Consider the following 72,089-nt stretch of genomic DNA (forward strand, 5'->3'; position numbering starts at 1 on the left):
CTTTTCACCTCGACTTTGACATCAGACTACTTCTTTTTTATTTTGGGTACTGTGCGATTTTACTGTACTTGAACTTTTGAGTGTCTCCGCCACGTTGCCTCACTTTCCCTTTGTTATTTATAACACTGCTTAAGCCAACAAATAGTATGTTTTTTCCTTGCCTCCAGTTCACATACACTCAAGTTTTTCTGGTTTTTCCCTGTGCTTTTCCCATTGTCTTTTCACAAAACGCTGAACAGGCTATTTATATTGATTTACATATTCAAAGGGGTGTAATTCTGGGAGGAGTCTGGGTGGGACGGCAGGCACGTGCATGTGTGTTACTTTTCACACTGACCGGAATTTGTGGAGCTGAAGTGCATGGAAGTTAGCTTACACACAGTTTTGGACATCTGAAATTTTTTAGGCACATTCCCACTTTTGTCTGTACGCCATGTTTTAATGTGAATTCCATGCACCAGTACATCAAAGGGCAAAACACACCTACATTATGACCAATTTAGCAATGGCAATTCACCTAAGCTGAAGTCGTTAACCTGTAGGAGGAAACTGGAGTTGCAGGAAACCCACACAGACTTGTGGTTTTTGGGGTTGTTGGGGGGGTGAGAGGGGTTTCTTGAAAATTCCACACAGGGATCAACCAAGATGTACACCTTGGCATCTTTACTAAATGGCATTGAAACTGCACCATTGCTTCATCCTGCACTGGGACAGAAACTATTGGCTGTTAAAGGATAAATGCAATATTTTTTATTCGCAATCATGGATTATATAATATACATTTTTATAAAAAAAAAAAATACTTAATCTGTTTTTATATTTTAAAATTTAAGTCATAGGGCAGTGGTCCAAACACGAAAACAAAAATGTAAAACATGCTGAATATGTCCATTTTCCAAGCCAATAATGTTATCAAATATTGCTCCAAATTCTGAGAAACAGCGTATCCATTTCATTTTAGGAAGTAAAAAAGCAAAACAGTTTTGTGAGATTCATCCCCAATGGCATGGTTTTACATCTGAAAGTCAAAGTTACTGATGTTATTGAATGTTGATGTCTAAATGTGAATTGCTGCCACTGTTCTGTAGAAAACTAAACAATAATAAATGGAAAAATGCCATACTTACATTCACTCAGTATTTCATGATATCTGATAGTAATAATTAGAAGTTAATTTTAAAGGACTGTTTCACAGTGGCGCAGTGGGAAGCGCTGCTGCCTCACAGTTAGGAGACCTGGGTTCGCTTCCTGTGTGGAGTTTGCATGTTCTCCCTGTGTCTGCGTGGGTTTCCTCCGGGTACTCCAGTTTCTTCCCACAGTCCAAAGACATGCAGGTTAGGTGCATTGGTGATCCTAAATTGTGCTGTGTGTGTGTGTGTGCGCACCCTGCGGTGGGCTGGCACCCTGCCCAGGGTTTGTTTCCAGCCTTGTGCCCTGTGTTGGCTGAGATTGGCTCCAGCAGACCCCGTGACCCTGTAGTTAGGATATAGCGGGTTGGATTATGGATGGATGGATGGACTACTCCACCAAATAATTATATTCCTTATACGTTATTTACCCTGTGTAGTTTGTAGAGATGGCTGAGAAAAAATATTAATGTCATGTGTCAGGGATAAAAAAGTGTATTATATAATAAAAACTGATGTTAACTGAAGCTTTGAAAAACATCCATAAAAAAACTCATGTTACTCTTGCATGTTGCATCACCCACATTTTAGTTATCCAGTCGTATGTGCAAAACATGCAAAGCACATGCATTTTTTTCCTGAAATATTGTTCTCTATATTTACAGCCACATTTAAACCAAGATTTTCATCACCTGGAATATAATATTAGACTCTCATTTTCCTTAGTTTTATTGGCTTGTTTTTCATCTTTATAAAAAATGAAAACACAGTTATGTAAAGACAGCATGTGTCCTCATATTTCAGTTTAATTACAGTAGCTAATTTAATAGGATTCTACAACTAAGCCCTGAAGCTAAATTAATTATCACATAAAATCCATCCAAAGTTTCAGTTCTTTCCTTTTTCCTCTTTGTTAATTTGAAAAATTCATATGTCACTATTTTCCTTTGTTTCTGTTGTAAGTTGGCCTTATTTTCTTGCCTTCTTACTACATATGTGAAGAAATTAATGTTTTTCTAAGCCTTCAGCTAACATCTTTTTTAAACATGGGTCTTCTTATGCAACATTTTATGGTTGCTGAAGGCAGCATCAATCGCAATCTGGGATTTGGCCCTGGACGGGTCAGAAGTGGGAACAATGGTGCACCCAGAGAATAAACAACATAGAAACTGGGGAAATATTCAAAATCCACACGGGTGCAGTGATCAAACATGCGTTTTCAACACATTACATTTATTGGTCAGCAGTACTAACCACTGTATGATCATTCCACCCAGTAAACACTTTAACGATATTTATTAAAACAGAAATAACTACATTACAAGGACAATAGAAATTAGAAAATAAACCTCTTAGAACAAATTATAAACTACTAACAAATATTGCATATGTGAGATATTTTCAGGATTACTTCATGGCCCAAAGCAGTTGTTTCTACGATAAGATATAGTTTTCCAATCACTTTTCCTTGGAAAAAATTAAGTGACTTGCTTGGGAAACGGTGAATAAGAGATACTGTAGATAATGAACTGTCAAGCTTATGGCTTAAATAACAGTGCTCTAACCACTACACCACAGAACCAGCCTTCTTGTTTTATGTATTCTAATGTAATTATGATTTCTTCAGCTAAGATAATGTCCATTTTTGTATTAAATTATTAATTGTAAAGCAGAACTGCAACAATTGGACCAATGACTGAATATATGAATTAAATATTTATGCACTGTATGTACAGTATACATCATACAGTTTAAAATACCTAACTTTCTCTAATTATTCCTTCTGATAATGTGCTAAACCTTCAACGGGATGCTTTCCAACGTTTATTGTGCATGACTGAGAGAAATAAATAATGCAGGAAAATAAATATTTGGTTTTCATATAAAGTTTGAATATTTGCCCTTTCTAGTCCAGTTTCCTCTTTTTGCAACCCTAATTGTGCAATAGTTTGTCTTCAGTGGAATTTTAGGTGCTAACCAACAATTCTTCACTGAACAGAAAAATAATTCTAATTTTTTTTCTGGATTTTGCTAGACCTGGCAAAACAGTACAGGATATTCCTACTGGTATATACAGTATGCACAATAGCTTAAAGAGTAATCAGACAAATATAAAATTAATGATACAACCTACGATAGTAAGTATCTTGTTGTTTTAAGGAGAAAGCACATTATTCTCATTAACATATTTTTTTCCTTTGCATTTTAAAATGCCATGGGAGCACTTTAACACTTTTGTTTTAGACACCAGTGGCATGCAACTTATACTTAAGGGTTTTTTCATATGATATCAATAAATCAGAAACTTAAAAAAATATTTTCAGTGTACCTTTTCTAAATATAAAATATATAGAGTATAATTTAATCAACAGATGTTTGCAATTTTAACATTATAATTAATGTATATGGTGAGCCTATAGTGCTAAGATATAATTTAGTTGCGTTCTGTAAATAAATTCATCCGCTGATAGATTCAGAGCATGACAGAAGTTTGCATATGTATGCTGTACCTGTATACAGTATATTTAAAATGTATACTATAAATAAAAAAACAGAGAACAGGCAGAGCAATAATATTTATTAAAAATATTTACCACTATTTATTTCAAGACAGAAGCACCTGCACGATGTCATAAATGACACCTTATAAATGCCAGGCTGCAGATGCTTGCTGATGCATTTATACTGTCAATGCAGGAAATACATAGCACAGAGATTTTTTTCTCCAGGTAGTATAATGATTAAAATGTAGGGACTTTCAATGGAAAACATACTTGATGAATTTTGTGCCTTGGTTAGAATGACTAAGAACAATGACTTTGCTTTAGTAGCCATGATTCCAAAAAGAGATGTCTATCCACGAAAAGTGTGCATGTCTACAAAGATCATAAACTGTTTTGACAAATATATATATATAGTCTCCACAAGTTATGTCTGTGAAACATGCAATTAAATTAGTATTGTTTACTTAAAAAGTAAACTAGTGAAACACTTTGTCCTATGATCCTAAAGTAAAAGTGGTACATACAGAGCAAGCTGAACTTTTCCATTTTGGCAACACATTCTTTGTTTTAACCATGGAAAAATACACCCTAACAGTGGCTGATGTTTGCTCATTTCTCAGCATGCATTTCTCAATGTAGGTAAATGGTAAAAATTACATTAAAAGGCATGAATATTTTGAGCTGGCAATTGAGAGTATAAAACAAAATTGCATGATATGCCGACTTGATCTGAAATTGTCCTGCTCATCATTGGACCCATTTCTGGACACTCCATCAGTGTGTGTCCCACTAACATCTGTGGCTCTGCCTAAATCAGCAACAAGTCAGTCATTGTTAAGAACACTTTAAAGTTTCATTTCAATGAGAGAATGGATAACCTGATCAAAAGTACAGTTAAATAAAGCCCATCCCCAGATAAAAAAAGAGAAATCAAACGGGATGAATCAGTAACATGGACTGACAAAACTATTAAGTAAGAAAAAGAAGCGCCTCACTAACAGTGTTTAACAAACATTTCAAAATATGTGCATTTCTAGTACCTATTATGTAGAAATATATTACAACTAAATTAGAGAAGTTGTGTTACCTAAAAAAACTAAATGCAACTGTTGTTGCAACTGTATAGCTAATTTTAAAAAGCAAATGTTAATGTTAAAATTCACAAGAGAGTTTGCTTAGATAATGGTAGTTACTTAGATAATGGTATAATCCTTTACCCCTGTAAGGTAACATGTAATGGAACTTTCTCAGGTATATACCAGTAATAACAGAAGTTTAAATAGTCAGTTAGGAAGAAAGTCTCTCTGCTAGAAGCATGAACTGTTTGCTTTCAAACAGAAACATGGTATACAGTTTTCTGATCATATGCTCTGACGTATGACCGTTATTTTGCGTGTGTATTTATGTACAGTATGTAGTAATGAATAGAAACCATCAAGATACATTAGCCTTACACAGAAACATATTATATTAGAACTTTTCTTTTTTGTGTTATCAATTTTTTGTGAGCTGTTTTTTCTTTTAATATTCATAAAACTTTTATAACAAAAATACTTGCATTGTGGAATTATTTGAATATGCATCACACTTATTGCCTGAATTGGTCTATGAAGGAAGTTGAAGTTGCAGAATTTTGGAAACAACAGACAAACACAGCTACACTACCTGTGTAGACAGACAAGGTCCATAAAGCCTTTAATTATATTATTGCCCTTATTTTATGCTTTTTTTACACTTTAAAACTAGGTGCATTATGTCTATTATCTGTGCTGATTCTTATAGCTTTTTATTGCACATTCTTGCTCAGTTTTATTTTGTAAACAAGGCATAATAAATCATTATTTTCAATAACTTTTTTTATTTAAAATGCATCCTAAAAAATGATCAAAAATCCATTATTTTTAACTTTTTGTGTAACTGCTAAAGGTTAGCACTTTCACGCAGTGATGCAGTGGTTACCACTGCTACTTCTTAAATCTAAGAGCCTGGATTTAAATCCTTGCCTGCTTAGAGACTGCTTGGATGTGGCACATTCTGCTAGTGTTGGATGGTATTTTCCTACAGTTCTTCTCCCACATTCCAAAGATGCGTATTTTGGATTAATTGCAAAATATACAAATTGCCCACCTCCATTCCAAATTCTGACTCCCTCAAAGAATTTAAGAAATAAAGAAGACTCTCTGTTCTGTTATTTCCTGTTCTGATACATTTTGTAACCTTGGGTATAACATCAGCAAAACCAAGGAACTAGTTATAGACTTTTGCAGCACCACTGAGCATCTATGCTCCGGTCAGTATTCATGGAATGGATAAAGAGTTGGTCAACTGCATTCCTTAATTTGGAAAGTGAATCATTCACAACTTCTATAACTCTGTGATGGCCAGTGTGATTTTCTAATGAACAATGCTCCACATCCACTCTCTGACACGCTGAGTACTTTCAGAGAATTAACCATTCAGCAGAAGTGTGTCAAGGAATGCTACTGGGGCACCTTTATGCCAAGAGCAATACATCTGTATAACGCCTCACTGTGACTGTGACTGCTTTTATTTTTAATAAAAGTAGGGTTTGGATAATCTGCTGCCTTATTGCTGCTGCTGGTCGAGCTGCGTGTTCTGCTTGTCGCACTGCGTGTCGATCATTTAAAAGCCTGTGCAGCAGCTGTCCTTTTGCCACTTCGCATCTTTGCCGCTCACATTTTGAAGGTGGGGGTGGGGGGTGGGGGCAGAGCTTAACGCACGCTAAGGAGAAGCGGTCGGATCATCTGCTGGCTTGCTGCTGCTGGCAAGCTGCATGTTCTGCTTGTCGCTTGTCGATGTTTTAAGAGATTAGAACACATGAAGTGTGTCTACCAAAAGCATTCCAACAGCTGCTAGGTTAGATGTCCGTGAACTTGTTTGAAATGATGTCTCACTGCCTTGTCTCACGTGACGTTAAAGTGTCTCTCGCAGGACGTCAAATTGTCTTCCGAGAAGATCATGTCTCATCTCCCTAGTCTCCCTCCCAAGATTTTTTTTTTTTAATAGAGATATTTTTAATATTTTCCTCCTTCCTCCTCTACTACAGTGTGTGTTCAGACCATAGTGTATGTGTATATCTATCTATCTATCTATCTATCTATCTATCTATCTATCTATCTACCTATTTCAAGCTTTTCAGTTAAGGCGATCAATTTGGTAGCATTGTCCACTAACACTTTATCCCCAGACAGTCCCGAGATTTATGATCTCATTTGTAAGTTGCTTTGGGATGTGTGTGTGTGAGTGAGCACAAAAACAAGCTTTGGACCCTCACAGCCATAACGTTAAGTATGGACTTAACTGTAATCATCCAGATATAGAATTAAAAAAAAATCAGCCTGAAAAAGAGGTAATGAAATTTTGATGAACCACTGTTGGGGCCCTTTTGTGTAAAAATAAATGAAAAAAACGGCTTCCAGGAAAAGCAAATTAAAAAAGTACTGTCATGCATGTGTGACTGTAATGAAGATCAGTTAAAATCATGGTTAAACAATGCATTCTTAAGTCATACTAGTTTTCCAATTAAATGTTTGAATTATTTTTTAATATAATAAATTAGTAATCTGCAGTATTGCATTAAAACCTTATACCAGGGATGTTATTTAATGTACCAAACTGGAAAGAGGAATTAACGTGAATTGAAATTATAATTATATATATATATATATATATATATATATATATATATATATATATATATATATATATATATATATATAAATAGCTTATTTGCTTAAAGATATTTTATAATAGCAACTTTGAACATTTTATTTACCTTCAGAATCAATACAAAAATCACTGTTTAAATTGCATGAAAATCACTCAATTTCATAAGGCAACTGCAAAAAAATGTTGTAAAGATATCTGGCACAAAGCCACTTATCCTAAAGGAAAATGTATGATGGAAACTGACAGGTAATTAGTTGTATCAGCCAGGTATATGTAAACGTATACTGATATCTAAGTGAGGCCATGAACATGGAGACGGCTGGCAAAATTCTCATGCTTTTTGCTGCCTGTGGGGAATAATTGCTGTAATAGAAAATAATGAAAGAATTCATGCCTAAAGCTGTGAAAAATGATTGTGTTTATTAAACCTTCTATTGGCAGTCTCACCTAATTTACATTAGCAGGACTAAAAGCTAATTATTTCAATGACATTATCATCATTGTCCTCTTTCAATTCTTCTGTTTGTTGCTATGATGTAGCTTAATTTGACATTTATGTTTTTTTGTGCATCCAGAAAAACTGAAAGACATTTAAGTTAAACAACAAAAAATAAATAAAAAGAGAAAGATGCAGCCATAGTTCACTTAAAAGTCATTCATAAGTTGGCTTAGTGCAACAGGAAAAACAAAAGTCGCGCAGAAAAAAATATCTAAACGGGGAAAAAAGTTCTGCAATACTCTGGAATACCATTCTAGGATACATTTTCAAATTGCAATGTAAGGGTTGATTTTTCTTAAAGCCAAGATTTAGGTATGAGGCAATGATACGTGTAATAAGCTACACATTGGAATCTATTTCATCTCACCCATAACAAACTCAACTGCTTGCTTAACGTGGTAATAGAAACAGTGATGGTTTTCAGCAGAGCTTAATTGTACAGTTTTTAAGAATTAAAGGCAAAGGGATGATTAATATTTACAACTGCACACAATGGCTTGACCATTTATTTATTTTAAAACTTGCAAAAGCTATTTTCTTGGCTGTAGGGTCCAAGCATATGGCAGCCATTTTTGCAGCAGAACAAAAAACATCCCTGAATGAGGCTGCAGTTCCACAGGGCACACTCATGCACACAGCCATACTTACTAATGTAGGACAAGTTCTCTCAACCTTATTTTTCTATGATCCACTTGCAGTAAGGTAGAAAATATCCAAACAGCAAACGATCACAGTAAAAGCTATGTAAGTAGAACACTACTCAGAGTAAACAATGACTTTTACACCAGACCAATTGGTTTAATAACAGAAGACAAGAGCCCATTAGAAAAACACACGTGAAAATGAGGCGATTTGAAATGCCCACACAAGAGGGCATGTGTGATGGGAATGAAACCTGTGTTAGTTTCCCTCAAATGCAAATTTTTTATGCAAATCAAAAATTTCACAAAAATCACAACACTTTCAAATGGTTTTAGATTCCTGAGACAGGCATTATGCATGTATCATGTGGAATTCAACCCAGGCTTTTATGATGGATTTATTTTTTATTTCCACCTACCCATACAAACAACTGGTACAGAGCTATAGCATAATCCCAGCAAATTTCCTAGATAACCCTACCTGTTTTGAAATTGAGTCATGAGCATTTTCTTATATCAGTGGCATGAAAAAATGTATAATTAAAAGAAGAACGTATAACCTGAATTTGGATTCCCATTGCATGTAACAGTTCTCTATTTCAGTGTCCAGTATCCCAGCACATGAATTTTGTATTAATATTTGACCAAGTTTTATATTCCCTGATTTGATCTTCATCTTCAAAATGCCTCATCTCATTTACTTAACCACTTTTCTTGACGAAGATCAAGAAGCAGTTGGCTAAATAGATCAGCGCAGACTTCCCTGTCCTCAGCTACAGATTTCCTGTTCCTGGGAAATTCGCAGGTGTTCCCAAGCAAGCCAAGATACTGTATATGATCCCTCCAGCATGACCTGGGTCTGTCATAGGGTTTCTGACCGGTTTGAGGTGCCTTGGGCAGTTCTGGGGGACTTTACATCATGGCAAAACCTCCTTAACTGGTTCTGGTGGATCAGCAACTTTACTCTAAAGCTCTCCTGAATCACTGAGCCTTTCTCCCTGTCATGGAGTGTCAGCCCATCCATCCTGCAAAGAAACCTCATATCAGCAGTGCAATTTGCTGGTCGATGTCCATTTCTCACTTGTGAACAAGAAACATCTCCACTAAATAAGTATAAAAACAGCTTTAAAATCAAAATCCATTACAGAAAGTAACTGCAATATAAAACTAAAACATCATCGCCAATTCATAACATTATACACAACTATTATAAAATGAAATACAAGAAACATATATTCAGATACTCCAAGAAGCAACAAATACAACTAAATTTTCTAGCAATTCTAAATGAGTGCTTTAAATTCAACAACATCTTTCTCCCAGGTGAACATATATTTGGTTGAAGCAATTCAGGCCACTGAAAGCACCAAATGTATAAAATAAAATTATAAAAATACATAAACCACGGTCTCAGGTGAAGGGGATTTGTGAGGATTGCCTAAAAATGAAACAAGAGGCTTGGCTACTGTAGTGCCTAGGGCAAAAGTGTCAGTAAGAAGAGAACAGATTGGAGGTCTCGTCTCACCTCATCTTACTTGAATTCAGGATCACAGGGCTTTTTGGATGTCTAACAAAAATAAATACAAAGACACTGAAAGGAAAGCAGAGCACAGAAAAAATAAAAGAGTGCAATCAGCAAATAAGAAGAAGAATACACAAGGGCAAGACCAAACTAAAACATATGCAAAACATCAAATAGATAAATCACATAATATATTTGAGTAAATTTAGATTCATCACAAGAAAAACAGTAACAAAAAGGCTAAGGAAAAATACCCAAGGTAAAATGCTGCCAGCGAGGTAAGTACTGCATAACCTGAAAGCAAACACAAAGTAAACTTTTGTTGGGATACTTAAAACATGACATGACATGATATTGAAACAAAAAGGTCAGCAAAAGGAAGGATACAAGCCCAGATATTGAAGAAGGAAAGACACTGGTAGGACAGTTTATGCAGGAATAGTACTGTAAATAGCAGAAATAGGTTTACTAGTATAATAAGTGACACTAAAAACAAGATAACTGGATGGGGCAGATTGCTGAGCTTGAAAGAGAAGCTCACATGATTTTAAGAGAGAATAGAGCTACAAATAAAAGAAAAAGGTGCCAAATCATAAGAGTGTAATACCAGGCCAGGATCTTCATTATAATTTGAATGCTGCCCATTATTCTTGATTCCAATCAGAAATACTGTTGTTTGAATTGTCTAATATGATTTTGCCTTTATTTTCTGAAAGTAGTGACTAAATGCAATGAAGGGTTTTATTCTAGTGAAGTTGAAATTGAACCTTATTCATCCTCTAACTGAAAGTTCCAGAACACAGAGTAGCATTATTAAGCTACTGGGATCAACACCTCTCAGTTATTCTTGTGTGTTTCTTTGCTTTGTCGTTCACTAGAGTCCAGAAGTTATATGATAAAGTAATCTTAAGGCTATAACACTTCATACTCTATGAGTCACTAATTACGCAGTGTGTTGCAATTAGGGGTAAAGAGAGAAAGCACATGGCATAAAATATTTTTTTAAATCTGAGAGGATTTTGTTTCACTGACTACGTTTGTTATGTCAAGATGGAAGATATAGCAAAGTCTGGCAGAGTCTTAATCATCTTTGTATCATTGTGAGTGAGCACCTCTTTCTAAACTTTTTGGCTTTGCCAGCTGCTCTATCACAAAAACACCACATATTTAGGCAAAGCCAATTTCATATCGAATGGTAAACCTTTGTAGTTTAATTCATTGCCTCTTTGTATTTTTTTCATCTTTGCAACACCCAGAGAAGAATAAATAATTTATTGAGCTTTGAAGATAGCAACATGCTAAAAGTTTCATTTAATCCTACAGTATGTATATATTTATGTGTTATAATTGACAGTTTATTATAATATTGACATCTACCCTGCATCCATTAACTTAGCAGCACTGCCAGTGACATTCAGAAGTACAAGAAACCAGATGTTGTCTTTGTATAAGTTCCTACTGCATGTGCAATACCCTGACGTTTGTCAAATCATATAAAAAATGCATTCTTGATGTGGCATATCAAAACCTGTCTTGACAATAAGACAGTAAAGCACTGTGTCAGATATCTAATTGCCCGCATCTGTGCTGCCTCTAAGGATTCTGCTCCCTAATGTTGCAGAATGAATTGGTAGTAGTGTGCAACAATTATGCCAAAACTAGCAGCTCCACCATCATATCTATGCAGATTTTGCCAGGTGCAAAATACAATTTGGAACAGTTGCAAATTTTCAAAATAGTTAATGTTTAATGTACTTATCACCACTTCTTGAGCAATATAAAAACACTGTGGAATAATAATGCAATAGAATGTCAAAACATGTTTGGTCCTTTCATCATGTCCTGGAAGATATTGCTTATTAATGTATATTCAAATGGTACCTAAATGAATAGAGTAGTTCTGTAACCCACAAGCCTGGCCATTTAAAATTGTAGATTTTTATTCCCCATTTCAATTTTCCCTCTTTCTGATATTCAAATTTCATCTTATTCTTCATGTAGCTTAATTTGTTGTTAATAGCAAAACTGTAAAATTAAAAAAAAAATCTGCCAAATAAACAATCACATTTGTTACTGTCATATTTTTTTCTCCAGAAGTCTCCTTTACTTTCAGCATATTTAATTTTGCCTGAATTATAATGTGCTACTCATATTGATCAACATCTCCATCCATTAATTCCTGCCTTGAACCTCCAATAGCTAGGACACACTAATCAATAAATCAGTATATTGGAGAGCTGAAATTTGGACAGAAGCATGTCATGCTCTTCCAGAATGTGAGAGGGTGGATGACCCAGAAATGATGGAGATATGTGATATTCCAAGAGCAAAGAGATGCGAAGAAGGATTTCCTTTCTTTCCAAAGTGGAAATCATACACACTGTGCCCATCTGGAACTTTTAAAAAGGTTCAGATGGACTAATTTTATAACTTGAGTGGAAGTGATATTTATAGATGTTTCTTAGGATGTTACACAAAAACGTCAGAAATTATTCAGATTCAAGAGAGTTATTTCTATTTTAATTGTTAAAATAAAGTCTGAGACAGTATTTTTTCGAGGAAAAATGTTTGCTTAACACCAATTTTTCTCTAGTCCAGACACTAAATCAACTGTATTCATACATTATATAGCATGGCTGACATGATGTCATGGGTCACATGGTACATTCGTCACATGCCTAGTAACCAAATACCATCACAGATTTCAGACACACAAAATGAGAATACCTATATAAACTAAAACACAAAATGGCTCTGCCCAAGAAAAAATAATCTTGCAAAATGGCAATGATGACATCTTCCTCAACATATAGAAACAGATAAAACAAAATGAATGAATCCCTGATGGTATGGGACTGTGCAGTTCCACTTAGAGAATGTTTAAACAAAACCATAGTTTGGAATCCTGGTCCTTTAAGGACAATAGAAGGCTCATGGGTGAAAAACAAATGTTACTCTGGAATGCAATTTAAAGCTGACTAATGACTACAGGCATAGGGATGAGTTCAGAATTTAATTTGAGGCTAAGGCAAAACTTGTAGAAGAAAGAAGAGCAAGGGTAGAAAGAAGTAAGAACAGATGTTAGATGGGAAAGAGTTTGCTTGTGCGCACTACTGTTCAGGGTAGGTGGACAAGACAACTCATCCAGACAGAAACACTTGGGTAAATCAGTCACATTTACAGCAGATGTCAAATTCTAATAAGGCAAGCAGGACATCAGCAGATGTAGGAGCTTGAGGTCTCCATATCAGGTATACTTTACCCCTTGTCTACCCCTTTGTATCATATCTATGACAGCCACAAACAGGTTAACTTAAATAAATTTGAATATATAAGGGATAGAATAAGGCATAGCAACAATCCTAAAATTGTATATCTTGCCACACATTTCTTACTGTTTTACTTTAAGTTTGTGACAAATGGGGTTCTTTTCAATTGAAGTCATCTGATATTCCTTTAAATATTCTCATCTCTTTGGCGGTTAAGTGTGCATTTTGTACTTTTCTCTACATGTATGTAGTTTTATTTTATTTAGGAATGCAATTTTGTCTTATTTTGGTTGTATGTTGGTATTGGCAGCATCACTCATTGATCTTCAGCCAGTGCTCTAGGGATGTGTTCTTCACATGTTGTTCAACAGATGGTATAGTAAAATAGCCAACCTATAAGAGTGCAACTGTGGTTGGTTCTTCATCATTTTTATGTGAAACACTTCAGAAATAATACAGACTGTTTTATTTTGTTTATTAGATTAGCAAATGGATTCCTGGACTGAATAGGAATTCCAGATTAAGTTTTACAGTTTTTTGTTTTGCTTAGTTTTTCAGCTGTGCAGATAACTGTCTTGCAGAGTTTAGCTACTGTATTTTCTACTAGAGACATGGCTACAGTCTATTTGTATTTTTTCAATATGACATTCCATGTCTCATTATGTGGCTACTACTGTACTGATTGTATGAGGCTGTTTCTACTGTTCAGACTGGGAATTCAGGCCTGTTAAGCAGGCCAGTGTTGTCTTGTGTGCTTAGTTGACTATTCTGTGTTCTTATCTTATCTGCACAATTGCTTAAAATATCCAATCAGCAGTTACCATGTCCTCTTCTGTCTAAGCAGTTAACTTAACCAGTCCTCTCCATAAGGTGCCAGTGATCCATAATCCTGTTTGTCTGTGCATCTGACTGACCCCAACAATACTTTCTGCACTTGGCTCACTCGTGTCTTACAAATATGCAAGTTTAGTGCGTAGGTACCTGACACACAAACAAGCAACTCATATTTAAACTCTTATTTAAAGGAAAAAAAAGTATTTGCTTTGCTTAGATTTTTGTCCTTTTTACTGGTTTTTAACATGTTGTACAGTAGGTATCACAGTCTGACAGTACTGCATTCCTGTTTTGGCTAGTACTGCTTGTATTACTGTATTCAAGTTATTAGCTCAATTTGACAAAACTTAGTCTTATTTGCTCTGTAAAGTACCTTTTGACAGTGTATAATGTGAATGGCACAATATAAAATAAACATTGATTGATTGATTAAGGCTGTTAAAGCAGAGTAATGAATTCAAGTCATAAAGTTTACAAAATGCCCTTAGCCCTACAGATTTTTTTTTCATAATCTATTGATGCATCATAACACAAATTAGGTTTGCATTTTTTATTCTAATCATGACTAAATAGTTGAATTTATTCCAGGCTCAACAGAAATTCCCATGAGGTGTGAAACATTGCTGTAATATTCTTATATTGCAATCTGTAAATTACTTCTGAAAGCTTCTGTCTTTGGGATGCAAGCCAGATCATTATTCCAAAAAGAGAAGCAATGTACAGGAAAAAATGTAACTGCTTACTAATGGAGTTGATGTTCTTCCGTATTGCTGAATATCCTAATTTGCTTGTCTGATTTGATCTCTTAGCTAGAGATTTTTCTCATGTTTTGACTTTTCACTGTTTTTTTTTCTTTTTATAATGTAAAACATGCTGTATAATAAAAGTAATTCTATTTATTTATTTAAACTGTGTAATTGCAAGGTTAAAATACAAAAAAAAACATATGTAAAGTGCAACTATGTTTAAAAGAAGTATTGTAAACTAATTTATTAAAAATAAAACAATGTATATGTTTATATAAATATCTGAAAAATAAATGTTCATACAGTATTACACTGTATTTTTGCAGTTTGCTGCATTTTATTTTATCATTTATTTTACAATACTACATTTCTAATTGTGCCCATTCCTTTGGACTAGTATTAGAAATAAACATAATAAAATACACTGAATTAAACTGAGTGTACAATCAAAGCTAATCACCAAATTCAACCTTGAATGTAGTGTCACTTTCTGCAACTGGATTTTGGACTTCATAACTGGCAGACCTCAGTTTCTGTGGATTGGAAGCAGTAAGCACTGACCCTCAACACAGGCACCACAGAGGGCAGTATGCAGAGCTCAGTTATGTACAAACACAATTGAGAGTAGGATGCAATTTTTCAGAGCTTCATCTTTTTTGGAAGCTGATTTATGGGGGGTTGTTTTCGATAAACTGTCAAACCTGTAATACACCATACACCTCAAATAAACTTTTTTTGTTCTCCACCTGACAACATGCCATAACTTCATTAAACATTGAATTCTTTTCAATGTATGAAATGAAATGGCCTAACATTTTTTTATTGAATGCTGTTATTTTACTGATGCTATTTATTGGTCTGTGCTTCTGATAGCATTTTTGACAGTTTAATGATTGCAAATTTTTTACAGTGTGAATTTCAGTTTACAGTAAAAATTTTAATTTCTATTCGAATGCACCGCAAACAAAGTTATTTACTGTATAATATACCGCTTTAAAAATTATACCGTAGCTCTAAAAATACTGCCACAAGATTTTTAATGGTAAAATTCTGGCTACCACAGGTGCCAGTTCTTTACTGTAAATTTAACATTTTTTGTATCCTAGCAGCATGTAGTGGATTTCAAGAATGAGAGTAAAAGTGTGAGTAGTACAAGTAGTAGTAGTGTAGTATCGTTACATGCACAAAAAAACAATGAAATTTTACAAACCCCGGGCATGGTGCCAGCCCACCACAGGGCACACACACACTCCAAGCACACACTAAGGACAATTTAGAATCGTCAAAGGACCTAACCTACATGTCTTTGGACTGTGGAAGGCAACCGGTGCCCCCGGAGGAAACCCATGCAGACACGGGGAGAACATGCAAACACCTGAGAAAGAAAAAACTTAAAACATTAACTTGCATTCCTTTATGAGGAAAGGCTGACCTCTGATACTATCAAAAGACACTGTGAAGAATGTAAGATCTTTATGGACTATAAGAATGTTTAAATTTATTCTAAGTGGGTGTGAATAGAAGGGTGTATTCCTTAGGAATGCAAATGGCTGTTTATTTCATGATTTAGGACATTCCAGTATGTCATAAATTAAGATTTAACCTTAATCTATGCATAACCTCAGAATGAACTTCTAGGGTTTTTTTTTCTTTTCTAGGATATAAAAGAGAGAACGGGTTTAGTTTAGGGATTCTGCTAAAACCCAAATTAGTTAACTGAGTTGGGAAAAGGTAGTCTCACATTCTCTCTACTCACCAAGAATTAAGAATAAAGAAATTATTTTTATTTTAATTGGGTTTAAGTTCTTCCGTTGTTTTCGACTTCAGCGCTCACAGTTTTGGCGCCCAACGTGGGGCAGAGATGGCCAAGCGACTCATTGAGCGGGATCGTCCAGAGGACCGGTAAAAGGACGACACCGGCCGGGTCAGGAGGACCAGATCCGGAAAAAGTTAGGACTGGCCTGCCTCGGGCGACTCCTGCATGGGAATCCTTGACCTCCTCTGATTCTTCCTGAAAGTCGAGTGAACTGGGAATTTCCAGACGGGAGGAAAATTCTTGGTGAGTACCTGGGGTTTTCTTAACTGGGAAAGATAGACTTAGCCGATTAAGGCGCTTCCGGACGGAAATAAAAAGTGCCAGAATAGTTAGTGAGTACGCCTTGGAATTGAAAGAAATATTAAAGGAAAGGAGGGTGGAAGAACAGAAAACTAGAAAGGAGCACTTTTGATCTGGGCACCGAATAAGTGAGGTGTTGAGAAGGCTTAGTTAGTACGCTTCCTGAAATGGGACGGAGTCTTATACCGGCTCGGAAAAATAAATAAAAGGCAGGGAGTGGGAAGAATAGATAAAGGAAAACACCTCACGGCGGGACAACAAAGCACTGTGCGGGAGGCGAGACTCTTTTGCCTCTATAGTCTGGTCATATTCCTGCTCCAACGGGTTAATCTGCTGTGGATACCATAAGCGATAACTAGCTGTTAGACGACTGGAAAGGGGTTGGCACTGAACTGTCAAAGCCCCAGACTCAGTGGTCAACAAAACTGTTAGTCCGCTAAAGCCACGAAGCAACAGATAGTGATCCGGGAAACGGAAGGGACTGGAGGCAAAAAACCGCAGGAGCTGTAACCTTATACTTTGTAGTATTAGTGCTATCCAAAAATGGGAAAAACAAATAGTAAACGAGTCAAGATCCCTTTAGGAACTCAAAAGTCTTTGTTGGAAGGATTGTTTTCGGAAGACTTACCAAACCCAGTATGAGTCCGAAGGGAGGATCACCTAGAAAATTAGTGGAAAAGACAACAGGGCTAGACTTTAAAAAAGCGTGTAAGAAATGGAATAAACAAAGCAGTGGTAGATGGCCAGTTGAGGGAACTGGGGATATTTTCGAAATACAAGAAATTAGAAAAATCCTCTGTAGAAACATGCAAAGCTGCTGGAAAATGGGTCCCTATAGGATGGATATGTTTGATAGATGGGAACTAGTAATTAAAGATCGAGCAATTGAGGCGATGCGGAAGTGCAATGAGACGCTTTCTGCTGAAATTAAGACCCGAAAAGAAAAAGAAGAGGTGTTGCTAGCATTACAAAAGAATAAGACAGAGACAGAGCCAGAAAATAGGCGAAAGAAATCGGATAAAAAGAATCCCCTTTACCCAATCATTCACACCCACTTATCAACCCCTACCACCTCTTCCTCCTGCTCCAAATGCCCCACCGGCTCCTCTTGTAGCCGATGATTTACCCGGAGCAGATTCACAGTTTCACTATGACTCGTCTTCTCATTCAGACCCGGATGACGAAGACCGAGGCCCGCTTGGAGATAATACTAAATCCCAGCCACATGCTTCACTCCAATCGCCTATTTCTAGTCATACAAGAAGCCAAACATTACAATCACACCGAAGCCCCCGATTGAGATGCAGCTTTATTTCACTAAAGCCGCAGAATTCTGGAGCCGAATTTTCATGTCCTTAATACAAGTCCCAAACCCCAGGCACAACCCCAATCAACCGCGGAGCTAATAATCCCACCACTGTTATGATACATCGAAATTGGGACATCCAAGAATTAAAAGATGTGGTGTCAGAACTGCCAGATCCAAAGGGAGTCGGCTGCTTAAAATTTGTTGAATCACTTCAGCAGCTGGATGACATGTATAAACCCAATGCTGCGGAGTGGACGAGGTGCTGCGCCGAAAGCCAGGCACCACCTGGGCAACAGTAAATCATGGAACCAGAGGGGATGGAAATGCTTGGAGATGGGATGAGTCCTTGAATCGTGATAATCAGGAGCCCCAATTTTTAGAACAATGGGAATTATTAAAGACTGCAATTGCAGGAAAATACAAAAAGGAACAGATTGGTCACTTATATCAGCTGCCAAGCAGCGGAAAGATGAGACGGTTGATGAATGGGCCCATAAATTCAAGACCTGATGGCTAATCATTCTGGTTTGCGAGTGAACGAAGATCGAAATCGCGCTGCCTTTCCCATTTTTGTCTCGGGTTTAAGAAGCGACATACAGAATAAAGTCAGAACGTCTTGCATAGGCTGGGAAAGTGCTGCATTTGAGGAAGTGAAACGCCATGCTGAGCATGCTGAGAGACAATCTAAACAAAAAGAATATGATACGCAAACTAAATTGATAGCGGCACAGCTTCAATATTACACCGGGGGAACGGGTAGGGGCAGAGGATTTCAAGGTCATGGTCGTGGCAACTCCTTCAGATGGAGAGGAAGTGGAAAGGGAAGAAGGCTCCAACCCTCCATGCCTACTGACCAGTTCACCCAGATACCTAAATCATCAGAACAGTTTCACACACCTTACACCTGCTACAACTGCGGTGAAGCTGGCCATTTCAGACGTAATTGCCCAAACAAGCGCTCACCTCCACCACTTCCACTCCAGGAACCCAGTGATATTCCTGGTCATAGGAATTAGCAGGGACCCCAGCCATTTTTCCAGTTTCCCTTGCTCACTCATCATGCTGATGCAGACCCTTTACTAACTTTGATAGTAAATGGTAAGGAAACTGTTTTCCTTGTGGACACTGGAGCTACCCGCTCAACTTTATCGCTGTTGGAGGTCCCTGCCTCGAAAGACACTGTGAAGGTCCTCACTGCCTCAGGACAACCTCATACTTTATCAGTATCCAAGCCTCTTCAAGTTCAACTGTCCACTGATAGTTCAATTTTGACACATCGATTCCTGTTAAATCATCTGTGTCCAGTTAACTTATTGGGAAGAGATCTCATGACTAAACTGTCTGTTTCAATCTCCTTATCTGAACAAGGATTCTATTGCTCCATTCCTAAGCTCCTGTGCCAAACTCTCCAACCCCCTCGACCTTCTTTTGCTGCCTGGACCCTAAACATTTCCCCAGAAATACTCCTTCTTAATGCCCTCCATGCTTTCCCGTCCTGTAATTTTCCCCACCTCCAAGTCCCTGACACTCTTCACTGTACTGCCCAATATTTCCACACTGAAGTTGATATCCCTTTGGTTTGAATCTTTTCTTCCTCAGCCCCTTGTCCAGAGAGTCTTCACATCCCTTGTATTTTCATCTCTCCCACTAAAGCTGCTGCTTCAGTTCACCTTACACACTTACAAAACACTTTCTATTTAGAAGGTGCAGTCCCCCATGTTTCCCTGGCAAAATCTAACACTGCTCGTTGGGTAGAAATTGGGGACTGGGTTGAACAATGTCAAAATAGGACTGATTGGACATACATTGCACCAGGAATTTTTGTCACCCTTGATCACCTGGTTACTAAGGTGATAATCCAAATCGACCTGCCAGTTGTTCGTTCCCTCTGTCACCCGTCTCCTTCTCTGTATTCCTTGCAAAGAGACTCTTTCCCTTGGCTATCTACAATTCCTGACATTCTGTGGTCTCAGGGAAAAAACGATTTTGGCAGAATCGCAAATTGTGAACCTTTAGTGGTCTTCCCAAAGTCATCCTTCCGGCCTCGTGCACAATATCCTCTTTCTCCCGAGGCTGAACTTGGAATTGCTGCTGTACACAAAGACTTAGTTGAACGGGAGCTATAATTCCTATTCAGTATTCTCCTGTTAACTCTCCCATTCTGCCAATAAAGAAAGCGGATGGATCTTGGCGCTTCGTCCAAGACCTCAGACAAGTCAATTCTGCTATCTTTCCTAGAGCACCGATCGTACCTAATCCTTCCACTATTCTGTCTACTATCCCTCCTTCTGCATGTTATTTCTCCGTTATTGACCTTGCAAATGCTTTCTTTTCTATTCCTGTACACGCTGATTCGCAATTCTGGTTTGCTTTTACTTTTCAAAATCGCCGCTGGACCTGGACCGTTATGCCACAAGGTTATACGGAAGCTCCTTGTATATAGGACAGGCGCTTGCTCAAAACCTGGAAGGCTTCTGGCCTAACAGGGAAGTGTATTAATACAGTACGTTGACGACTTATTGCTCTGTAGTGAAACAGAGGAAGCATGCGTGCAAGATACGGAATTATTATTAAGATATCTTGCGGAAAATGGCCACAAAGTCTCTAAAGCAAAGCTGCAGCTAATTAAAACCACTGTCAAGTACTTGGGGCATGACATCACTTGTGGTACCAGAGCTCTGTCAAAAGACCGCATAACCACCATCCAAAATCTTCCCAGACCGGTCACAAAGCAACAGGTAATGTCTATATTGGGCATTCTTGGTTATTGTCGACATTGGATCCTAAATTTTTCCGAAAGAGCACAGCCCTTACAAATTCTAGCTAACACTGTCGACCTTCCTCTTACAGGTCGTGTACAGTGGAATGAGCAGGCTGAGAAGGCTCTGTGTGATTTAAAAAGTGCATTATTTTCTGTGCCTGCTGTAGGACTCCCTGACTATTCTCGTCCATTCACTCTCTTCATGGACGAAAAGGGGGGATATATGAATGCAGTATTAACACAGCTCCATGGAGAAAAACAGAGGCCAGTAGCTTATTTTTCAAAAAAACTAGATCCAGTGGCTACAGGACTTCCGACTTGTCTTAGAGCAGTTGCAGCAACAACGGAGGCTGTGCTGGCAAGCACGGATATTGTGCTCATGAGTCCCCTGACAGTGAAAGTGCCTCACGCTGTTCACTCCATTTTAGTCCAGGCCAAAACCTCACACCTCACTACTGCAAGGGCAATCCATTATCAAAATGTACTCTGTACCCTGTCAAATGTTACTATTGAAAGATGCTCAACTCTGAATCCGGCTACCCTACTTCCCACTGAGGGAGAGGGGGAACCACACAACTGCCATAACAAAGGTCCTGAAACCCAGGCCAGATCTCCAGGAAACTCCACTAGAAACAGGAGAAGTACTTTATGTGGACGGTTGTTCCTTGAGATTGGACGATGGGACACTCTCCACCAGTTATGCAGTGGTCAAAGGAGATCACTTACTTGAAGCAAATCGAATCTCTTCAAACTTAAGTGCACAAGCAGCTGAGTTAATAGCTCTCACCCGAGCTTGTCAGTTGTCCAAAGGGAAGGTCATAACTATTTACACGGATTCCAGATATGCCTTTGGAGTCAGCCAAAGGGGATTCAAAACCAGTACTGGTAAGTCCATACAACACCAGAAATTAGTGGAATCCCTTCTCGAAGCTATAACAGAACCATCAAAACTGGCAATAGTTAAATGACAAGCCCATACTGGGAAACAAAACCCAGTCAGCCAAGGAAATGAACTGGCTGACCATTTTGCAAAACAGGCCACTTATAATATTACACCAGTCTCTTTATTCCAACAGAAGCATGACAAAGACCCTGATAATCAAATTATTTCTTTACAGAGCTGCCACTGACCGAGAAAGGATAAAGTGGTCCCGAGAAGGATCCTCTCTGCTGGGGTCTGGACCCATAAGCAAACTAACAAACCTTTCCTCCCAAAAGCTTCTTTTCCAGGAAAGGCAAAAATCGCACACGGCCTGGATCATGCAGGAAAAGACACTATGAATCAGGATGTCAAGCGGCATTAGGAAACCTCAGGGTTCTCTACATATGCTGAACAATTCTGCCGACGATGTGCACTATGCCAAAGGTTTAATATAGCTAAAGGCCCCCACCGTCACTTCTAACCCAATGGGTCCCTTTGAACACCTGCAAATGGATTTCATTGAGTTAACACCGTCTAAAGGCTACCGCTGTTGTTTGGTAATTGTTGATGTGTTCTCTCGATGGGTGGAAGCTTTCCCTTCTAAACATGCAGATGCCAAAACTGTGGCTAAAGCTCTAATAAAAGAAATTATTCCAAGATGGGGAATACCACAGAAACTGCAGACCGATAATGGAACCCATTTTGTGAATTCTGTAATAAATGAGCTGACTACTTGGCTCCAGATAAATGTGCATCATTACTGCAAATACCATCCCCAAAGTGGAGGTATTGTAGAAAGGTGCAATGGTACCTAAAATCAAAATTGGCAAAAATCTGTGAGCAGACAAACTTAACCTGGCCAGATGCTCTACCCTTGGCCTTGATGGGGTTGAGAGGAAGAACACATCGGCAGTTGGGACTATCACCATTTGAAATTTTAACTGACGCCCATGCCGTTGGCATGGTTATCGGAAATGTTACTCTGCATACTGTGGACAATGATCTTCTCTCTAGTCTTGCAGGTCTCCGAGCCTCCCTGAAGAAGTCCACGAACAAGTTAACAAGGCTTGGCGGACCGGTCCCCACCAACGGAGTTCAAGATTCCCCTTGGAACCTGGATACTGGTCAGAGACACCCGAAGGAAACATTGGCATCAACCTTGCTGGAGGGGACCATTCCAGGTGCTATTATCTACACCTCACGCTGTTAAAGTCGAAGGACTTCCTGCCTGGATCCACGTCTCACATTGCAAAGAATGGCATTCTTAGTTCTATTATTAATAACTTCTTTTGTCCCCTTGAACATGGGACAGCGAACTTATGGGGACCTTCCCACACTAACTTTCCAAGTAGGGAAGACTACCTCACTCCAGATTGACTTTTGTACTGTTGCTCCTTGTGGAACCGGCAGCCATGAACAATGGACTAGGGCTGAAAAATATGTGTGTGTGACTACTGACTCCACTCATTATGGCAGTAATTGTGAAAATGGCAGTGGGTATTTGCCAATACAGGTACCTATGACTGGGGTTATCAGCCCTGGAAGGCTCAGCAACATGATCTCAAGACAAGGTTCTCTATCATTAAAGGACATACTAGCAGAACATGTTTACATGATAATTGTAACCGTTAATTATCACTTTAAAAGATCCGTCACCTTATGATGGGGTATTTACATATTAGGGGCAGATGTCTCTGGAAAAGATCCTCTTGGGAAATTCATTATTTGTGTCACAGCCCCAAGACTCGATTCTGTCACTCCAACCTCCTTAACCTTCCCTACCACTGTCCTTCCTGATGACTCTCCATCGCACCCTGTGCAGTATTTAAATATTACCTCCTTGTCCTCTACTTTCGCAGTTGAGACTGGTTATGGGGACCAGAACCGATGGCTTCAGTGGGTAATTTACTCTGCTAAACAGGTGAACCACATCTGGCCACTAACCCTTTCCTCTTAACATACATATTGCACCCTGCAGGTCTCTGTTGTGTGTTGCAGCTATTTTCCTCCCCGACTCCCCCTAAGGACCCCTTATGTACATCTCTACATCATCTCTTTCCTCCTTTTCCCCCTATGACCCCGCCAATGTACCGTTCATATAAGGCCAATTATACTTGCTTTTCGCGAAACGGCCCTGATTCCTTGAACTTCGTTGGTAAACTACCACCTGAATGGTGTCATCAGACCTATAATGTGTCCCTCAGCTCAAGCACTCATAAAAATCTTTCTCATTCCTGGTTTTCCTCCCATAATTCCCCACATGCCGATATATGGTGGATGTGTAAAAAAACATGTTACTTTCAATCCTTCCCCCTGACTGGATTGGCCATTGCGCCCTAATCCAATTACTTATGCCTTTCTTACCTCTTCAGTCTTCTGAGTCAGTTCGTCCAGGTAAATCCCAGAAACGTCGTTCTACCCTTGAAATGTCTGATTCTAATGTATATATAGATGGTATCGGAATCCCCAGAGGAGTTCCAAACCAATACAAAGCACATGATCAATTATATTCTGGTGGTCAAAGATAAATAAAAATGTAGATTGGATAAATTATCTTTATTACAATCAACAGCGATCTCTAAATTTTACTCGTGAAGCCATCGAGGGCATCCATGAACAACTAGACAAAACTTCTCTCATGACCTGGCAAAACCAGATAGCACTTGATATGCTTTTAGCTGAGAAAGGCGGTGTATGTGCCATGTTTGGGGACAATTGCTGTACCTTCATCCCTAATAACACTGCTCCTGATGGCTCAGTATCTCGTGCACTTGCTGGTCTTACTGCCCTTTCTGTAGAACTTGCAGAAAATTCTGGTATCTCCAATCCCCTTGATGAACTATTTGAACGGTGGTTCGGAATTTGGGCCAGATGGTGTAAAACTATTTTCACCACTGTCCTCATTTCCCTTGCAATCATGGTTATTTGTGGTTGCTGCCTCATCCCCTGTATTCATGGCCTTCTTCAGAGGCTTATTGACACCTCTCTCACAAAAGCCTAACTTCTTCATGCTGACAATTCCCAAAACCCTGATTACAACCCTTTGCTTTCGGAACTTTCTCCCTCTTCTGAATATGATGATATTATTCCCGCTGATTGGGTCTGATCATTCTCATGTGCACATTTTTTGTGCAAAAGGGGGGAACTAAGAAAGAAAAAACTTAAAACATTAACTTGCATTCCTTTATGAGGAAAGGCTGACCTCTGATACTATCAGAAGACCCCGTGAAGAATGTAAGATCTTTATGGACTATAAGAATGTTTAAATTGATTCTAAGTGGGTATAAATAGAAGGGTGTATTCCTTAGGAATGCAAATGGCTGTTTATTTCATGTTTTAGGACATTCCAGTATGTCATAAATTAAGATTTAACCTTAATCTATGTATAACCTCAGAATGAACTGCTAGGGTTTTTTTTTCTTTTCTAGGATATATAAGAGTGAAAGGGTTTAGTTTAGGGATTCTGCTAAAACCCAAATCAGTTAACTGAGTTGGGAAGAGGTAGTCTCACATTCTCTCTACTCACCAAGAATTAAGAATAAAGAAATTATTTTTATTTTAATTGAGTTTAAGTTCTTCCGTTGTTTTCGACTTCAGCACTCACACACCACACATGGTGGACGCAGGAAGCGAACCAGGGTTTCCTAACTGCGAGGCACCAGCGCTACCCACTGCACCACAGTGCCGACAATGTGATGTAATATTTCTGATTAATTTAAGATTATACATATCATGTATATGATGTATCCATGGCATGCTTAATGTTTACAATTTGTTACTTAAGGATGTAAAAATGTTTTATTCACAAAGCCAAAAATAAAGCACAAAAATGCATTTTGGAGGTCTACATTTTTGGACACACCTTGTGCTTTATTTTGGCCAAGTTCTGTATTGCTCCTATAAAATTAAAGTTTTTTTGAAGATTAGTGTCTCTGATGTATTTGATTAAAAAAATAATAACTTCCCAATACTACATGTGCAGAGTGGCAAACATGGGAAGAGGTTAACACGTCACTCTGGCAGCTATAAATGCGAGGCATGTTCTATAATTTGGAACTAATGAATTTGGAAGTACTGTGAATCTACAGCCCTGCAGACAGAAACACTTTTCATCTTGAAATTATATTTGGAAAAAATGTTAAAAAATGTTAGATAGATTGCCCAGAGGGGACTGGGCGGTCTCGTGGTCTGGAATCCCTACAGATTTTATTTTTTTTCTCCAGCTTTTGGAGTTTTTTTTTTGTTTGTTTTTTCTGTCCACCCTGGCCATCGGACCTTACTTATTCTATGTTAATTAATGTTGACTTATGTTTATTTTTTATTGTGTCTTCTATTTTTCTATTCATTTTGTAAAGCACTTTGAGCTACATTTTTTTGTATGAATATGTGCTATATAAATAAATGTTGATTGATTGATTGATTGCTATGTCACTAGATGTAGATTGTAGCCTAACACTAATACCTTGATTTCAAAATTATGAGCAAACTGGTATAAATATATAGAAATATTTAAAAATAATTGTGTTTTACTTATTGAAAGATAATTATTAGCAAAATGTTTCTAAAAGTTGGAATTAAACATAAAAAGATATATTTTCTTTATGAGGCATAATGATTGTGTAGTGATTAGGAAGAATAATATGGATTTGATTGCCATAAGTATACAGAGATGATGTGTTTTGCACTTTTGACTGTAGCTGTTTTCTCTGTGTACTTTTGTTGAATGTTACAGTATAAAAGTGACATATTAAACTTTACCCTAGATTTTGGATGGTATAAAACATCATTGATATAGCTCTTGATTCCAAAGTCTCGGTTTTATTTGAACTCTTGCAACCTCCGGGTTAGTGATTTTGTTTTGGCGCCAGTTCAACTGCCTTCCCGATTTTGACTTTAGCATTGTTTTTCCTGACCACATGTATTTCTAGGGCCTAGGCCTTTTTCTGTGCCCTCTGGATCAGCCATATTTTTTTCTTACCACAGTAAAACAGCTTCTTACTGGTAAAGGTTGTTTATATACTTGTGTGGATTGTATGAAAGCTTGATCCGAGCATCACAGTCTAGTTGGGAAAGCAACAATAGGAAAGTTTTGATACTTGACAGATGTTCCCGAAAGGCTGTTTTTCCAAAAAGCATAAGGACGCATTCATTTATACAATTAATACAATTTTTTTTTGTACTTATTAATTTTCTTTTGGAATTTGGTTGAACTTAGTTACACTTTCATTTTTTAGTTTGATTCTGGTTGTAGGTGTTTTATTTTATTTTATAATTATGTGGGGAAATTACCAAAACATAATTGTGTTTTTAGCAAGAGCAGCCATTTTGGGTATTTGTTCCTTGTGGCAAAAGGCTTGCTCTTTGCCATCATTGGTGCAACATTATTTAAAACAGTGTTGTGTGTGTGTGTGTATATATCCCCAAATTTGTGGATACTTTATTCAAGTTTTTGTCATGCAATGATTCTATGAAGCTACTGACTTCTAACTTTCCTTTAGTCCCTGATTTCTAATTAACACATTTGCAATCATTTTGATTTTGATAATTGTAACCCTGCTTGTGTCTTGATTGACATCTTCAACTAATGGATATTTTATGTTGCCCTAGTGCCTGCCAATTTTCATAATGTGGCAGCACAATCCCAACTACTATACAATCAACTTAACAAAATAAGTACTGGGTAGTGTTTCCGTATAGTCAGCCTGCAATGATGCTGATATAAGAAAGTGGCCAAAGTAGAAAAGAAAATCATAGCAATATTTGCTCAAAACACCTCAAGCAATATAACACAGCAAAAAATAGATTTTACACCACTGCACATTTTAAAAATCATCCCCGAAGTTCTTTTACACACAGAACCACCCAGAAGCTCAGACTAAAACCTTTCCTATCAGGAGTCTGATTGCTTGTCTCAGCCATACATTCAGCTTTAGGGAAACTATCCACTCATAACACTCCAGAGTGGATCCACTTAACAATAAATGAGCATAAAAAAGAAACCAAAAAAAAAAAAACTAGAGAGACAGTTATAAAGGTTTGCCTTTTCCATGTTACCAGTGTAATGGGCAGCTGGGATGCTTACCCAGCTGGGACACCTTCATAAGGGAAGCACCGGGGGAAGGAGCTTGCCCGGGGCAGTGCCCCCGGGACAGCAGAGGCCAGTCTTCCTGGTTTGCTACACTGCAACAGAGCAGGGAAGCTCAACCCTGCTGTGGCTCGTGAACACCGCCAGGGGGCGTATGGAGAAAGGCTGAGCCCTCCTGTGCAGCGCTGCCATTTCACCTGGAAGAGTGGCCGGAAGATGATCATAGAACAGCTGGAGCACTTCTGGGTCCTCTATAAAAGGAGACGATGGCTGCTTTAAGACACTGCAGTAGAGATTTAAATTATAGCATCATTTTCCAGTTTAAGGTGAAAAAATAGACATACTAGTGATGGTTCCCACATCTCAGGGAAATTAAAAAACTTTCATGAAACATTGGAAAATATAGTTTTGCATGTGCAGTTACAGGCCTTATCAATTGGATTCCCCAAACAAAGTATTAGTTACTGAGCAGGTAAGCACATAGCCTGAGGACAAAGGTCCGTGTTTGAAAAATGTTAACAATGACCACCCAGCTCCTAAGCACCCCTCCCTTATATATATGGCGAGCAGCTGGGGGTGGTACCCAGCTGGGAAACCCAGATGGACCGAAGGAGGGATTATGCCTCCTCCGGACCACGAGAGGGCGACCGCCTGAGTGGCTTTGGGGACCACAGGAAAGGAGCATAGAAGCTCAACCCTATAGGGGCCCATGGTCACTGCCAGGGGGCGCCCAGATGCCAGTGACAACCAGAGTGCTTCCAGGTGCACAGCCGGCACTTCCGCCACACCAGGGAGTGCCAGCAGAAGTCCATCGGGAGGCACCTGGAGCACGCCCGGGTGAGTATAAAATGGGCCGCCTCCCTCCATTCGATAGCTGGAGTTGGCTAGAAGAGGACGAAGCCTGGAGGAGAGAAGTGGAGGCGGTGAAGAGACAGGCATTGTGTAAAGCCTGGACTTGAGGGTAATTGGTGCTGGGGCACTGGGGTGTGTGTGTAGTATTTTGTATATAATAGTATGAATAAACATGTGTGGTTTGAAACCAATGATGTCTGCCTGCCTGTGTCCAGGCTGTTCCCCACAATATATAAGCCTGCTCATTCATTCATGTTATATTTGAATTTTAGAGTTTGAGTACGTACACACTGGGGGAAAAAAGCCAGTGTCTAGTTGTGGTTTAGCAGACTGTATAGATAAGAGACAAAGCAGCTGCCATCTATGCTAATGGACAGACAGGCATTCAGAAACAAAGCAGATATCTGCAAGGCTGATGGTTGGCAGCTGCACAGTCAAAACAGGAATAGAGCAGACTGGGAAGTTGCCTGGCTAGACAGTTTTCCCCCTCCTGGATTATTGACAAGACAGAAAGAAACCGGCCATCTGGTAGTGGGATATCTGGACAGACACAGGACCTCTGCCACCTTGCTTGAAGGTTGGCTTAATAAGAATTCAGTACAGTCATTAACCACTGAGCACATAAAAACATAACGAAAGAAGGGGCCTCAGAAATATTAAGCTATGATTTACTTGTTTACTGTGTTTATTTGTATCTTTACTTTATCACTGAAATATTGCACGATACTTTTAAACACATAATCTATGATAAATACACTACATGAAATACTAAAGATGAATCTTAAACAGTTTGTAAAATGCAAACACAATCACTAGTTTAGTTTTTAATTTCTAGCTCTAAATGAATGCATTAAAGCTGATAATGTATAATGAAGACAAGACTATTGTTATGTGTAATGAAATTCATACTTGCATGTCTCCCTAGAACAATTGATAAAAATACAACACAAAAAGTAAATAAGTAAATGCAAAATATACAGTACTCAGGGTTTAACAAATATAAACACAATTAAATATCTGATATAGATCAGATGTAGTAAATGGTACAACTTCAGGGTTTGAATCTCAACATGGTTTTTGTTTTCATAGTTCTATATTCTCACAAGATTCACATGGATCAGTCAGTCTGATTTTATTACCACATCTAGCAAACAAGTGTGTTAAGTTATTTAGTGAGTCTATATTGAGTCTCTTATAAGTGAGTGTTGGCATGAGTGTGCCTTGTGATGGGTTGGCCTATTTTCCATGTCTGAGAAAGTTTGCTTTGTCTGCTACATGCCCTGTAAAACTATTTTTGGGCTGGTAATAGGTTTAACATTTTTATACAACATTGCACAGAATATTCGAAGATAGATGTCATTCATTTTGACCTATACCTATATACAAAGGTATATGTCATGAAAAACAGTTTTCATTGTCTGCTACATAATACATAAGCAATTTTAAAGTTAATGATGCTCCCATGTATGCTATACACCACAAAGCCTCTGATTACAAACAAATTATGTAATAAGTAATTTTGTTATAGAAGTTGTGACGCCACATTGGACACAGACAGGCAGGAGACAGATTTTGCCACACTACATGCATTTATTTACAAGATGAAGTGCACATATCACCAACGCACCAACACACAGTTCAGTCCCTTCCTTGCCACCAGTCCATCCGCCTCCACTCCTCCTTAGGCTTTGTCCTCTTCCTCCCAACTCGGCCCTCAAATGGTGGGGACTGGCCCCTCTTTATAGGGCACCTGGAAGGACTCCAGGTGCCCAACGAGCTTTGTTCCACCACACTTCCAGGTGTGGCGGAAGTGTGGCCAAATAAGGCCCTGGAATGGTTCATGCTCTGCCATGCTGAAAACCAAGGGGGCTGCCCTCTTTCGGCCCAGGGGAGAAATTGTCCTAAAAATACTCATGTCCTTCCACATGCCAGGTAAGAGTTCTGGCTGCCCACCACAAAGTTTAATATTAAAGTGTTAAACAAGTTTACTTCATCCCTTTGTATATTTTTTGAAAGTTTTACAGGGAAAATGATGTTAAAAACCAACATTTCCACCGCAGTAGTGCCCCAGTTTTCTTGTGAAGACTAAGCTTGCATGCAGAGAAAAACATGGAAAGGAAGATTAAGGCAAACAATGATGCTCCAAAAATAATCCAAAAGCCCGCAAGACACTAGTTTGTTGTGAGGTCAAAGCCAATAAAGGAGGTGAGTTCACTACTGGATCTTGAAAGAAACTTCACCAAAGATGGACTAAAGGCGGAATGTTTCAAGTAAAGACAGAGGATCCTATACTGATTACTAGGACACAACTCTTCTTGAAGTATTATCCCATCTTTTTGTTTAATATTAAGTGTTTTCATTGATTTATGGTATTTTGTTAAAAATATGTATATAAAAATTTCTGATAACTGGAACGGCCAAAGTGTGTGACCAAAGACTATGGATCTTCTTAGTTAATTATCTGAACCGTGGCTCCAAGTAAAAACATCTCTTAGCTTGAGATGGAAACCAGACCATAAGAAGAAGTCATGTTATGGTTGCTTCAGCAACCCTGGATGTCACAGTAATTATTATATTGTGGTATTTTATACAAATTTAACTAAACATTATTAATTGGAAATGACCCTATAAAAAGGAGTAGTTGAATATTATTTCATATGTTACAACAGCATGTTTCTGTTCAAGTCACAATGAAAGTGTTCAATACCTGCTGTGATTTAGGTTTCTAGTTATTATTATTGTTGTTGTTTTGAAAAAATCTTACTTTTTTTACATATTCTGTATTTTAAACATAGTAACTTAAAATATAGTTGTAGATCAGAAAGTCTTGAATTTGTTCTCATGCAAATTTAATGTTCCCAGCCATGCCACACAATGGGGTACAGGGAAAGAGAAGCTGTATCAAGTGCCAAGTTTGCATTTGTAATTTGACCGGTAACAATGGAAAAGAGTGACTAATGACGTTAGGCTTCTGGGGTACAGACAGATGACCTGTCATTATTTACTAAACAAGCCCATTGGAGACTTAACCACTACATAGTGGATGTCTCAGTTTTTCCATCTTGGTTTTTGCTACAGTACATTTAACAACAGAGTACACTTGTGTTTTCAAAATGTGCTGTTCAGTTCGTTCCCAGGATCAGTTCAGTGGATATAGTACTCTGTTGGGGCCATGAACGAGGCCCTTAACCTTAAAATTGCTCCAAGAGTGCATTACAATTGCTGACCCTGAGCTCTGAACTCCAAAGGTCACACGAAAAGACAATTTCCCCTTGGAAATAAATAAAGTCTGCGGTGGGCTGGCACCCTGCCCGGTGTTTGTTTCCTGCCTTGCTCTCTATGTTGGCTGGGATTGGCTCCAGCAGACCCCCGTGACCCTGTGTTAGGATATAGTGGGTTGGATAATGGACAGATTAATAAAGTGTACCAAATACCAAAAAAAAAAATTACCAATAAATATATGTGTCCATGTTAAGGCAGTTTTCAATGTTGTGCATAAATGACTGGTTATACTGCATGTATTTAACCAGAAGAAAATGGAGTACCTAGAATAAAACCTAAACCGACAGAGGGAGAACAAACAAACTACATACAGCTCCAGGTCTGAAATGCAAGGTTGTAGAGATGTGAAGCAAAGAAACTGCTGAGCAACAATTCCACCACTGCAGAGAGTGGGACACAAACTGATATGTTTACACTTGCTCTGGAAAAAAGCAGCAGTACATTCTATAACGTTAGAATTTGCTGCATATAAAATTAAGCTTAATAAAATCAAAAGATTAAAACTTAAAAAAAGAATCGTTATTTAGGGTATACAGACATATGTTTAAGCCATTTGGTCTCTCTGAAAGGTATTGAATGTGTTTATAGGTGAAAATGTCAGGATTTAACAACATACCGCAGAACACCTGTACATTTAATTAAAAAAAAAGTGAAACTTGAAAATAAGCCCACTTTTTTTGCTTTCAGTTAAACAGCATAGTTAGTTATAAAAACCAATGCTAACATTACAGTTTAGTTTATTTTACAGGAGATAGCCAAGTAATCCTGTCAATCAAAATATATGTGAATGCAACTTTTATACCAGATTTAAACTCAGATTTTTAAATAGAATCAGCTTTTCTGACTGAAATGCTTTCCTGGGATCTGGAGAATTTGATTTGCAAGTGCAGTAGTCTGGTATGCATATAAAGTTTAAGAATGATGCTCCTTGGATCTCTTCCAGCAAAATTACCTCATTTACTATATTGACATTATTGACCTTTTGAAAAGCGTAAAAAGGATTCTTGTGACTCCAGCCAGTAAACATGTGAAAGAATCAATAGAAGAAAGTCAGAGTTCACTGTGCTTTTTGTTAAGGTTGATTGCAAAATGAACTCTATTAAAAGTTTCCAAAGCAGAAAAGTCAAACATTATTTAGTTCTAACTCAAGGGAATACAGTCTTCAGAATCCCAGGATGTTTAAGAAGTAATGTTATTTATCCAGGTCACCTGTAGTGTGACTAAACCTAATTATATATGAAAAGATATATGTTGTCAGAACAAGTAGATGCGTTGGCCTTTTACCTTTTGTATCTTACATGTGATCCAGGGATAGGAGGGAGTATCCTGTAGCCAGGAACTGTTAGTATACAATAGTAATTTAAATAATATGGAAAAAGTTACCCCACTCCAACACATATGCCTTTATTGTGTTTTTTCAGGCTTTACTCCAAAATGCATAATACATTTAAATAAATCCATCCATCCATTTTTAGATTGCACTTAATTCAGTTATGGGTTCATCTGAGCCATAGTCTGGCAGCATGAGGTGTAATGGTCATTTTAGTTTGTAAGTTATACTCCGGAAGAGGGTGTAACTACACAATGCAAGGCACACAAGCTATGCCAAGGATGCAGAGTGTGTCTTGTTCATTTAAAATTGTTCATAGAAATTTTAAAAATGTAATAAAACCGTCTAAATGTTAATACTGTTCAAATTGAATCTGTAGTATTTCATTTCATTGGCTAGATGCCATTAACCATTATTATTTGTAAAATAAGGAAAAGGATTTTGTGCAACTCTCAATAATATCCCTTGAAAGAGTGGATATATTTTAAAAATATTTTTCATTAAAAAAAGCTCCTGAATATGTTTTTTTTGTTTATATTTATTATTATTTTTATTTATTTATAGTATATGCAAGTTGGCTTCAGTGAGTACAGACTGCATAAACTAGACTTTATGTCTTTACCTATTAGCTTAACCTTAGGAACAAAACAAACATATTTAACCCTTTTTATATTTTTAAATTATTTAAATGAAAATATAGAATACTACACCCTTGCCATGAATATATGAAAGGAAAGGATTTTGCAAGCTAAACCGAATGTGTGAACGTCCTCAGATAACATCTCAACTGACAAAGGTGTAGCAAACTACAATGCACTCCTACTTCAATTACTCATTATGTGGTGCATGAGTAAAAAATAAATAATAAATAAATTTTACAACAAGTGATACTTTCAGTAAATGAATATTAATGAGATACACAAGCCTGAATATGTTGTATCAGGGCCACCAGCCTGTGTAGTTTAAAGAATACAAACGTTTGGAATCTGATTGAAGATGACATCTCACTTAAGAGTTCATTTGCTTGATCAAACAATATTCACAAATAATGAATTATTTTGCACTTAGCTAAGTGTTGCCAAAGATAATGCTATAAGAACTAAAATGATTTATCTGCCCACAAATTTAGATTAGTCACCCTGGGAGTGTAGCAATTCAAATACAGATGACCTAACACAAATACTTATAAGTAGCCCTTAATTTCTTTCATTTAATGGCATATAGCTGTGACCAAGCCTTCCAGAAGGATCATGATGTTTCTTCCCATTATACAGTATGCTTTGCAATTGCTTAAAAGTCTTCTTGTTATTTAATTAACAATAGACATATCTACAATGTGCATGAAAAGCATCACAGAATTACCAGTGATACCATAAAATGCTCACTTCTAGATATGCATTTGACACTGTCATAAGCTATATAACAACTGGCCATCATCTTTACCCAAGTACCAAGAAAATACAAAAACTTTTCTACATCTGCATGACAACATAGAAAAATTGACCCTGCAAATAGTTTGGCAGAACCAATGACTAGACGATGGACTTGCCTTCTTCCCTTTATGATACTCTATACACATTCTGTAAAGTTTTCAAAGCTTTTACCAACCTTCTCAAAATCAACTTATAATTTAACGATTTCTGCCGTGAAATCTTGTGAAGTGAGCTTAGTTGAGTCTTCCTGTAGTACATGGGTGTTGTATCATGTTAGCCATTATGAGTGTAGTGACAAGTCAAGCAAAATGGCACCTTTTATTCGCTAACTAAAATGTTCATGAGAACATAAAAATTCTTAGATTATTTATTTTCAAAGTCTGACCTCTTATAACCTTATATTTCTATGAAGCACAATATCGTACAGCTCAAAGTTACAAAGAAGGTACATCTTAACTGGCAATAAAACATAGCTTATGTAATTTTTCATCTTTACTGGTTAAAACAGAATTATAATGTGAGAAATCTTGATAGCTTTTTATCTTTCTCTCTTATTAAAGTCATATACATCACACAAGGAAACTTTCTTTTTGATGCTTCCTTACTCTATAAACCTGGTCCAATCCTTTCCTAACACTGACTTCTATAACTTTCATTTGCTGGGTTTATTCTTTGACCTTGTATCCTTTTGCTAATTATAAAGCTTAGGCATGCTATATCACAGGGCTACAGTATATTACCAACTAATGCTTCATTACATTATGGTTGAATTTTGCTGGCAATCTAATCTCTTCTACAAACTAACCCATTTAGGTGATAAGAATTCTCAGCTCTATTTCACCAGTACTTTAAAAAGCTGTCTTAAACTTACTACATTGGCTGAGTTTATTGACATCTATACATTATTAATTATGACCCATCTTTTTAAGAAGGCACTTAACTTGCACTAACATTGTTTTCAAGCATGGTTAATTTTGTTCTTGATTAATAGTTTTTGAGGCTAAACCATAATTACAGTTTTGTTTAAATCTCACCAATACTTTGGATATAAAATTCTATTTAATGTTATTCATTGCCCTTAGTTTTTTGGACTTTATTTATTTATTTTTAATTTTATTAATTTTATTGTAATCATTCCATACAAATAGATCAATTTTTACAAAAAATAGGATTGAAAACAAGTTGCCCCCTGAGAGAGAGCATGGCCAAAAGAGTAAAACTTAAGGCTTGTGAACATACCTAAATTGATGAGTTTAATAGGGCAATAGAGATGAATGGAGAACAAAAAGAAATGTGGAGATAATTGCTTCCTCGGTGCATTAAGAGCTTATTCTAAAATATTATTGATTAGATCGCGCCAGGTTTTGAAAAAAATCTGTACAGATCCTGTAACTGAATATCTGATTTTTTCCAATTTCAAATAGTATAACACATCGGTTTCCCACTGACTTAAAAGAGGAAAGTTAGGATTCTTCCAGTTTAGCAAAATAAGTCAGCGTGCCAAAAGTGTAGTGAATGCAATAACAGTTTGTTTGTCCTTCTCCACTTTAAACCCATCTGGAAGAACACCAGACACATCTGTTAATGGATTAGAAGGTATTGTGACACCAAGGCTGTCTGAAAGGCACTTAAAAATTTTGGTCCAAAATGATGTTAATTTGGTGCATTCCCAAAACATGTGACCCAATGAGGCTGGGACTTGATTGTAGCATTTGCAGGTTGGATCTTGCCCTGGAAACATTTTGGACAGTTTTAGGCGACACAGATGTGCCCAAATGCTCGAGTGACATCTCTGCATTGCTATTTTCCACTCCTCTTCTGATATATTGATTAAGAGGTCATTTTTCCAGTGTCCTCTTGGATCTTTAACAGGGAGGGCCTTTAAAATATTTTTATATATTGCAAAGATAGTGTCTAAGTCCTAGAAATTGAGCATTATTTTTTCCGGCATGGAGGAGAGGGCAAGATGAGGAAAATCGGGAAGGTTCTGTTTAACAAAGTTCCTAATTTGAAGATAGTGAAAGAAATGTGGGGCTGGAAAGTTAAATTTGGAATGTAATTGTTCATAGGATGCAAAGATGTTGTCTATATAAAGATCTCTAAGCAATTGAATCCCAAATCTTTTCCAGATATTAAACCTGCATATGTTTGCGAAGGTTGAAAGAGGTGGTTCTCTTGCAGAGGTGCCACAGATAAAAGATTCTCCATCTTAAAATGCTTTCTACATTGGTTCCATATTCTGAGTGAGTGAAGCACAATGCGGTTATTAGTATATTGCAGATAACTTGCATTTTTGGGGCACAAAGCAGGGAATATAAAGTACTGCAGGATTTTATTTCTGTTGCTGACCAGGCCTGTGTATCTTCATCTATTTGTGTCCAGGTTTTTATACAGTGGTATGAAAAACTATTTGCCCCCTTCCTGATTTCTTATTCTTTTGCATGTTTGTCATACAAAATGTTTCTGATCATCCAACAAATTTAACCATTAGTCAAATATAACACAAGTAAACACAAAATGCAGTTTTTAAATGATGGTTTTATTATTTAGGAGAAAAAATCCAAACCTACATGGCCCTGTGTGAAAAAGTAATTGCCCCCTGAACCTAATAACTGGTTGGGCCACCCTTACCAGCAATAACTGCAATCAAGCGTTTGTGATAACTTGCACTGAGTCTTTTACAGCGCTCTGGAGGAATTTTGGCCCACTCATCTTTGCAGAATTGTAATTCAGCTTTATTTGAGGGTTTTCTAGCATGAACCGCCTTTTTAAGGTCATGCCATAGCATCTCAATTGGATTCAGGTCAGGACTTTGACTAGGCCACTCCAAAGTCTTCATTTTGTTTTTCTTCAGCCATTCAGAGATGGATTTGCTGGTGTGTTTTGGGTCATTGTCCTGTTGCAGCACCCAAGATCGCTTCAGCTTGAGTTGACGAACAGATGGCCGGACATTCTCCTTCAGGATTTTTTGGTAGACAGTAGAATTCATAGTTCCATCTATCACAGCAAGCCTTCCAGGTCCTGAAGCAGCAAAACAACCCCAGACCATCACACTACCACCACCATATTTTACTGTTGGTATGATGTTCTTTTCTGAAATGCTGTTTTCTTTTACGCCAGATGTAACGGGACATTTGCCTTCCAAAAAGTTCAACTTTTGTCTCATCAGTCCACAAGGTATTTTCCCAAAAGTCTTGGCAATCATTGAGATGTTTCTTAGCAAAATTGAGACGAGCCCTAATGTTCTTTTTGCTTAACAGTGGTTTGCGTCTTGAAATCTGCCATGCAGGCCGTTTTTGCCCAGTCTCTTTCTTATGGTGGAGTCATGAACACTGACCATAATTGAGGCAAGTGAGGCCTGCAGTTCTTTAGACGTTGTCCTGGGGTCTTTTGTGACCTCTCGGATGAGTCGTCTCTGCGCTCTTGGGGTAATTTTGGTAGGCCGGCCACTCCTGGGAAGGTTCACCACTGTTCCATGTTTTTGCTATTTGTGGATAATGGCTCTCACTGTGGTTCGCTGGAGTCCCAAAGCTTTAGAAATGGCTTTATAACCTTTACCAGACTGATAGATCTCAATTACTTCTGTTCTCATTTGTTCCTGAATTTCTTTGGATCTTGGCATGATGTCTAGCTTTTGAAGTGCTTTTGGTCTACTTCTCTGTGTCAGGCAGCTCCTATTTAAGTGATTTCTTGATTGAAACAGGTGTGGCAGTAATCAGGCCTGGGGGTGGCTACGGAAATTGAACTCAGGTGTGATACACCACAGTTAGGTTATTTTTAACAAGGGGCAATAACGTTTTCACACAGGGCCATGTAGGTTTGGATTTTTTTTCTCCCTAAATAATAAAAACCATCATTTAAAAACTGCATTTTGTGTTTACTTGTGTTATATTTGACTAATGGTTAAATGTGTTTGATTATCAGAAACATTTTGTGTGACAAACATGCAAAAGAATAAGAAATCAGGAAGGGGGCAAATAGTTTTTCATACCACTGTAGCTTGTACTTTTGCTGCCCTTTAATAAAACTGAAAGTTGGGTAGAGCCATGCCACCTTCTGCCTTTTGTCTTTGTAGGGTTGCTCTTTGGATATGTGGATGTTTTGAGTTCCAAATAAATGAGGTTATTGCTGAATCTAATTGCTTAAAAAATTATTTATTGATGTATATTGGAATGTTTTGAAATAAAAAAAGAAGCTTAGGAAGAATATTCATCTTAACAAAGTTAATTCTTCCAGCTAGAGTGAGATGAAGGGTTGACCATCTATGCAAGTCTTGCTTAATTTTTTCCTAACAGATGGCGAAATTTTGTTGATAAAGAGCTTTGTGTTTACTTGTGATATTTACCCCTTGGTATTTAAACTGATCTGAGTTTTTTGGACTTTAACTTTTTTGATTTCCTTCTGAATATTTGTTGAGCACTTGAAGTATGGATAAGGTGCTCTGTAAATAAAATAATAACAACAAATTTGAGATCTTTTAAATAATGCCTTTCAGAAGCACTATACATTAATAAATGATGTAGTGTTAAATATATTTGGCACTATCAGTATTCAACATGTTGAGTAATAATAAAGATCTAGAAAAAATAGTGTCTAAGAACACACATATGTGCAATAGTTATCAATAAAATTTGCGTTAGGGCAATTATTCCTAGGATAAGATTACATATTATTGGGCACAAAAATGCCATATAGCACAAATGTTGAACTCCAGTCCTAGAGGGCCACAGTAGCTACAGGTTTTTGTTCTAACATTCTTCACCATTAGTGAGCAGTTTTTGCCGCTAATTAACTTCCTTTGCCTTTGTTTTAATTAACTTGACTCAGGTCCCTTAGTGGTCTGTATTTCCTTAATTAGCAGCCAAAAAATAAGGAGACAGAAAACAAGCTGCCACCTGACCAGCTCACCTGTGTTCATCACACAATATCAGAAAATATAGAAGGGTGAAAGTCTCAGTAAGGTTGATCTCTCAGGTCACCCAATCACTTTGACGGTGTTCTTAGAAAAAACAGAAAAATCTACAGTTTTAGAAATGTCTGCTGTAGCAGAATGAGAGCAGCAACAAGCTGTGGAATTAAATAATGAATTTAATTAACTGCAAATATCAGCTTCTCATTAAGAGACTGGTTGGAGTGAAATTGGTTGGAGTTTGAAATCCCAGTTTAGCTGGTCATTTTTTGGCTCGTTTCACATCTCATTTCTGTTTGGCTGTCATTTAATGAAGAACAGAATCAATTCAGAGGACTGAATCCTTAAAAACAGGGCTATTAACATGAAGGGAAAAGAAGATAATTAGCAGTGAAAACTGGTCACTGATTAGGAAAAGGGTTAGAATAAAAACCTGCAGCTACTGCGGCCCACCAGGACTGGAGTTTGACACCCCTGTCTTATAGCAATCGAATCACAAATAATGTCTCATATTAAGTGCAAAAAGTGAAACTGTCTAGGCCTGCAAATAGATCTGTATCAGTGTTCAGAGTCCAAGTAGCATTTTCTTCAAGTAATAACATAACAAGGGTCATAAATCTGTCTGTGAAGACAGTGGTTCAGGGTCAAACCTACAGCTTTATTTCATCAAAATGTCATGAAAGTGAATCAATCTGTACAATTGTCTAAAGAACAATGCCCCTTTTGCTATAGGGCTTAAGTATTTGGCTGTTTTTAATTAAGATACATTTCTGTGATCTGTAAACTCAAGAAAACAATGACTTAAATCCAATGCCTCCACTCCTGCCATGACAAGTTTAATAGCCAGCAACACGATTCTCAATGTCTTATTTTTCTTTGACAGGATCATTTTTCTTTGTTGAAATACAGAAAGATATGTGTTACTATCACGAGATCTTGAGATGAAATTGTGTAAGCAAGCAGGAAAAAGGTAATTTTCTACATAGTGATAAATTCACTCCTGCAGTGTTAAAGTAACTCTCAATATTATATACTGTATATTGAAGAAGGGTTTCCATATTAATTACGCTTTGCTGATTTTGCTGTTAAGGTAGCAACAATAACACGATGTGATCATGTGACAGAGCTGGCATTACCACATGACTCAAAGTAAGAATGCCAGGTCTTTCAATCATTTGCGTTATATCTGTCTGTGTTTTAACTATAATAGACCTAATGGAAAATTTTTATTAAATCGAGTGGTAGAGATTAAACAAATGTTACAAAATGGAGGGACAGTCATACTGATGAATAAAACACACAATCAAGAAATCAATAAACCTTTATTAAAATCAAGAATCAAAACTAAAGTCATAATCAAAATTTTCTAACTAGAATTGATCTCAAAAACGAAGTTCAGCCACTACTTTTATAACATGTCTGCAGTGACGTTGTATGTTAAATGCATGTGCATCACATGGCTAGTAACAAGGCAGCATCATAGTAACTAGTTCTGATTAGTGAAATCACCATTTTGTTATTCGCTGCATTGTTCACTAGTGACGTTGTTTGCTGAATATTTTCCTAGAAATTTGTTGTGTGTCTGGCTGGTTTAGTCAAAATTTATTTCAAGACATTCCATGATGTTATTTGTGATGCCAAATGTGACATCACAGAGCTGTAGCAGCCATACATTAAATTTTCACACAAGCTTACTCTAAGATGCCATTTCAGCTACTGAGATGCTCTAAAACCATCCCTGCCCACCGAACAGTGCTGTGCGATATTTTTTTCTCGTCTCTATCTCCATTAATTTCTTCCAATCACAGTCGTTTCAACTTCCAGGGGCTTGTCAATCACCATATTTGGAACATCAGTGAACTTAAAAATTTAAAAATGCATCCTGAAACCACAAAGGTTGAGAAATACTACCTGATTTCCATTTCACATGCATTTAAAGAAATTAAAAAAACCTGCAGAATTTTCAGCACTGCCAATGAATATATAACACTGATCACTGTGCCCTGGGAACACAGCACCACATGGCTGATTATGCATGGAAACTAGCCATGTGTTCAGAAATGATGTTAAAACAAGCCTTAAAAGAACCCTCCCCCTCCCTTCAACAGAAAACACAGGGCATGCTGTGAAATATTAAAAACAAATATTTATTACTATTTAAAAGGTGCTTCTTTATTCTTGATGGAAGAAGACAGTGTGAAGTATTTGTACAGATGCATGAGAAACAAAACATGTGCTTCTGTTGTGTGCGGAGCTACAGCTTCAAAAAATGTAACAAACCAGTATCATGCCACCACTTCTATATTTTATTTATTTATTATTAATTTGTTGCCATTTATTGTATTTTATTTGTGGTATTCATTTGGTCTGCATCTTTTGCTGTTTGAGGCATGGTGGCACAGTGATCAGCACTGCTCCCTCACAGCTCAAATCACAAATCTGGTCACAATAATCAGTCTAGAATTGTTGGCAGACTTTTCCCTAGCCCTCAAGGACATTTAAAAGACCATTGCACCATTATAATCCACTCAAAACTAGTTTAGCTCCTCTTTTCCCATTGGCTTCAATGCATTTTGTAGAGTTCGGCAAAGTTCACAAACATTTCCGTGATTTTGCCGAACACAAGATGAATCACTAATATTGACCAGATAAATTAAATTGCAGCAGCCACTAAAACTAACACATAAAAAAACATACTCAATGACATTAAAATGACATCACCAAAACAGTTGTAAAATATATTAACAAACTATAAAAATACATATTTGTGGAAAAGCCTGGTATTTTGACTTTCTGCCTATGCTTCTGCACATTTAACATATTTAATTTGTTGATATTGGATTGAATTCATCCGATCCTCAACTTTAACAAGGGCCCCAATCCCTGAACTAGCCACACAGCTCCACAGCATGATGGAACTTCCACCAAATTTGACAGTAGGTATCAGGTGTTTTCTTGGAATGTGGTGTTCTTCTTCCGCCACGCAAAGCGCTTTTTGTTATGACCAAATAACTAAATTTTTGTCTCATCAGTCCGAAGCACTTTGTTCCAAAATGAATCTGGCTTGTCTAAATGAGCATTTGCATACAGCAAGCGACTCTGTTTGTGGTGTGAGTGCAGAAAGGACTTCTTTCTTATTACCCTGCCACACATGTTCTTTCTGCAAATTGCACTGAATTGTAGAATGATATACAGATACACCATCTGCAGCAAGATGTTCTTGCAGGTCTTTGGAGGTGATCTGTGGGTTGTTTGTAACCCTTCTCACAATCCTGCGCATATGCCGCTTCTGTATTTTTCTTGGCCTGCCAGACCTGGGTTTAATAGCAACTGTGTCTGTGGCCTTCCATTTCCTGATTACATTCCTTACAGTTGAAACTGACAGTTTAAACCTCTGAGATAGTTTTTTGTAGCCTTCCCCTAAACCATGATACTGAACAATCTTTGTTTTCAGATCTTTTGAGAGTTGCTTTGAGGATCCCATGCTGTCACTCTTCAGAGGAGAGTCAAAGGGAAGCACAACTTGCAATTGACCACCTTACATACCTTTTCTCATGATTGGACACACCGTCTATGAAGTTCAAGGCTTAACGAGCTAATCCAACCAATTTGGTGTTGCAAGTAATCAGTATTGAGCAGTTACATGCATTCAAATCAGCAAAATTACAAGGGTGCCCAAATATTTGCACAGCCAGTTTTACACATTTGATTTAATTTCATACAACTACAAATACTGCTTCACTAAAAATCTTTGTTCGGAAAACACCAAAATACTCAGATGTTCCTAGGAAATGAAAGACATACCACTGTTATCTTTTTTGTTGAAAGTAGAGTAAATTATTATGCAGGCTGAGAGGGGTTCCCAAACGTTTTCATATGACTTTATACAGTATATACAGTGATTATTTTTTTTTTTTCTCCAGCCGTCTGGAGTTTTTTTTTTTTCTGTCCCCCCTGGCCATTGGACCTTACTCTTATTCTATGTTAATTAATGTTGACTTGTTTTATTTTCTTACTGTGTCTCTTATTTTTCTATTCTTCATTATGTAAAGCACTTTGAGCTACATTCTTTTGTATGAAAATGTGCTATATAAATAAATGTTGTTGTTGTTGTTGATCCCTCGCTATATCTTGCTTTGACTTTAGCGGCTTCACTCCATCTGGGATTTTAAATGTAAGCATATCTAAATATATATCACAGAGTTTTTCGCTGGTTCGCGGATTTCTGCAGACAATGTCTTTTAATTTATGGTACATGCTTCCTCAGTTGGTTTGCCCAGTTGATTTCATACAAGGGACACTATTGGCAGATGGCTGAGGAGCTACCCAATCAGAGCACGTATTACATATTAAATAAAACTCCTCAATGATATATGATATGCTTCCCACATGGTGCTTCATATACTTGAAAGCCTGAACAGAACATATTGATTTTTGAGTGTTTGCTTTTCTCTGTTTCTCTCACTCTCTCATCTCATTCTCTGCTCCTGACGGAGGGGATGTGAGCAGAGGGGCTGTTCGGACACTGGCCTGGAGAATACGGATGCTCCTCTAAAAAATGCTGAAAGACTACCTTCATATTGCTCCCTTCCTTGCAGCTGCTTTGTCTGGCGGTGCTTTGCATACTTAAAAGCCCGAACAGCCCTATTGATTTCTGATTGTTTGCGTTTCTCTTTTTCTGTCTCTCTCTCTGACATTCTCTGCTCCTGACGCGCACTCCTTTGAAGAGGAAGATATGTTGGCATTCTTTTAATTGTGAGACTGAACTGTCATCTGTCTTGTCATGGAGCACAGTTTAAACTTTTGACTAAAGGGTGTTATTTCATGTCTAGAGGACTCTAATAATTCTAAAAAACGTATTTAGAAGGTCATAAACAGGTTTTCTATTCTCTAACTTTGAAAATATTCGATTTATAAATCAAGAATCCTACTTCGTGGAAATTCATTTATCGCGGTAGAGTCTGGAACGGATTAACCGCGATAATCGAGGGTTTACTGTATATATATATATACTGTGTGGCATGCGGCTGGGGTGGAGCCCAGCCGGGACGCCCAGGAGGACCGGAGGAGGGCTTGTGCCTCCTCCAGACCACGAGGGGGTGACCGCCCTGGTTGTGTTGGGGGCCATGGGTAGAGGCCCGGGAAGCCCAACCCTGTAGGGGCCCGTGGCCACCGGCAGGTGGTGCCCCGGTGCCTGAAGAACCCTGAACCTCAGCACTTCCACCACACCAGAAAGTGCTGGGGGGAAGAGGACTGGGGACACCTGGAGGGCTTCCGGGTGTGCAGCCGGCACTTCTGCCACGGGGGTGTGTCCGCGGAGGGCTGCCGGGAAGCAGCTGGAGCCCATCCGGGCTGCTATATAAGGGGCTGCCTCCATTCAGTCAGTAGCAAGAGTCGGGTGGAAGAGGACGGAGCTAGGAGAGAGGAGTGGAGGCGGCCAGAAAGGAAGGCACGGAAGACTGTGAGGCCTTGGACTTTGGGAGAACGGTGCTGGAGGCACTTGGTTGAGCACTAATGACTTTGTAAATAATTGTAAATAAATATGAATGTGTTGGGTGCAAAACCGATGTCCGTCTGTCTGTGTCTGGGTTCAGTTCCACAACTGTATATATTGTATAGTATATATATAGTATACAATATAGGTACAAATAGATACCGAGAAAGTGTGCTTGCACAAAATGTAGGAAATAACAGACTGTTTTGAGTACTCTCTCTCTACAGTATATATATGAGAATGGTAGAGATAGGGCAGGTGAAAAAGAAGGCTTCAAGTGAAAATTACTGGTAACATGGTGTATTGTACTGCTATTTTCACTTAATTCACTGCCATAGGTGTAAAAAACAAAGGAAGAAAATATGAAAGATATAATTGATGGAGACTATTTGCACTTTCTGTTTGTTGGATTGTAATAAAAGCACTGAACCACTTTTGAACCAACCCCTTACAAAATGCATGTGTCCTCATTTGCACAGGTTATCTCGGTCTAAGACTATTGATGGTTACAGGTTGAACAGGCTCCTAGAAGCAACTAGGAAGCATGGAGCCAACCTATACTATAACAGTAATATCAGGATCTGCCTGTACTTCTGATAACAAAGGTGTAAATCTGAGTTGCACTGACATTTGTAAAGAGGCCCTCTGCAGACTTCTTGAGTGTGTAAGATGGACCCAGGTAAGAATAAACACCTATAATTTAAGGAATGACATCTCTGCTGGTCAGAAAACCTCACCTATGAGGAAACACTGATTTTGTAACTGGAAGTGACTTTAATTCAATGGGAAGTTGCGCATTCCCTTAAAACTAGTTACACTTATCCCATCCTGGACAGATTCTTTGGGATATTCCACGCGAAACCATCACTGATCTCCCTGTGGATTCTCTCAAGGCACCCCCTCTGGGATTCTCTCAGGGAGGGGGACCACTCCAGAATGACTGAGAACCTCTGAAACCTGTGCTCTGAACTAAACCCTTATAAGCTGTTCACTGCCTGGGGAGCAGAAAACTGTTAACCTCTTCCTCTTTGTATATCAGAAATTGACAATCTTCCTGCCAAGCCAAGCAATGAGCCAGTGGGCTGAGAAGTAGTCATCACGAAAGGAAGAAAGGAACTTCAGCATCTAAACTTTTCTGCCAGAGGCAGTAATGATTTTCCTATGAAGTTTCAAAAAACACAGCAAAGGTCCTTACAACAGAAAGCAAGAATCTTACATCAAGGAGGAGTACATTCCAATGCAAGAAGAATCTTACAGTTGAACAGCAACAAATTCCACAGAACAGACATGAATTGGGATCATAAAACTGTTTATCTGTGTCAAGGTAAATCATAACTATACATAGCCAGTAAACAGCCTGCCTCTTTATGTTATATGTTTACTTGTCTAGTATGTTTGCATATTGTCTTATTTGTCAACATATACAGTATATGCAGTTATGGTATTTCTATAATCATTGTGTTTATCAATAAACTGTGCTATTCTGTTTCTTAAAATGAGTGTGCTTCAGTTATCTTGATATAAGTCTAAAGGCCAGACACTATCTCCTACAACAGAGAAAGATAAGGTAAATAAAGTAGGAGCCTTTCCGAATTATTTGATTAATTACTTAGCCAAGTTAAAATTCATCTTTTCATTTCCAACATTTATTGGTGTCCCACTGGGTGGGTGTCTTATTGAATATTAATTATCAATTCCTACATTTATTGGCATCCCCCCATGTCGATGCCTTATTGATAATAAATGATCAATTCCTACATAATTAATCATTAAAATACACAGGAAGGCAAATATTTAAAAAAAAAAATTGGTTTTCATGTTGGTCCACAAAGTGAACAGAATGAAGACAGTGGCTGGGTTAGGGTGTCACACTGACAGCTACACAGAATAATTTCTGCTTGACCCACAACCTAGCTGCCAGTCTGGATGCTGAATGCCATGCTAAAGACACACAGGGCCGGGTTCAACAGCCACTATGTATTTGGATGATTGGTTTAGCCTTTCCATAATTTTGAGCTGGTGAATATCCATTCATTTCTTTTGTTTTTATAAACGGGGCTTAGTTAGCAGAATCAGAAAAAAAGTGAAATCCTTTATTGAATGGATTAAATGGTCGATCAACAACACACCATTAATTCAGCCTTTAAAAACTAAGATCAATCTGTAGCACATATTATGCCTGAGGGACTTTTTTTAAAAATTTGATTGAATTGAGCTGAAACTTCTCTAAATTTTGATATGGTTAAGTTTGCATGATCATCTCACATATTATATACATACTGTGAACCTATTTTTGGGAAGCCCATATTATCTATTGTAGATCCACGAGTAATGGTAAAAAGTAAAGAAAAACAGGTATAAAGAGTGTTAAAATAGCTGATTTTCTTGTACCAACAATTCAAACTAAGACCCATAGATTTACCAGATGACTTTCCAGAGATGATAAACAAATAGTTTCAATCTTGGGGAAAAAGAATAAATGTATACTGTACCAGCAATCCTTTTAAATTAAAGAAAGTGGATAACCTCTTTTGCAATGTGTTTTGTAATCTCAAGACACAGATCAATACTTAATAACAACTTTGGCTTGAGAAATTAACACATTCAGTACATTTTAGGCATTCCATCACAATGGAGTATTATTAGTTATTTTTTAAAATGTATAAAATATGCTTCGCTTTTGAACACAGTTTCATGTGGCAAACTAATATATACCATGACTGTGAAGGAAAAACTCTAAAATGAAAATACCAAACTTATCATTGGTGAAAATATAGCAAACTTTGATCCAATTCAATTTGTTTATTTTACATTTCTATAAATGAACAATAGTAAGAAGTAAACAGCAGGACAGCAGTTACAATAAAGATGTAATTTTCAAAACAAAATGCATTTGGAAACAAATGAAACCCTGTTGCTGGTGTAAATTTTACATTTGATACGTGAGTTATGCAGATGACACAGAGCATTATTTATTGATAGCGCCTGATGACCCTGATGCTCATGGCTCTCTGATCCAATGTCTCAGCAGAATTTCTGATTAGAAACTTTCTCAAACCAAATAAGATAAAAAACAGAAGTTTTAGTAATTGGCAAATGTGGAAATAGCAAGGAAATTAGAAATAAACTTGATCCCTTAAGTTTAAAAGTCAAGCCGGAGGTAAAGACTTTAGGGATAATCATTGACGTTATACCTCTTACAACTTAACAAGATACTAAAAAATTACTTCTCGCATTTGTTTTCAGTCGATGAGATTGTTGTAATACACTCCTAACAAGACTACCTAAGAAAGATTTCAATTGGTTGCAATTGGTGTAGAGTGCAGTAACAAGAATCTTAACTAGAAAAAGAAAATCTGAGCACGTCTCACCAGTTTTAGTGTCATTACATTGGTTACCAGTGCCATATAGAATTGGCTTTAAAATGCTACTAATGGTCCATAAAGCCTTAAATAATCTTGCTTCGTCCTGTATTTTGGAATGCCTGTCCCCCTTCTTTCTAAGTCATAACTTTAGATCTTCTAATGGTGGTGTGCTTATAATTCCAAGAGTCTAGCTTAAAAAAAAGTGGTGAGGTGGCCTTTTGCTGTTATGCACCTAAAATCTGGAATACTTCATCAATAAAAAATTTGCCAGACTAATACTGTGGAACATTTTAAAAAACTGCTAAAAACCCATTATTTTATTTTGACTTTTTCGTAGCTACATTTCAGTTATACTAATAGACTATACGGGCAAAGAATGATCATATGCATTCCAACTGTCCACATGGCCCTCTACATCAAATAATGTCAAATGAAGCCTGGAAACAAAGAGGAATGAATTAAAAACATTTACAATGAGCAGAATGCCCGTGGGGTGCTGGGCGTTCTTTTAACCTTGGAACCCCTGCAGATTTTCTTTCCTCCAGCCTAACTGGAGTTTTTCATTGTTTGTGTTTTTTTCTGTACTTTCAAAAATCTGTCCTTATCACTGGACTCATCATTAGACACTTACATCATGACATTGTATATCAAGCTGCTACTCTTCTACTTGATATTTATTGTTTTTTAAGATCATTTAATTTTAATTGTTTTTGTTTTTCTCTTTTACTAAATTCTTGCCTAATCTTATTTTTTTTTTTCTTGTAACTTTCTCTTTGACATCTTGTAAAGCATATTCAGCTACATTGTTTATATGAAAATGTGGTATATATGTAAATGTTGTTTCTGATTTTGATAAGTGAGTCATTACATGTTCTGTATTTGGTTGTGATAAAAATCACAAAGCAAAAAATGGAATGGAATCTCCGATTTTTCACAGACATTTCAGTCATTACTATAAGGGTTACTGAGTAAGTAAAGTCAAAGTCAAATATTTATCATTAAAAGCACAAGACCAATATTTCCTTTCTAAATCTGTTATTTGGAAGATTAAAACCATCTATGTGATCATCACATCACAGAATTATCCCTGATTATGATACTTACATACCAGATTGTAGTACACATCATTACATTTTGTTGTGTATGGAGTTTTGGAATTTCGAGTATTCTCCCATTTTGATGGTTTTTTTCAGGGAGGTCATGTTTCCATCTTTAACCTAAGATCTGCTCTGGTAACTTCAAATTTACAATTTTTAAACCTTCGTATTTAAACATGTATTTGGAATGATTATTATGTCTCAGCCAGGTCATGGTTGGGCTCAAATTCATGTTTCATTTTTATTACTATTTAATTTAATATTGTTTCTTTGTATCAGTATACTGCTTTGGGGATCCTTTGGGATTAATAAAGTATCTATCTATCTATCAATCTACTGTATCTATCTATCTCTCTATCTAAATTCATGTTTTTTGTTGTCTAAGTTCATTTTTGATTCGTTTGTATGAATTTATTTCATTTCTGTTTATTTGTTATTGCTTGTGTTTATGTTTCAATGCCTCTGCTGTAATCCATGAGTTTTGTGGGTGGTCCACCAAGAAGCTCAGCCACCTGCCAATCACTGCCAGTAACTGCTCTCTGCCCAGTAAATCTGTGGGGTTCTCATATACTTCCTGATGGTTCATTGTGAATGTGCTTTTGGAGGTTGATGAGTTTTTGTGCCTTTTTCTGTGAGTTTGTGAGTTATTGGGATTTTTGTTCTGTATGCTCTGTGCTTGACTATGTTTCTGGATCACCATATTGAGACTTATTTTCTTTGTATAGTCTTGTGTGTCAAATCCATTTTGCCTTTCTGCTCTTCGGAGCTTCTATGTTACTGGAATACTACTTTGTGAATAAGAAATCTTTTATTTCATAAAGATTCTACGAGGCCCTTTTCATGTCTGGCTGGGGATTTTGACATTGTTCCCCCAGAGCCCCAAATGGCTTTATTGGAAGTGCCTTTGGAAGTTTTGGGAACTCCTAGTTCATGACGATGATGTACTGACTGTATTAGTGGCTGAAATTTATTTTATGTATTGTAATATACAGTACTCTTTAAATACAGTAAAAGCCAAAGATTAAGATTTGTCTTCTTTATAGTATAATATTTGATAACAAGTGCCACAATACAAGCATGGAAAAGAAGAAAAAATAAAGGCAATGGTTTCATTTTTATTGTTTGTTTTGTATTTTTTTATATCATTACTAGAAATTCAATAAAAGCCTGATTTAGTCAGAGGGCCATAATTTGAAAGCTGAAAGAATAATATAAATGTATTTATAAATGTATATTCTTTATAAATGTATATTACTCTTTCAGCTTTCAAATTATATCAAACTAAATCAAGCTTTCACATACCTGTGTTTAGAGGGTTTCAATTGTATATGTATATGGATGTATTATATTTTTCTTTTTTATTAAGCCAAAATTTCTTTTGCCAAAAAATGTAGATACCTTTGACTCTCTAAACACTGCATTAATAAGTCAATATGCAAAATAAGAATAGAAAAAAATGCATCCATTTATCAAGAATATAAATTTAATACATTTCTATTTTCCTTGTATAACACATTTCTTCCTTTCTATTTACACATTCTTACAAAAAAAATATTTTTCATTTTCCTTTTATATTCCATTTTATGATTACACTTTTTGCTCTTTTTAGTTTATATTTTCTTCCTTTTCTTTTAATGAATACGTTTAGTGATCACAGCACACTAAGTTTGATAGCATAATGCTCTCTAGCCTTGAAATTCTGGCTATTTAATTCTCAGCTCATCATTCATCTCCTTGACCTACTTTTCAGGTATTTACTATGATAAAGCCATAATGGAGTTCTTTGTGCTATTGACATGCACTCAGCCTTGTAGGCCAAGTCAACAGAAAATCTTTCTTTATCAGGAGTTAGCTTCAATTAGCCAAGTTACAGGCTTTAAATGAATGTCCTCTCTGACCTTCAGCCTAGGTTGGTTTTCAAATGATTTAACTAGATCTGACTCTAGGAGGGAGTGACAAGTTTTGTCTAGTGGCTGATAGATAGCATTATCCTAGAGAGAGAGATAAAGGCAGCAGAATACCTAATATTTATTTACTTCTCACAGTTGTTCAGCCAAAGAGGCCATGGCTGTGCATTTTTCTTCTGTCAGATTTTTGCTCAGAAATGTAATTACGCTGAATAGTACAAATACATGAAACTTCAATACTTACTATATATAAACTGCAGGCGGTGGGCAAATTAAAAAGCGATATTTAAATTAATGAACTTACTTTTGTCACATTATAAAATAATCTGTAAATTGGGTTTGTTAATGTAGGTATTCTTCAAGGTCAAGAGTTGTTTAAGTGAAGAATAGCAGCACGAGTCCAATAGAAAGGCAATTTTTCAGGACAGGGTGGTGTTTGAATGTCCATATGTGATGCTAGTGAAAGTAACATATCACCATGGGGCATAAAGATGTAGAAATGTGGGTTGAGGTTGGTTGAAATAGATATTAAAATATCCCTGCTGCCAGGATCTAGAAACAATTGAATGTGCTTGTGAGCTGTTTTTTGTTGTCCTGATATTTTCCTTCTTGTGTTTTTGTCCTTTTCCGGCTTGCTCTTTGTTTTCTAGCATATCAGCCAAAGAAGTCACTGAGTGCTGTTGCTACACACGTTGATGCTAATATTAAAAAAAAGGCAATTTTGTTTGATTGCCATGTTGTAATTTTGTTTAAGACATAACCCATGAATATGTCAATTAATTTTTTCTTCCATTTACCATGTTCAGAGTTTTGGTTAGCCAGGGTCTATTTCAGGTACACAGCAAGGAAGGAATCATTCATAAACGAGATATTGGTCCATTGCAGCAAGACTACATATTCTCCTGAACTAAATTAACTGATTTTTAGAGTGGAAAGAAGGAGGAAAAAGTTTGGAAAAAATGTTTAACTAAGCACTGTCCACAGAAGATACCAAAACCTCAACCATGGCTTTATACAAACTGAGGAAAAGGTACGGTGTGGTACTTGAATTTTGAGGGATTTCACAGTAACCACTTGTAGAGTTATGTAAGTATAGTCAGGCTGTTGCCACATTTACACTGAGGGGTGCTGAATAATGAAGGGTACAATCACCCAGTGAAAAGGATGGCAGCAGGGAGACTAATTATGTTATACATGGCTCCCAGCTACCCATTATTACAATGGAGAAGTGACAATTAGGTTGCCTTGATCTTTAAATAGGAGCTGGGACTCAGCACAGCAAAGCCACCTATAGAAGAGATTCTAAGTGGATCTTCTTACAGCTTTTCAATTAATATTGACCTACTAGGGTTACGTGTTGGACATGCCTGAAAGTAGCTGCTTGTACTTGGAGTAAGGGGAGTAGGACACAGGTTTAACTGGTTGAAAGAAGAGAGACCTGATAAGGTGGAGAGAAGGTGTTAGAAATGTAAAAGTGAAGTGCTTTTGGTATGGTTATTGTTGTTGAATGCTTTAGGCAATCTCTTTGACAGAAAGAGAGCACAACACTTACTAAGGGTTTAAAAGGCCAGTGGATTTATTTCCCCTTTCACTCTGATTTTGTGAGTTCTTACTTTAATATTCAAATGTTTATTTGGAATACACTTATATTTCACACTCTACACAAATATTAGCTTGTTACTATTAATTATAGAAGGATAAGTGACTGTGTGTGTGTCTGTCAATCCAACAGATGGTGCATTGCTTTTATGAATCCCAAAGCCAATGGAATGTAATGGGGATATACTGTATGCATTGCATAAAACACTGGAAACATTAATGCTGAGGTCTACATTATATTTCAGCTCATCTTAAATGGGTAGTAAAGATACTGTAGTTATTAAATACGACTGAAGCTTACTTCTATTTATTTAATACATGCAAAACTCTTTGTAATTACATTGTCCAAATTTATTAGTTCTGACTCATTGCTGTAGAACAACAAATTATGTGATTTCATGTGGAGTGGTTCAGGACAACTTTATTGCCATTAGTTTTCCCATTTTGTCATTTTGCCAAGAATAAAGAGTTTCTCACATGTTGTATCCATGTTCTAACAAGAACTGAATAAGCTGTTGAACTCAAGTTAGTTTCTTTCAAAATGTGGTTATCCTTACTAGTTTTTAGACAAATTAAACCTACATATCAAGTATAAAATATGCCAATGAGACTTCAAAGGTACACCTAGCCCATATTTCTTGTGGGTAAGTTGAGAGAATTCCCTGTAAAGTCAAGCAAATAAAAGTCAAAAGAAAACACAGTGCTGCTGCTTAAATCAAGGAGGTTTAACAACACTCACAATAACAGTATACACAAATACTATTAGTAAGTTAGACAAACTATTCTTATGATCAGATAAAATCAGTGATGAGAGCTGGTAAAAGATATCTGCTTCTGGAGCATTCAACATTGTTTTTATGTAATGATTATCTTATGAGAATAAGTTTATTTCTACTGTCTAAAGTTATACAGAATTTGGAAAGTGAGGTGAATAGGAATGGCATGCTTTGTTGTGCTGAATGACCTATTCTTGTCAAAATACTTGTAATGCTTTAAACTAGCTTTCAGATGTGCAAATGCACAGACCTCTTTATTTTACCTGTTACCTAGCTATTGAACAAATGAATGAATACAGAACTAAGAATGTTCAATTAATTTTTTCTCAGCAGTGTCCAAATTTGCTACTTCAATATTCTATCACTAATCGTATCCTTATTAATTCTGTTTTATATTTTTACATTTGCAGGATCTCAGTTTCCTCCTCTATGGAGAACTGCTGGGTTCTCTGACACATCTCAGCATTGTTGATGGTCTCCAGATGGTTAATCTGCATTATTTGGCATAGGCAGTAATTGATTACGGTTTGTGTTTTCCTCAGAGTAACCTTTATTCTCCATTACCTTACTCCATATAACAGTATAGACATGATGTTTATTTAGAATAATTGAAGCTTGCTGGCTTGACCAAACTTTTTGGAGCTCCAGATGCTCCTCAATTGGATAAATGCTTTCCTCGCCTTGCAGATCCATGTCTTGACATTTGCAGTTAGAATTGTTCTTCAGCAGCTTTTTTTTCCCTTGTTGATGTTATGACCCACCTGGGCATGGTTATTGGACAGGAGTGCGATACCAGCAAAGTTCAGGTTGTTCAGCTGAATACACAACATCCCCTGGATATCTTTTTTTAATTTGTTACCATCTTTGTGTTCCAATCCATGGCAGGACTCTGTGCCTATCTCACTCTGACTCTATTCCACTCTATTCATGTATGACTTGGCATGTAACTCTGTTATACAGATCACCACTTTCCCATTTCTGGTTTGCATGATTAACTTTTTAATTTCTATCGTGGTTGATTCACCACAGTTCATGCACATGTTTGTCTCTGCTTCATTCCCATTGTTTCAGTGGTGTGGGCTACCAATGTGATAATAAATATACTGTAAAAGTATATTATGAATGGACTATGACAATGTGTAGAATATTTCTATACTTCACAGCAAATACAGTGTTTGTTTGTCGCAAGAATGAAAGTCATGTTAGCACCCTCTAGTGTGCGTTCATCCCTAAGGCCTATGTAACCCTTAAAATGCAGGGTCCAAAAGGCAAACTTCATAGCTGGCCTTTTACATCTCACCTGATATAGAAATAATTAGAAGGATGCCACAAAAGCCCAATATAATATAGGGAAGTTGAAGCTGGTCCTAGAGGTAGAATGTGGGCCAAAGTCTTGGTTCTTGAAGGAAGAGACTAGACTTGGGAAAAGAAGGAGGTGTAAGGGGAGCAAATGCTTTCATTATTTTTTGATTTTGCTTAAAATACCTGCTTGGAAAAGGCTATTTTGTCTTTTTTGAGCATGCAAGAGTACAAAAAAGGCACAGATTATAATGAGATGTAAAAGGATTTTTTGTAATCCAGCACATTTAACAAAATATGAACACTTGGCAAAACTATTTATTCACTTGCGTGAATGATATATTTGAAACTTTTTTGCATCTTTCAGGTAGCAATGTAAGAAAATGTAAAGTACAGTTGTGTGATCCTCTTTTCAGTTTTCATCACTAGCTTGAAAAGAACTAGAGAATTCCACAGATAACCAACAGATTGTGCAATATGGCATCAAGGACTCCTGGGATAACATGGCCTTTTAATCTTTTTCCACAATATGCTGCACTATAGTTACATGCAAAACATAGTTACAAGCAAAGAAAGTACAATTATTTAAGGATTAGTAGTTTTTTGCTTTTTATTAATCTGTGTTTTAACTATTTACAAAATGTTTTATAAAATGTAGGTGGCAATATTGGCATTGGATTCAAATTTTGGATAATTATACTGTAAAAATATTTAGTACACCAATAAACACAATTATACAGATAATAACTGATAAGAAATTATAGTTTTAATACTTGCTACTGAAATGTGAAGCTTTTGGTCTGAATGATAAATTAATTTACTGAGATTCATGCCTATAATTTCATACACACAACATAGAAGAGACTGCTTAGTTTAAGGAGTTGTGAATTTCCATTAAATATCATTGTGAAAGCTATTAATTGTTATTTTAACTATAACATATCTTAACATGTGTCGTGTGGTGGTCTGGAGAAAAACGTTCATTTGAAATTGTTTTTTAGAAGTTGGATTATAATTGCTTTGTACAAAACCACAAAGCAAATTACTTGGAAATACTGAAACAGTTTAATTAGTTAATTGTTAATAATATTTACTTGTATTTCATTCATTTAAATGAACATAATCACCATTGCTGTTTATTTGTGGCACATAAAGCAATCATATTTGAACAATATAATCAATTTATATACAACCATACAAAGTTTTGTGCTACCCAGAATAATGAAATACTAGCTAAAATGTTGATTTGTTATAATATGCAAAACTTCTATATTCTGATTTTTGTGTACTGTAGCTGTTGCACAAAAAAATCCTTCACCATATGGCTTTTGATATTAGAGAAAAACTAACAGGTTTGCTTGGAATCCCCTGCTTCACTTCTCCACCATTTATAGACAGTAATTGGTTTAGTGTTAAAAACTCAAAAAGGATTAGAGCGAGAAATGAAAATAAAATTGATTTACCAGCCTAATTAATTATTTTTGCAATGCTGGACAAAAATAGTTTGATACAGGAGTAGTGATTCTTGACAACAATTCCAAATTTATATTTAATTTTTCAATGGAATGAGTAGTAAACTGAGTGAGTGGAGATCAATTAAGTTGATGATTGACATATGACTTTTTAATAATATTAATATGTCACAAAGTGAAAATAGATGCCATGTACTGCTGCCTGGTGAATTTGGATTAAAACTGTAAGATGCATTCCTCTCACTTTGCCATACGGAGCCTGAATTCAAGTTCTGTAGTTCCTAAAATTTAATTAGGTAACTGTGCTCTGCAAGTACTTGGCCATTTTTGATATTATAATTGTTTTGTATTTATTTTTATTTTTACCAAATTTTAATTTTGCTTAAAAAGCTTATTCACTAAAACAATTTTCTGAAGAGTTTTTTTTTTCTCAGTGGCACAACAAAATTGGGCTTTCTAATAGATTGTATATATTTTTTTACGGGATTGGGGTGCTAGTTCAAAATTGAACACACTTAACAGATGGCACAGGACAAATATATGAATGTTACAAGGAAAATATACTTTAACACTGATTTAACCTACTTGTAACAAACTATTGTCAAGGTGCATAAAGGCAGTACAACATTACTATACAGGGTGGTCCAGATCTAATTATGCAATTATGAAAAGGCGAACACATCACACCCGTTGTTTGACTGACCACCGTCTCCCCGCCATTTTGGAATGCAGGGCAGGTGCTGCCATCTATCGGCAACAAAGAGAATTTTTTGTGAATTCTCCATGTAATAAATTTAATAAGTTATAGCACAATCAAAATTGCATAATTAGATCAGGACCACCCTATAGATCAAGAATTATTTTTGCAACACTTGTCATTTCTGTACATGTATTCTCTCAATTGAAATGTAGACATTAAAAAACAGCACAATGATATTATTGACCAACTCCTATCTGTTCCTAATTTTACACATTGTATTTTCAAAAGTTAAAGTAAGTTAAGATTATTCAGTAGTACACATTGCTATCATGCCTGTTTCCCCCACATATACATGTTTTGGCTTGAATAACTGTGCTGATAATATGTGATGCTAATCATCTTCTTTATAAGCTATCCTGAACCACTGTCAGATCTCTGAACATCTGTCGGCTACCTTTAGAAGCAAACTTTCCAAACTTGTAATGTTGCTCTGAAAAGAATTTCAATTAAGAATAAGCAGCACCTTCCCCTTCACTTATAAACTGTGATGAAGGCTTACTGATACAGCAAAGTATTTTGAATGAGAAGTTTCAATTTTCAACATTTTTCAATGGGTCTGTAGATAGATTCAAGGTTACTTGCACTTTCTATAAAGTTAAGATCTCTTACACCCTCATACTAAATTACGTTTATATCCATATGATACTAGTGAGACAGCACATCCTGCAAGGAATTTATGGGTCTTATTTATTTTGTTTCATTATTCACTTTCAGTTGTCAATTTTTAAGTAATCAATTATTTTCACTTGTTTTTTATTTCTACAGTAGAACTGTTAACACAGAAAAATTGCACTGGCCTGTTAGTTTACTAAATATTTCAGATTTGTATAGGGTGGCGCAGGGAAACGGGAAATTTTCAATTGACATTCAATACACGAATAAACATATTACAAAATACAGGAGTGTCTCACTTATCCGACATAAACGGGCCGGCAGAACGTCGGATAAGCGAAAATGTTGGATAATGGCAGGTGTTAAGAAAAAGCCTATTAAACGTCAAACTATGTTATAATTTTACGTGTTATGAACCTAATAATCATGTTTTACAACAAAACAAGAGAATAAATTAACTGAAAAAATGAAATTACAGTTACAGAATTGTCTGGAGTTAAATACAGTATGTACTGTACTTAAAAAGTTCAGTCCTGTGATGATTTAAAGACATTTTTGATCGTAGTCTGCTTTCCAGACGAGTGCCGTTTCTTCGCTGTCAAGTCTCGCCATCTTTGCAGCATCATTATATCGTTTCCTGTAGCTTCTTCTTGTTGCTCAATGTAATTAACTGCAGTTTCTAGAGCCTTAACTCCATCACTCATACAGTCAACATCCGTACAAGCGTATACTGTTTACTACATCATTGTGACTGTGTGTGTGTGTGTTTGTGCTGTGATGTGCGAGTCCCCGTCTTGCACCCGAAAACTCAAAGCTGAGTCTCAGTACTTTTAGCAACACCAGCTTTATTTAGCCTGAAACAGCAACAGTGCAGTTATTTATTTTAGCGGGATCTGCCATTCTCCTATACACAGACACAGCAGTCAGGCAGGGTCGGGGGGAAAGTAACACTGTGCCCTGCGCATTTATAATGTTCCTTGTTCCTTGTATCACCCATCGTTGGCAGGGGCTTATAGCATGTCCGCGATCTTTTCGGATTGGCCTTTATGTCAAACTGCTACAGCACTGGGAGACTGCGATTGCTTTGGGATGCTTTTCCGCATGTTGTCCAGTTGGGTGGAATCCCACAAGAGTTTAGAAACTCACTCACACCAGCCATGATTCTTTTCAAAGGTAAAGTGCAGGTTAATTTACTTTATTTATTTTTACTTTATATTATGTATTAATCATTTTTATATGAATAGTTTTGGGATGTGGAACGAATCATCTGAGTTTCCATTATTTCTTATGGGGAAATTCGCATTGATATACTGTACGAGTGTTTTGGACTGCATGCACATTTCCAGAACGCATTATGCTCGCAAACTAAGGTTCCACTGTAATTAGCTGCAGTAGAATCGGGAGCAACAAAAGATAGACTACGTTCACGCTCACAACTTGCAGTTCTTGTTGCCAATTGATGCGGTTTTTTTTTGTGGTGGGACGTCGGATAATATGGAATGTTGGATAAGCGAAGGTAGGATAAGCGAGACTCTACTGTACATTTAATGATGAAATTTAATGTACAGGATATGCAATTAATGAAGGTAATCAATATTCATTTTATGTTTTGAAGAAAACATCATGAAGGTGTTGTCCATTTCTCTATACACATTCTGACAGCCTGTTCTGGAAATTCTACATCCCTCAACGTAACATGTCAAGAGGAGTGCCAGCGATTTCCTCTTTAATCCTCCTCTTTAGTTCAGCAATGGTTGCAGGACATGTGCAGTACACTTGGCTTTTAAGATGTTCCCACAGAAACAAATAAAAAACTGAGATCTGGGGATCTCAGAGGCCATGGAATGTCACCGTTGCGTGAAATGACGTGCCTTCCTAAGAATCGTAGCCACCATCGATTTTGTATGTGAAGTGGCTCCACTTGGGGACTTCTTTTTTAAGGTTCAACCAGTATCTTCAAAATTACGCACTCATGTTGTAATCACATGAGGAGAAGAGACACAATCATGATATCCTAACTGGTAATGACACAGAAATTCCATTTGCATAGCAGTCACACTATCACCATTCTTATAAAAGGCTTTCACAGTGAACACTGGTTGAACACCACTCCACTGCTCCATTATAACTAATAGCAAGGGGTTCTAAATGAGGTCGCATTGGTCCCAAACAACTGGCGACACCCCAGGGATGCCAACACCTAACTCCAAAATTTCCTGTTTTCCTGTGCCAACCTGTATTAGAGGAAGAACTGCTAGTGACAATGACATTAACAGCTGAGACATCTTCACTGCAACTATGTAGGAACTAAGCTTGAGTTTCCTGGCCAAAATAAATCATTTTGTTCAGATGTTTACATTGCCTTTTCATCACCTGACAAAATGCCACCACACAATGTTATTTAATATAAATTACAACAACAACAACATTTATTTATATAGCACATTTTCATACAAACAGTAGCTCAAATTGCTTTACATAATAAAGAATAGAAAAATAAAAGACACAATAAGAAAACAAAATAAGTCAACATTAATTAACATAGAATAAGAGTAAGGTCCAATGGGGGACAGAAAAACAAAAAAACTCCAGACGGCTGGAGAAAAAAAATAAAATCTGTAGGGATTCCAGACCATGAGACCGCCCAGTCCCCTCTGGGCATTCTACCTAACATAAATGAAACAGTCCTCTTAGGATTTAGGGTTCTCACGGAAGGACTTGATGATGATGATGGTCACGGAGACTTCTGCCTTTTAATCCATCCATCATTGTTGGAGCATCATGAAGCTTTGAGTAGGTGGAGGTGGCGCAGGCCACCACCACAAAGAAACCGGAAAAAGAAACAGAAGAGAGAGTAGGGGTCAGTACAGATTTTAGAGCCACCATGAATAGTTATTATGATGAATTGAACATACAGAGTATCAGAATTAAATTAAATTAAGATAAATTGAAGTTATAAAAAGGCCATGTTAAAGTAATGTGTTTTCAGCAGTGTTTTAAAGTGCTCTACTGTATTAGCCTGGCGAATTCCTATTGGCAGGCTATTCCAGATTTTAGGTGCATAGCAGCAGAAGGCCGCCTCACCACTTCTTTTAAGCTTTGTTCTTGGAATTCTAAGGAGACACTCATTTGAGGATCTAAGGTTACGATTTGGAATATAAGGTGTCAGACATTCCGATATATAAGATGGGGCGAGATTATTTAAGGCTTTATAAACCATAAGCAGAATTTTAAAGTCAATCCTGAATGACACAGGTAACCAGTGTAGTGACATCAAAACTGGAGAAATGTGTTCGGATTTTCTTTTCCTAGTTAGGATTCTAGCAGCTGCATTCTGCACTTGTTGCAAACGATTTATGTCTTTTGGGTAGTCCTGAGAGGAGTGCATTACAGTAATCTAGTCGACTGAAAACAAACGCATGAACTAATTTCTCAGCATCTTTCAAGGATATAAGAGGTCTAACTTTTGCTATGTTTCTTAGGTGAAAAATGCTGTCCTAGTGATCTGATTAATATGTGATTTAAAATTCAGATTACAGTCAACAATTACCCCTAAGCTTTTTACCTCCGTCTTGACTTTTAATTCTAATGTATCCAGTTTATTTCTAATAGCCTCATTGTATCCATTATTGCCAATCACTAAGATTTCAGTTTTCTCTTTATTTAACTTGAGAAAGTTACTATTCATCCATTCTGAGATACAAGTCAGACATTGTGTTAGTGAATCAATAGAATCGGGGTCATCAGGTGCTATTGATAAGTACAGCTGTGTGTCATCAGCATAGCTGTGGTTGCTCACGTTGTGCCCTGAGATAATCTGACCTAACGGAAGCATGTAGATTTAGAATAACAGCGGACCCAGGATAGAGCCTTGTGGAACACCATATCGGATATCATGTGTCTTCGAGTTGTAATTACTACAACTAACAAAGAATTTTCTCCCTGTCAGGTAGGTTTCAAACCAATTTAAGACACTACCAGAAAGGCCCACCCATTGACTAAGGCGATTTCTAAGAATATTATGATCAATGGTGTCAAATGCAGCACTCAGATCTAAGAGGATGAGAACAGATAAATGGCCTCTGTCTGCATTTACCCGCAAGTCATTTACTACTTTAACAAGTGCAGTTTCTGTGCTGTGATTTGTTCTAAAACCCGACTGAAATTTATCAAGAATAGCATGTTTATTTAGGTGGTCATTTAACTGCATAATGACTGCCTTCTCTAGAATTTTACTTAAGAAAGGCAGGTTAGAGATGGGTCTAAAATTTTCAAGAGCCGAGGGTCGAGATTATGTTTCTTAAGTAGGAGTTTAACTACAGCAGTCTTAAGACAGTCTGGGAAGACCCCTGTATCTAATGACGAATTTACTATGTCAAGAACATTATCAATTAGTACGCTCGATACTTCTTTGAAAAACCTTGTTGGTATTGGATCAAGGACGCAGGTGGAGGGTTTTAATTGAGCGATTATTTTTTGTAAATCGGGTAAATCTATCCTAGTGAAAGAGTTGAATTTGTTTATAACAGAATGCTGGGGTTTAGGAGGATCCTTAGTGTTGGAGGGATATACTATGTTATTTCTAATATCATTAATTTTTTGATTGAAAAATACAGCGATAGCCTCACAGGTTTTACTGGAAGTACTTAGGAGGCATTCCTTTGAGTTACCTGGGTTTAGTAGGCGATCAATTGTTGAAAATAAGACTCTGGGATTACTAGCATTGTTATTTATAGTCTTAGAGAAATAGCAACGCCTCTCAAGACGGACAAATTACATTTGTCTCTTTACTTAAAAACAATTCCATTTTGCTATTTATAACCTTTTATTAAGGGCTTTATTTTATCAAATTCAAAATATGCCAATAATTGCTGTAAACTTTGTGATAAGTTCATTTTTTAATAATTTCATATAATTAATTTCTTTATACTGTGTGTATTCACATAAATTATGTATAACATTTAATTTGTTTTTACTGTATCATTTAGTTGTTTCTGACTCTCAGTAACCCAAAATCTTAAATGGCTTTCTGTCAGATTATGGCGTTTTAATTAAGCATATCTAATATTTGAGGGTGAAGAGTTCCAGCATTTTTTAAGTTTTATGCATGATAACTGTAACAGTTTATTGTGTAAAGCAAAAAATATAAAACATTATGCAAATTAACAGTTTGATTTCAGTATGTGTTGACACTTATATTCCCTCGATGGTCTGTTAAAAATATATTGGTATGCAAACTGCAATTTTTGACTAGGCAGAGGCTGCAATGAAAGTCTGTCTAAGAGCAAAAGCTGTTCATAGGGAATAAACTGAATTGCCACAAGGCAAAATTACTTTTTTTAACTACCGTTAGAAATGAAGTATGTCATATGTTAGGGATCATAAGAATAATCTTAAGAATAATTCCTTTACATCTCTTCTCCAGCAATCCCATAAGGCATGAAAAATATTATAAAACAAATTCCATTGATACTAAAACCTGTCATCGTAGTTGTAGCTCTTTGCAGGCTCCTCTTTCATAATAGACATTTTTAAATCTTTATGTGGTTCAGTGTAGATCAGAACTGTTAAAAAATAGCAGATATGTTAAGGAGGAACTCTAGAGACATTCAGTAGTCAGTCAAATTGGGAGGTTTATTATGCCTCAGTTGCTCTCAATTTGGAAATTTAGTGAATAACAATTGTACTTACTGCTGTTAAGTAATATGTCTACTTTTGTGTTTAGATTTTTGGGGTTCAAGGACAGTCTGCCCTCTTGTTTTTCATACTTTGGTTTATTTCTTGGTTTGTTTGTATTTTGTCATTTAAAGCTTCATGTGTTGATGATGGCATCAGATAGACTGTGGATAATGTAGTGCCATGCTGTGGACATATGCTATGTTGATTTAATACACTTGGCAAACAGGGATTTTTTTTACTGGAACATTTAGGGCAAGTGGTTGTGCTAATTTAGTAGTTTTGATTAAAAAATAATAGTTTTCTTATTGCTCCGTAATGGATAGCATACATGGGCTGGCATCCCAGCCAGGGTTGAGCAGGGATTCCAACTCAGCCAAGAGGCTAGTGTAATGGAAGGACCAATGGCAGCATCCCTGGGCTTCGAGACCCATTTGAATACCCCACAGGGCATTCTGGAAACTTGGGTCCCAGAGTACAGCACCATTGAGTTCTTTTGGTGCCGCCAGGGGATGCCGCAAAGGTTTATAGTCACAACTTTGTCGGACATCCACCAAACCCGGATGTGCTTCCAATGGACCATATCTTAGCACCGGAAGTAGCAGGTGATGAAAAAACATTTTATTTGAACCCAGCATTGTGTTGGATAACTTTGTATTTGTGGTTTGGGGCTCAGTGGTGGCCCCTTGTGGTTATAGCTGTTATGCTACTGATGATATATTCAAGTGACAGAGGTTAGTTATTTAAGAATAGGATACATCCATCCATCCATCCATTTTCTAACCCGCTGAATCCGAATACAGGGTCACGGGGGTCCGCTGGAGCCAATCCCAGCCAACACAGGGCACAAGGCAGGAACCAATCCTGGGCAGGGTGCCAACCCACCGCAGGACACACACAAACACACCCACACACCAAGCACACACTAGGGGCAATTTAGAATCGCCAATCCACCTAACCTGCATGTCTTTGGATTGTGGGAGGAAACCGGAGCGCCCGGAGGAAACCCACGCAGACACGGGAGAACATGCAAACTCCACGCAGGGAGGACCCGGGAAGCAAACCCGGGTCTCCTAACTGCGAGGCAGCAGCACTACCACTGCGCCACCGTGCCGCCCGAATAGGATACAATTATACGTAAAAACAGAAACAGGGTTTGTAGCATGTATAATAACTTAACAACAGGAGTATACAGAAGCTGAATAAACATGCATGTTAGGTTCACACACAGAATATATAAATGGCTACATGTGAAGATGACCAACAGGACTAACAGGAAAGGAATTAGTCTGCTGATACTAAGATAGGAGGGTTGGGTGTACAGCCCTTTTCTCAGTTCCTCTTAAGGCAAATTTCATAATTACATAAAGTCGACGTGAGCGATCACATAACATATTTTTTCCACCTACTGTCCTTTATTGGATAAACTTCAATAAATCTAAACAAAGTAAGAAAAATGGAGTTAAAAAGGAGAAAGTGTTGTGAAAACACTTCAGAAACCCAAAAGGTCTGCTCCTCATGAAACAATTCAGAAAAGAAAAATATTACTAAAAATCATAAATAACTAATTTCTGCCCAAAAACTCTCACCAATGCTTTTCTCAGGAGTTCATCTGCCTGGGGATCATTATAGAGGTATAAGGTTTCTTTGAAGATATTACTGGGGAGGATAATTTGATTTTAGGAGCCATTTCTAATCTTATTAGAACCCTTATTTTATGGTTCCATGGCTTTATACTGGGGTTCTTTGATACTGATGAATCCCTGCACTAAGTGTGACCAGACTATAATAATATATTTTCGATCACCTAGCCATCCAGTTCTTGCTATTGAACACCTCCTTTAGACCTAACTCTTGGTGTGAGACCTTGATTGCTGTTATTTTGAAGTTCTTGTTGGTTAAATCAGAACTATCTAAGGCTTCCTTGGGTAACAAAATGCTGGGGTTTTCAGGAATTAATACTCTAAGCAACAGCTAGATCTCAGATCCAGGGGGAGCAATGTGGATTCTGCTTCAACCATGGAATATATCATAAGTACCATTGCTATGTACTTGCACAGATATTTTATGGGCCATGGGAATTTGTCGATTATATCTACACATGCATTGTGGACTTGGAAAACGTTTATGACTGTGTAGCACATATCACAGTATTTTGTGAAAAGATTTTCAGTAGTGTATGGAGTTTGCAAAATTTTACTAGACTGATTCTAGGACTGTGAAGTATGTAGTACAAGGAAAGACTGATGAAAATGAGTAATTAATGATTAAAAAGTCGGATGACAGAGGTCTTTAAAATTCTGAAATAATTGCTACGGTCGATATTAGCAGTTACCTTAAAAAGAGTTATTTAAGAAGAACAAGGGGGTATAGATGGAAATTGGTTAAGTGTAAAATTCACTTAAACTTGATAGCAGTTGTATTATATACAGTAATAAACATTTTAAGTATGAGAAATTCAAATGAATGCAAAGATTTTTACAATTAATTTTGAAAATAAATAAGTCAAGTGGTTAATCCATTCCTGTATGCAATGAAAAAGAATATAATTACTACATGTGTTGTTTATCACTTTAATTAGCACTATAAAAAATACCTGCTGGCAATCTATAACTTTACAGAAACCTGATGAAACAAATGTGCACATCTGTTAGACAGCTGTCACAACTATTTGCTTGTGCAACAATGCATTGATTGGATTGCACCATATCACTTGGGCACACTACGGTTATCTTATCATAAATAAATATGGTTCAGTTTAGAAAGTGAAAATTATTGTAGGCATTATATTTCATCAGTAAAACCATATTTTAGAAAAGGCAAACAGTGAATAGTGCATATATCAAGGTTCTATAGATGTCACAGCTTTATTATATTATATTATATTATATTATATTATATTATATTATATTATATTATATTATATTATGTAACTAGTCGAAGGATTCCCAGTTCCATGGTTAAGTCACTTGTGCCCACAGACCTCTTATCATATTTGATGTTTGTTTGTGAAGACCAATTTAAATTATTCTATGACTTTGTATCATCTTAACAATTCTTTGGTAATAAAGTATATCAGTTATTTGGCCCTTTGTTACAACTATTGACATTGAACTAAAGTCATATATTCTGCAAACATTATTCTCAATATAATATAAACCATTAGTTTTTAAAACATTGTTTTTGGTTTACAATATCACAAAGTGCCAGAATTAAAGATGACAACATCAGCTGTAAGACAGAAAACAACCTAAGATTTCAAAGAAGTCAATCTCAGAGTACACTCAGAGATGCAGCAATTTCCATACATACAGAGGAAAACCGTGTTACATTAACACCCTAATTATATATATATATATATATATATATATATATATATATATATATATATATATATATATATAATGTGGTGTGGCAGAAAAGTAATTAGACTGGCAACACTGCAAGACACTGATCTGGGTGGGAGAGGAGCAAAGTGTCTGGGCGAGGAGGAGAGGTTATTGTGTGTTGATTAGAGTGTGTTTATTTGTGGTTTATGAAGAGTGTGGAAGGGGCTTGGTGCTGTTGTCCTTGATAGAGCACGTGTATCAGTACCCTCCCATAGATCAGTAGATCAGTGAGTTTCAACTCCTTCCGTTAACTACGTGATTTTTGTGACTCCTATTAGCGAAGTTGTGTTTTTGGTTGTGCGTCACGCAAAATGGAACAGCGGAATTTGGAGCAACGTTGTGCCATTAAACAGCAAGTGTGACGTTTGAAAAGTTAAAACAGGCCTATGGGGAACATTCTTTATCCCAAGCTCAAGTTTTTCGCTGGCACAAATCATTTTTGGAAGGCAGAAAACACGTTGAAGATGAACACTGTTCAGGGAACTAAAAAAAAACCAATGAAAACATCGAACGTGTGAACAATCTTGTGAGATCAGACCGTCGTTTAACATTTAGAATGTTGAGTGAACAATTAAATTTGAACAGATTTACCGTTCATCAAATTTTGACTGAAAATTTGCACATGCAAATGGTCTGTGCCAAAATGGTGCCGAAAAACTGCCCTCTCCATAACAGAATTTTTGACCTCAAAAGGAATTCCTGTGGTTCCCCAGCCCCCTTATTCACCTGACCTCAGTCCGTGTGACTTTTTCCTTTTTCCTAAACTGAAAAATGTCCTCAAAGGACGTCATTTCGACTTTAGAAAACATCCAAAAGAGTGTAACGGACATGCTGAAGACCATACCGGTTGAAGACTTCCAGCGCTGCTACCAACAGTGGGAACAACGTCTCCATCAGTGTGTAGCTGCCCAAGGGAACTACTTTGAAGGGGATAACATTGATGTTAGAAAAAATAAAAACTTTGGTAAATAAAAAATCTGTCTCATTACTGGAGCCAATCCCAGCCAACACAGGGTGCAAGGCAGGGAACAAATCCCGGGTGGGGCGCCAGCCTACCGCAGCCAATTAACATATTGAATGCAAATTTGAAGGCAGCAAGACAGAAGTGTTACCCACCATATTACATTAACACAAACATATCAAAACATTTTCCATATATAATTTAATTACTATTTTGTTGAATTTCTTAATGATGAGAATCTTAGAATTCTGCTTGGTATAGTACTTGTTGTATTACTGAAAGTAATATCTTGCAAACAGCTGTCATTAGAACATTAGAAAAGTTGTAACGTTAACAGGCCATTCAGCATAACAAGCTCATCCTTCCTATTTGTCTACATTGTCCAAAATAACATCAAGTTGAGATCTGAAGGACTCTAAAGTCCTACACTCCACTACACTATTTGGTCATTAATTCAATGTGTCTGTCAGAGGGGGACATTTTTGTACACTGGGTCATTCCATTTCTCTCTTTGAAAAAGAAACATGCAAATATGACATTTAAAACCCAGCAGATGAACAGGCAATAGGCACCCATTGTTTGGACTGAGGCGAGAAGTTAAAAGGCAAATTTCCTGGGTTATCCTGTTACTTACTGATTATTGTGATGGCTGTTTACAGGATATTGGTATTTGCTGTCTTGCAAAAGAATTACTGCTTTGAAGTTTTAACTGATTAAACATACAAATAATATAACATTGTGATAATAGAACTGCTCCTTCCTTGGAAATTCTTTATATTTACCTGACCTGGAAATTAACATGTCTGAGAATATTGGTCTCTAATCAGCTGTGTACTCATTGATAGTTGGTAACAATACATTTTGTTAACTTGCGTTTTCATTATTTGTTAAATCCAGGAAATTTAGATGTGCTATTGTTTAATCCGATTGTCCAGAACTGATAATGGCAGGGACTGAAGGAGATTTAAACTTCTGGCAGGAGAAGGCAAAGAGAGGGACAGTCCATTGAGAACGTTGCCAAGACACTCGGACAGAGCACAGGGGCTTGCAGGCAGATGAGGGTATGTGGCTGGCACGACGTGAAGCACAAGGATGGCAACACTTACTTCCAGGAAGGAAGAGACAGCCCCACAAGGAGACGCCAGTTGTGGGTCCAGAGAGAGAGAGGCAAGTCGCATGAAAGAACCAAGCAAAGCTGGCAAACGAGAAATGAGTTGAGCCTAGATCACAGCAACACAAGGAGCCCAGAGTGGAAAAAAAGGAACGACAAAGAGACGCTGACAGGGATTCCACGATTTTGATAAAACTTCTGTTGGGAAACGAGTGTCCGGTGAAAAGAGTACATCCGTGGACAGTTGGAAGATTAGTTGTTGGGGTAACAGTGGGCAAACAACTCTGCGCCACTAAAGGTTGTATCCTCCAATCCTTGTTTTTAATGGACTTTTAGAGGGTGGACTGTGTGCTTTCCTTTCTAAAAAAGGAATTTTGTACCTGATATTTCAGATTTTGTTTATGTTCATTTATCTTTTTAATGTACTTATTATTGTCTTGTGTAATAGAAGTTACTGTTGCTTGTCCTGAAATTGCTGTTGTGTCTTTCATTGAATGTGTTTACTCACCGGCAAATTTAAAGAACCCTGTTTGCTATTTTCTGTAAATCTCAAGAGTTCCCAGTCTCTTAATAAAACTGGGTGGCGTAGTCGGATATGTTAACGGTGTTTAAGTTAGATTACCTGTACGTGTGACCAGACACCTGTCACATGTCTATGATCCTTTGTATAAAGGAAAACTTTAACATTTGTGTAAAATCTGCCTTTAAAATGTGTCCCTGAGTTTTTTTTGCTGAATTTAATTTAAAGTAACAACTGGAATCTAATCTACTATTCCCTTTCATAGTTTTAAATGCTTCAGTCATGTCCCTACTTAATCTGTTTGTTTAAACTGAAAAGGTTTGACTCCTTCAAATTATGTTTATAGCTCATAAAGTGATGATTGATTTTATTAAAATCCAATAACTAAACAAAACCAATGTTCCAAATCATTGGAGGGTGCAGTCGATCCATAATAAATAAATAATCTATTAATAGTGAACATGTGGAGATCAAAATATCCAATAAATTGTTCATGAAAACGAGGTTAAAATCCGTTGCAGGAAGCTGTCCTTTAAAATTCTCCAGCATATCCTATTCAGATCTCACAGCACGGAGACACGTCATCTAACAGCACAGAAACCCACAGTTCCTGCTTCTGTTCTTGCCACTCATCCCATGGTGTTCTATGGGGTGCCACTGAGCCTCCATTCCTTCAACTCCTGCTACCATTCCTAGCCTTAGGTTCTACAGAGTATTGTGGTTACTCCTGCTCCTTGGCTGCTCAGTAGGAGCAACTTTCAGCTCCCTCTAGAGTGCTGGCCAAAAGCACCATCCCCAGGGCTCCATTCACATCCACCTGCTTCCTAACTTTTGCCATGGTTGTCTCTCTCCATGTTTTAACTCCCACTCTTGTTCTCTCTCAAATCTTTTTCCTTTCCTCTGTTTTGTCTTCCTCTCCTGCACCAGTTCTCCCTTATATGCATCCATTGGTGTAGTGCCTCAATCGTAAACTGCAGAAACTTAATCGGGACTTTCTCAGCTCACCACTTACCTCAGTGAAATTAAAACCTGGATGCAGCAGAACGCTTTAAAATTAAACAGCAACAAAACTGAACACTTGCAAATTGTCAGTAAAGTGCAACTTAAGAAATTGAGCTCCTTCTCAGTCACTCTTGATGGTGACCTCATCAGACCTTCTTCTGATGCAAGGAATCTTGATTCCTCCCTTTCTTATTCTGCCCACATAAACCACATTAAGAAACTTTCTTACTTCCACCTTTGTAACATATCCCATGTCCACTCATTACTTTCCTTTTCTAATGCTGAGAAACTTGTCCATGCTTTTAATCACATCCTGCATTGATTATTGTAACACCCTACTGGCCGGTGCCACTTCTAATCTTATATCACAGCTGCAGTTGATTCAAAACTCTGCTGCAAGATTCCTTACATGGACCAGCAGCAGCAAGCACATAACACCCATCCTGCTTCTCCTCCACTGGCTTCTTGTGTCTTACAGGATTGAATATAGAGTTCTATTATTAACCTACAAAGCTTTAAATGGCCTTTGCCCACTAAAGTTACTTTATGAGACTCTGTGATGTGCCTTGAGCATGGGAAAGGCGCTATATAAATATAAGGTGTTATTATTATTATTTCTAAGTCCGGACAATATTCAGGAAGTGGATGTTGACATCTACAAGTAGTTGGTGGTCCACATCAATTAAATACAGAGGAACTATATAAGAAAGGGCAGAGCATGCTTGTTTTACCTTAGGAGACTGCATTCTTTTAATGTGAGTAGTGACATGCTTCCCAGCTTCTATAACTTTGTGACGGCCGGTTCAGTTTTCTAAACTGTGTTGTGCTGAGCTGGTAATATCACATCAAGAGAGGCCCACCGAATCAACAAACTAATTGAAAGAGTAAGCTCTGTCATGGGACACACTCTGGAGCCCGTAGAGACAGTAGCAAAGGAGAGAATAAAAACAAAACAGTGCCATTATGAGCAATGCTGCACATCCTCTCTCTGATACAGTAACACACAGAACTTTCAGTCAACAAATCATTCAGCAGAAGTGTGTCAAGAAATGCTACTGGGGCTCCTTTATACAAAAAGCAGTATGCCTGCATAGTGCCTCGCTGAGACAACTAAGTCAGAAATATTGTCTTTTGTGTCATTCTGGTATGTGTTCATATCATATTTATTTATATATATATTTTTTAAGAAATGCTTATATCTATCCATTATCCAACCCA

Source organism: Polypterus senegalus, chromosome 3 (assembly GCF_016835505.1).
Source record: "Polypterus senegalus isolate Bchr_013 chromosome 3, ASM1683550v1, whole genome shotgun sequence".
Classification (NCBI taxonomy): domain Eukaryota; kingdom Metazoa; phylum Chordata; class Cladistia; order Polypteriformes; family Polypteridae; genus Polypterus; species Polypterus senegalus.